General features: G+C 35.0%; 1 protein-coding gene across 2 annotated transcripts; it reads right to left on the minus strand.

Annotated features, from left to right (window-relative positions):
- Window positions 1–18,863: 18,863 nt before the first annotated feature.
- Window positions 18,864–38,356, minus strand: LOC109812336 (glutathione-disulfide reductase). Of its 2 annotated transcripts, none has more exons than XM_020376279.3 (17): window positions 38,227–38,356; window positions 37,618–37,795; window positions 37,199–37,263; window positions 35,523–35,592; window positions 34,308–34,379; window positions 33,833–34,036; window positions 33,214–33,287; window positions 33,052–33,135; window positions 27,405–27,492; window positions 27,226–27,307; window positions 22,833–22,906; window positions 22,592–22,699; window positions 22,404–22,468; window positions 22,162–22,275; window positions 21,691–21,790; window positions 20,966–21,019; window positions 18,864–19,282 (listed from the first exon to the last, which is right to left on the minus strand). In XM_020376279.3, the coding sequence occupies exons 2-17, from the start codon at window positions 37,762–37,764 to the stop codon at window positions 19,187–19,189; spliced, it is 1,497 nt and encodes a 498-aa protein (XP_020231868.1). In that variant the 5' UTR covers window positions 37,765–37,795; window positions 38,227–38,356; the 3' UTR covers window positions 18,864–19,186. The 2 variants fall into 2 exon arrangements, with proteins under 2 accessions (XP_020231868.1, XP_020231867.1); XM_020376278.3 differs by lacking the exon at window positions 38,227–38,356 and adding an exon at window positions 38,063–38,202.
- Window positions 38,357–72,089: the final 33,733 nt, after the last annotated feature.

Below are 72,089 nucleotides of genomic sequence, written 5' to 3' on the forward strand. Positions count from 1 at the left end.
AACAGCTAAGCAAAAAATGATTCTTCAACTAGACGAAGACTCAGTGTCTGATGCTGAGGATAGTCAACCCATTGGGAAGGCTTAAAAATAAAAGCTTCACTACCTCCTCTTGCACTACCTCAACCCACAAAGAGGGTCATAAAGCTTTCATCAAAGGTGGTGGCTAAGCCCGCAGCTGAAGTCATCGCTCCTAGAACTCAGGCAAAAATTCCTACGAGTGTTCCCTTTCCTCTCGTCATTGTACATTCTCCTTTTGTAAGTGACATTTCTCTATCTTCCCTTCTCTTAACATCTTATAAACCCTATCTAATCCAAAACCTTTGTATAGGTTGTTTTTGTAAATATTGTGGCCCTAAGAAAAAGAAAGACGACTATTAGGGCCAATCGCATGATCCTGCCTCCAAAGTCTATTCCTTCCACTCTAACATGGCGGCCAATAAACTCGCTGATTCCTAAAAGCATGAATTCTAAGACGAATCTATACTCTGTCATCTTTCTTGGAGTCCCTGACCCAAAAGGAAAAGCAGGGTTATTTTAGGAGGTACAACTTACCACAAACAAGGACGCAATGAAGAGAAACAAAGTTGGTTTGCGTCCAAAGCCATGACCGTACATTATCGACAAGACGATAAGTGTGCTTTGTGGACTTTACCCCATCAACTGGGCTGAGCACTATGTATTTCAAAAACCCACTACACATGTCCTGGGGTACTACAAACCAGTGTACTCTTGGCTTGAATAAGGCTCAATCATACTGAATGCTGAACGAAACCCTCTACGCGACTCGCAAGGGCACACCCACAAGTATGAAGTCATTCTCCCCAACAAGCCCACGTATGGACCAGAGTACTACTACCTGAGTCAACCTCCTCCTCTTGCTCCCTTCTCCATACTCACTTATCTTCCTGGTTTTGGACTCAAGGAGAAGTCTCCTCCATCCTCTCCACAAAAGGCTGGAGATCAACCCAGATGTGCTTCGTCTAAACACTATCTTCTAAAGCACTTCCCTATTCTTACCATCACTGACCCTCACAGGAAATTGAACGAAGAAGAAGCCCCCATACCTGACAAAAAAGAACTTCCTGTGCCGGTATACGAATACGAGGAAAGGGAATACATGTGCATTCCTTATTGCCCTGACATTCCCTTTTTCCCGTCTGAGGCCTACCTGGCTCTCCCACCTGGCACAATCACGACACTTCCTCCACCTACCTTCAAGAGGAAGATCTATCCAGGAGGGGTGATCAAGTCCAAAACTGCATGGACTTCACCACAGGGAACTCCTCAACTCATACTTCCTCTACATCAGCAACCATCATCTTCATCTTGCAAACGCAAAAACCAAACCTCATCTACTACAACCATCCGTCTAAGAAAACCTCCACCATCTGTACCAAAAGTAGAGTTCGTCAACTTACCAAACAAATTCACTCCCATACATATAGGTCTTTATCGCTCCCCCCTCAGCGTCTGATCTAGCTGCAATTGGCCATTTGCGTCTCTGTATAGATACACCAATACAGCTATTCTTACGTCCTTCCTTATACACCAACCAAAATACTTCAATTTTTGTCTATCCTGATCGTGTCTGCCCCCGTCTTCCTCCGATAAATCCAAATAATATGAAGGACCCTACACTACATCTAGGACCAATGCCCAAACCATCAAGGGTTGAGGTTCGCTGTTATAAAGGAATAAACCTGTACAAGCAACAAGACCTTGCCAGAGCACTACAATACACTGAAGATGATGCTGAAAAGTTATATCAGAACTTCATGCACAAGTGTAATCAAGAGGCAAGTTCGTCTGGTCTTTCAGACGAAGAAAAGGCTAAGACACCTATGTTGCGTGGGTATCCCTGGATGACCCCATGCAAATTGATGCACTTTAGTGACACATCTGTTGCCTTTCTTCGAAGACGACGTGATCTAGATCTTGATGTTCTCAACAAAAGATACTTCATTCATTCTACACTTTTCAACCTGGATCTCTACAAGGATGAATGGAAGGCTGTCACAGACACATGGTATAAGGTCCCATATGATTGGTGCAAGAACATTCCACCATGGAAACCAGGGATGCCTATGCCCTGGGATGCTCCCTCTAAAATCGCACAGTTTGAATCATCCGAGCCTATCTCTGTTGAGCCAATTTCAGCATCTAACCCTCTCGAGGAACTTTCAACTGCATCCAAACCTGAACAACAATATGTCTCCATTGAGACATTCAACCAGTTTAAAGCAGATCTGGATAATAAGTTTGATCGCTTGTTCGACCTAATGACCTCCATGATATCCAAGGAACCACCTTCATCCTCATGATTATACAGAAAATTAGTGTAGGAATCACTAAGTCAAGAAAATAATTAGATGTATTTTTATTGATTAAAGACTCTTCCTGTTATATTCAATTCATATTTGAGTTAATACAATATGTTGTTTTTCCTCAAAATTACTGTTGTATGTCACCTAGAATTTTTTTTAATGATTACAAAGGGGCAGAAATCGAATAAGATTAATCAAATAAGAGTCAATCCACTAATGGGGAGAGCATACACTAAGGGGGAAAGCTGTAAATATGTAGACTCGCTGTGATTCGCTATAACATAGCCACAACACTGATTACTGATTATGTTACTTTGTCTATCTATTTATCTAAACCTATTTGATCAATTATATTTGTCATCATCAAAAAGGGGGAGATTGTTAAGTCAAACGAAGACAAAGCAATTCCAAGTGAGGTTTTGAATATGACAAATATAATACATATTGTTATTTCTAACAAGTGTGTTAGTGTTTCAGGAAAACATAAGTACAGGCAAGCTGAAAAATGAAACAAGAACCAAACAAAAAATGATGAACTAAACAACAAAGAAAGCCAAATGATCAACTCAGATGAAGAATAGTCAAAACAAGGCACATCATGAGAATCAGACAAAGTATAATATGGGCACCAAATGATTGTAAGTCCAATATCAGATGACTGTAAGTCCAATATCAGATGAAAGAACGTCAAGGACAACCTCCAGTGCAACATAACGAATTAGATGAAGCATAAGAGAAAAGACCAAAAGAAAGTCAAAGCACTAAACTCAGATGCTCAGAGGGGGACAAGATTGAGATGTATAAGACCAACAGACGCAAACGAAGACTTCCACGCAAGCAATGAAAGAATCAAGTCTTAAAGGACAAATCAAGGCATCGTCAACAATCACTTAAATGCTTTCAACGTAAATGCATGATCTAAGAGAAGAGAAGAAGAAGAAGAAAAGCACGCAAAAGCAAAAGCATGCATGTGTCAAAAAAACATAAGTAAATGCAAGCTGAAAAATGAAACAAGAACCAAACAAAAAATGATGAACTAAACAACAAAGAAAGCCAAATGATCAACTCAGATGAAGAGTAGTCAAAACAAGGCACATCATTAGAATCAGACAGAGTATAATATGGGCACCTGACGACTATAAGTCCAATATCAGATGCAAGCATGTCAAGGACAACCTCTATTGCAACATAAGGAATTAGACGAAGCATGAGACAAAATATCAAAAGAAAGTCAAAGCACTGAACTCAGATGCTCAGACGGAGGACAAGATTGAGACGCATAGGACCAACAGACGTAGAGGAAGACTGCCACGTAAGCAATTAAAGAATCAAGTCTTAAAGGACAAATCAAGGAATCGTCTACAATCACTTAAATGCTCTCAACGTAAATGCGTGATCTAAGAGAAGAGAAAAATAAGAAGAAAACCACGTAAAAGCAAAAGCATGCATGTGTCAGAAAAAGTACATCACTTTATCAATTAAGAACAACTCTAACAAGGCAAAGAAGATTACACGCAATGTCTATTATAGGAAGCAACATTTAATGCATGAACTCAAGCATTAAATGTGAGATCAAACTAGTCATGAACGACTATATATGCTTCAACGGACACTTGCAACGGGCAAACTCTACAAGACAATATATATATATATATATATATATATATATATATATATATATATATATATCACTATCTCAAACCTTGAAAGATTGGCTTTTTGGCTATCCTTCGGCTCTACATTTCTAACCACGTGATATCAAGCTCACGAAACAACGAAACCAAAGATAGAGCATATAGAGTCAAATGTACCATAGTGTATTCATCTCTGTAAACTAAGGTGTTCCAAACATGTGCATCTTAGGAACAAAACCTTAGTGAGTGTACCAATTTATGTATCCTCTCTGTGAGAGTAAACCAAACACTCAATCGTTGTAAAGACTAAGGTTACATACCTTAGTGAGTGTAGGAACCTATATGTATCCTCTCTATGAGAGTAACCCATACACTCAAACCAAACCTGTCCAGTTGATATTTATAAAGCCTGAAGAGGCTAGGAAAAGAATACTTGTAAAGGCTGGAGAGGCTTGTCAAAGAATACTCATTGCGAGCCCGGAAGTGGCTGAGTAAAGAATACTAGCGTTGATGAGTGAAGTCAACGGGCCAAGAGTTGGTCGATAATACTCACTAAGAGCCAGAAGTGGCTGATCAAAGAATACTAGCGCTAGTAAGTGAAGTTGGCAGGCCAGGAGCTGGTCGATAATATTCATTGGGAGCTAGAAGTGGATGAGCAAAGAATACTAGCGTCTGCGAGTGAAGTAGATGAGCCAAAAGTGGCTGAGAATACTTGGGACCAGGAGTGGTCGTGACCTAGGCAGTCTATAATACTCACTACGAGCCTAAAGAGGCTGAACAAACAATACTTGTACATTATTGACTATCTAGTGGAACCCTTCGTTTGAAGGAGACTGGACGTAGCTCAGTTTGAGTGAGCCAGTATAAAAATACTTGCACCATGCTTTAATGTTTTAGACGCACTTTATTTGACTAATCTTAAATATTGAAAACTTCGTCCAATGATAATCGTCTATTAAAAGCATCTTCAGACGAAAACCATACTTGTTCAACTTGTCACCGTAAAGAACGATTTTCGTTTAAAGAAGCATTTTAACTAAACAGACGATGAAACTCCCAGACTGAAAATGATTTTGTTAAACCAATCCTGGGTAGTTTCTATTCAACATTTACTAATATTATTTTACTGGACGAAAGAGAGCCTTATTGCAAAAAGATTTTAAAATTCCCTTGTTCACATACACACATATATTCAACCTCCCCCCCCCCTTCTATGTGTTTTTCATCTAACTACATAATTCATAGAGTTGTTTTATCTTACTCATTCTTTTGATCTTTAGAGAAAAGAAGTATCTATTGTTGCATTAAATGCTTCAATTAATGTCTTTCATGTAAATGTACTCTTTATCTTTGATAGATCAAGCTACTTATCAGAGTTGAGTAGCAAAATGGGAATGATAGGAAGCAAAGTTAGTGTGCAGACAAGAATGTAGTCCTTTTTCAACACTTTTTTGTGAAATTCAGGATCCTTGTCCTTTGTTTTTGCTACTCTTCATGCTTTTATACATTTTTAATAGAACGTGAGTTCCAAGACAAGAGCTTTTGATCTGTTAAGGCATAAAGAATTTATTTGAACATTTAAAATCACCAGTCATAATAAATAGTGATTATTAAGAACAGTTTGTATGATTCGTCTAATTTGCTTCATCTTACAAATGCTACTTCATATTACACGGTTTGAAATAGCGACTTTTACAACAAATTTTCTTAATAAAAAAATGCAGTGTTTATTATCATTAAAACTTATGAAACAAGAGGGATCTAAAATCGTCTTTTGACTTAACATAGGGTGATAGGTAGGGAATACAAAGGAAAGTGCCCTTGGGAACTAGAGAGTCAAATGCGTGAATTGTATTCAAACCCTTTTACTTCAAGTAATTTCAAAGACACAAATTAAAAGAAAAAAGGTTGGAGAGTTGTAACATCTTCCTTTTTCTAAATAGGTTAATAAAATATTTTCTAATGAATTATTTGGGGTTTAAAATATTTTGAGTGATTTGATAAAATAATATCTATTAATTATCTTTTAAATTCAAATATGTGAGGTTAGTTAGTTGGGTTTTTTACTGACGGGCGACGCATATGGGTAGGAGTTAGGGTTTTGTTTAAATACATTAGTAATGTTAGGTCTGCATCACATGTGATCTAACCGTAAATTGTGATCTAAAAAGGGAAGTAAACCGAAGGTAGCCGGAGAAGAACTTGGAGACTAGAATCTTGAAGCTAGTGTCGATCAAGGCAAATGCGTGTGAAAACCCCACATTTGGGTGTAGGGTAGCTATTAGGAAGCGGGATTAGCCTCCAATCCCTAGGATGTGTGTATGTATGTTGGAGAGGGATTAAACCCGATCCTTTTTATGAACTTGTATGGAATTAAATGCTCTTTATATGCTAGATGCATGTCTTGATGTATTGGCTATAAGAATTGTATAAAATCATCAATCTATGAGTGATTGTTGGTTCTTGGGTGAATCATAAGGATGTATCTAAACCCTTAGGTAGGAGCTAATTCATAATATTTATAAATTGCATGACTAAAATGTGGATTACTTAGACTACAGAAACCCTTTTAATAGATTAAAATCATAGAAGTTGTAGAAGCCACATATTTGAAAAAATTTGTTAATTATGCATATTAAGTTTTATTGATACTACATTGGGTGACAACTTGGTCTCGCAAGGCGTGAAAGTTTGAAATACTTGTTCGTTATTGATGCTAGATGTAAGAATAGTCACGCCGAGCGAGAGAGATTTAGAGGTCATTTGGATGCATCTCGTTAGGTCCCAGGAGGATCACATCAGGTGTGATTTCCTTCTAGAGGCTCATGGCCTCGCACGAGTTAGGTGTAGGGTGTATCTCGTCAGGCACAATTTTGTGTTTGAACCTACTTTTTATCTATGTGTATCTACGGGTGGTTTGTGTAGAAAAGTGATTGTGATAATTGAAAGTGATACGTGATGAATTGTGAAGTGATAAATGTTAGAAAAGATGGCTAAAATTCAAGAGGGGGTGAATTAGATTTATCAAAACTTAATCAGATTTATCAAGAAAGGTGGTATCTTGTACCCAAGAAAACACTTCTTACAGCAACCCGCTACAAGAGTTCCCACACTTGAGAAAGCTACTCAAGATTTTACCATTTTACATCAAAATGAATGAGGAACGAATTCACATGTATGCTGAACAAATCAGAACATGAATTCTTAGACAAATCTTTATCCTCTTCAAGATTGTAGTGATGATGATGAGATCTTCAAAACATTTCACAAAATATTTTTACTTCTAGGTTTCATAAAGAAAATGCTCCAAGAAGATCACAGAGATCAAAAGTTTCACAAATTTTACTCACAATATCACTTGCATTTGTTTGTAAATGAGAAATCCATTTTTATAAAGTTTTCAGGCTTAGATAATTGATTATTTATAATGAAAATTGATTATTTTGTTCTAAGTAATTATGAAAATCACTCAAGAGCAAAATAATTGATTATTTCACAGGATAATCGATTATTCCAAAGAGTGCTTTCTGGGATAACTAGTTATTTCTATAGATAATTGATTATTTCAACAATGTTTTTCAAGTTACTGAAAAATAAAACAAATAATTGATTATTGTAAGTGAATAATCGATTATTTTGAGTAATATCTCAAAATTCAATTTAAACATCCAGAAACCTTCTCAAGTTATATTCCATCATCACCATACTACTTTCAAGTCAATTAGGATAAAAATTAACCACTTGCACAAAACATAAACATTTAAACATGCATAAAGATAAACATAAAGTAACACAAGCTATAACCTACACATAAAATAAACTATTACAATACATTTCATTTTATACACTTCTTGATCTTCATGCTTCCCTTTTTGTAATCATCAAAACTTTCAGAAATTGATTCATTAACTTTCCCAAGATGTGAATCACAACAATCTCCCTTTTTTTGATGATAACAAAACCCAACATTATTTTTCCTTTGATAAGATTATCATAGTCTATAATGTGTAGTTCACCTTTCTCTAGTGTTTTTCCTAAACACATATTTACATGCAAAAAAAACTTAAAACATTTCTCCCCTTTTGGACATCATCAAAAACATATCTGCTCTATGTCCAAACAGAGAGGAAAAGAATGCATATTTTAATAGCTTCATGAATTGCATGATCCAATGAAAATTTTCAAACCATTTTAACATGTATATATTCACCATTTTTATGCATTCATATTTTAATTCACAACAATTCATATATCCAAATACATACATTTATTTTAATTTTCAACCATGATTCACACATCAAATTCTCAAACAATGATTCACATTTCATATGTTAGTAATTCATCATTCCATTTATCACCAATATATCAATTCAAGAATTACCAATATATCAAAAACTTAAAGCATTCATCATTGAGAATTAAAATCATACCATACCATATTGAGTTAAAACCATAATTGTTCCAGAAAACTATTACAACTGTGACACCCTCTACCCCAACATACATATACAGTAATTATAAAAAAATATATATAATTTTACATCAATAAAAATCAAATTTCCAACTACGTAAGGGTAAAAAGTTCACATTCATAAACTTAATCCAAATAACATGCTGGTAAAATTACAAAGAAATAAAAACTGAATTTTCCAAAATAATTTAATAAGAACATCTTAAACTAATCTTATCTATGTCCTGATGTCACATGTCCTATCAGAGCAAAACCCAACATAGAAGCCTAAGCTTCATCACCAACATCCTCAGCCTCACACTGATGATCACTTGTATAATAGTCACAGCAAAACAACACGAGAAAAGGGAGTGAGAAACATCTCACTCTGGCTCACAATGTAGAAATGTACGCCGAATAGCCAAACACAAACAAAACAGGTATAACATAGATAAATTAATAATAACATCACACTCATCCAAGACATAAACCATCACTTTATCACATAACATTAAAAATGCATAAGTATGGACACGGACTACATATTATCATGCATGTGGCGCCAGTAAAACATCACATGGCATATTGCCGCTAGCAATACACGAAGAGTAGTCTAGGAGTACATGCCGGGTCACACCCTCTGCGCACTCTCACTATAAGGATATACTACCAGAGTCTCGTAGGGATAGCTAAGTCGCGCAAGATACATCCCATGCACACAATGGGCGAGATTGGGACTTCTAAACCGAGCTATCCCCAAGGACTAATCCCCAAAGCTTTTACACTAGGGGGTCTTCTCTGGCGGTGTATTCCATATCGTACCCTTAAAACACTTATGCAAATGATGCATGTCATTCAAGACTCTATGCATTCTCATATCTCATTATCATTTCTCATGGTCATTTCACATCATATTTCATTATCACATTTCATATCTCATGTTTCAATAACATTTCACATTATCTCATCATATTCACAAGGTCTCCACAGAGCACTTTAATTTATATCAAAACTCATTTATTTATAAAATTAAATACATATTTTTTCATCTCATCAAACAAGAAATATAATAGAGCAATCAGAAATCAAAACAGAAAATATTTATATTTTGCCTATTTCTCATAGAGTTTCCCATAGGAAACCATAGAGCACTCTAAATCATATCAAAACATATTTATTCTCAAAATTAATCACATACTTACACATCACATTCAACAAGGAATATAATAGAGCAATCAAAAATCAAAACAGAAAATATTTATATTTTGCCTATTTCTCATAGGGTGTCCCATAGGAACCCATAGAGATCTTAAATCATATAAGTAATTGCATATAAGAAAAATAATAAACAAAATAGATACAATTGGGAGAAACCCCTCATACATGAGCATACAAAAAAATACAGCAAACACAGGATTGGGGGCCAATCCCACTACTCAGCATATATTCCCACACCCAGAGCAAGATTTCTCACTCCCCCCTTACCTCGATAAGTAGGAGCTGAATCTTGTTGGTCGCCCCCTCTAGGTTCCCCTTCGTCTTCAGAGAGGAAGGAGGAAAAAAATTAGAAAATGAAGAAAATGAATTTTAAAGAGTGCAAAACGCTCTATTTATAGGCATCAGGCCGCGACCAGAACGGCCCGTTTCGAATCTGGAACGTCTCGTTCTGGGCACACGGAATAGGTACAAAAAGCCTCTCCCAGAACGGCCCGTTCCAAAACCAGAACGGCCCGTTCTGGGGTTTCCGGAACGGCCCGTTTCAATGTGGAACGTCCCGTTCTGAGTCAAACTTTGTTCTTTTAAAATCACATCCGGAACGGCCCGTTCCCAAAGTGGAACGGCCCGTTCTGGGTTAAAATTTTACCCACGCATGCCTGATTCGGAACGGCCCGTTCCTAAAGTGGAACGGCCCGTTCCAAAGCTATGAAAATCTAGGATTATTAGTTAATGAATAAATAAATAATATATATATATATATATATATATATATATATATATATCAAATTAAAATAAAATATCAAAACAATTTAAAAGATGATTTTCTTCAAATAATAATTATAACAAAATATCATAATTAATAATATTATACAAAATAATTTTCATAAATGATTATTATTAAAAACCTTTAAAACTTCAATCAAACCCATTTAATTAATCACAATAATTATAAGGAAATAATCTTCATAAATACAAAAATAAATAATAATTATTCGTAGTATTAGTAGAAAAATTTGGGATGTTACAATTCTCCTCTCCTTTTAAAAATTTCGTCCCCGAAATTACTTGAAGCAAATAAAAATGGATATGTCTCCTGCATTTGACTTCTGGAATACTACACACGAGTCCACAACTTTCCCTGTTTCTCTCTTCACCTTAGACCACCACGCTTCCGCTACGTCACTCTCATACATCCTCCTAAGGTCCTAATCCATCTTAATAGCTCCTAAGTGAATACTAAGAGTACTCTTATTGCCTTTTTCAAAGATCATCTTCCTTAATTCGGGATTATTAGGCACATAGATTCTATCCTCAAACCACAAAACACCATCAACTTCCACTCGAAAAGGGTTATCTATAGCCTTACCAATCCTCTATCCACTTAGTTCACTAAGAAAGGATCTAACTCTTAGGCTCCTCTAATCTCATCCATTAATTTACTAGTCACTTTCGACATACTCAATTCAATGCTTCTAAGGGTAAGCTCACAAATCAAGCTTAAATCTCTAAACTCTTCAATTAAATTTAACCTTTAAATCATCAAAATGATAGATGAAAGATCATCATACTCAAGGCATCTGTCACCACATTGCCTTTACCTAGATAACAATTGAGATTAAAATCCTAGTCCTTAAGAAATTCCAACTATCTCCTTTGGTCAAAAGATATTTAAGACTCTAACAATCACTAAATACCTCAAGCTTAGAATCATGTAGGAAGTGTCTCCAAATCTTAATGTAATATCATAACCACTAACTCATAGATAAGGTAGTTTCTCTCATGAATTTTCAATTGCCTAGAAATATAAGCTACTATCTTTCCTTCTTGTATCAACAATGCATCCAAATTCATCTTATAAGTACTACTATATACCATAAAAAGACTTACTAAAATCTAGTAATATCAACACTAGTCAATCTTTCGTTAAGAATTCGGAACTTACTCTCACACTTACTATCCCACATAAGGACAATACTCCTCCTAGTGAATGTAGTTAAGGGCAATGCTATCTTAGAAATTCATTCAATAAATCTCCAATAATAATAAGCTAACCTCATAAAACTCTTATTCTCACTAACTGGCTTAGATGTCTCCCCACTTAAACACAACTTCTACCTGAGACAGATCCATGTTTACCTTAACTGGAATTTACAGGAACTAGAAAACTTATCTCATACAATAAAAAAATAATAATAAAATAAAATAAAATAAGATAAAATAAAATAGTAATACTTAGATAACTTAACATACAACCGTCTTGAATATATCTCCACCCTCAACTACAAAATGATCATACCACACCCTAAGGTCAATCTCACTAACCACACGACATTCACCAATTGATCCCTAAGGTCATCTATCCACATATCAACATACATGCATATTAAATCATATTAGAATACCTACTTTAAACCTTCAAATATACCATCCATAAGCATGTACATGAACAACCCTTACCACATAGCATCATACAATCTTAAACAACCTCTCAATCCACATGAAAATACCTCAAAACATCTTAACAAAATCAATTCTTATCCTTGCATTGCCTACTAACCCAAAAACATTATTACAGCCTACTTCTCCTTTCAACAACTATCAAAGAAAACAACACACAGAGAGTTCTACTCATCCAAATGATCTCAAACCTATCTCAAACGAAAGCTAAGAGAATAAGATACAACTCCTATGAAGACATAAGATTCTAAAAAGATCATCTTCTTAGCTAAAAATTTCAAAAACCGCAGCAGATATATTCAGCGCTTACAGCTAGACCTTTGATCACCAAAGTAGCTATAACTGGAGTTCTAGATCACCAAAGGTACTCATACTGGCACAACAAAACTGCAGCGAAAATATCCTCTACACCAAACAGCATTAGTGTATCAATATATCTAAGGCCACAAAAATACCTCAACCCTTCCAAACTCACACCTCAACTTCATATCAAAGTTTCCCACTACAAATCTAAACCAAACAACTCACATATTCAGTACAAAAGACTTAGAAAATAAAATTCACATACTACCTAAACCATAAAAGGTCAACATACAACCATCAAACTCTAGAAATCATCAACACTTCAATCTCTCCTTAAGAATACCAAAACTCCAATTCTCAACATACATCATCCTTGGATTCAATCGCTACAACTATAGCTTTCAAAAATTCCACCAATCGTAAACTCTTAATACACTAAAAAGAAAATTAATGTCCTAACCAAAGCTAAGGCCTCAATAGTTCCTAAAATATTAGCACAATATCTCGTCTATCACTACTCGCACATATGCTTGCAACACAAGCGATATCACTCAACCACTACTTCTTACGTAAGCAAGAAATATCAAACAAATAAGAAATTATAAGAATGAATAAAAGCGGTCATAATGGTTTTAGCTAACACTATCATGACTATCATTCCTCTAATTACAAAATAACGATATCAAACTCAACAATATTAACACAAGAAGAACATCATCATCATCAAAGAAAAACATCATCATAGTACACACCAAACAAGACACAGTCAGAGTACACAACAGAGTCGTGATAAGCACATAACACACACGGTCGATTAGATTGACCTGCTTTGATACCACTTAATGTGACACCATCTACCCCAACATACATATACAGTAATTATAAAAAAATATATATATATATATAATTTTACATCAATAAAAATCAAATTTCCAACTACGTAAGGGTAAAAAGTTCACATTCATAAACTTAATCCAAATAACATGCTGGTAAAATTACAAAGAAATAAAAACTGAATTTTCCAAAATAATTTAATAAGAACATCTTAAACTAATCTTATCTATGTCCCGATGTCACATGTCCTATTAGAGCAAAACCCAACATAGAAGCCTAAGCTTCATCACCAACATCCTCAGCCTCACACTGATGATCACCTGTATAATAGTCACAGCAAAACAACACGAGAAAAGGGAGTGAGAAACATCTCACTCTGGCTCACAATGTAGAAATGTACGCCGAATAGCCAAACACAAACAAAACAGGTATAACATAGATAAATTAATAATAACATCACACTCATCCAAGACATAAACCATCACTTTATCACATAACATTAAAAATGCATAAGTATGGACACAGACTACATATTATCATGCATGTGGCGCCAGTAAAACATCACATGGCATATTGCCGCTAGCAATACACGAAGAGTAGTCTAGGAGTACATGCCGGGTCACACCCTCTGCGCACTCTCACTAGAAGGATATACTACCAGAGTCTTGTCGGGATAGCTAAGCCGCGCAAGATACATCCCATGCACACAATGGGCGAGACTGGGACTTCCAAACCGAGCTATCCCCAAGGACTAATCCCCAAAGCTTTTACACTAGGGGGCCTTCTCTGGCGGTGTATTCCATATCGTACCCTTAAAACACTTATGCAAATGATGCATGTCATTCAAGACTCTATGCATTATCATATCTCATTATCATTTTTCATGGTCATTTCACATCATATTTCATTATCACATTTCATATCTCATGTTTCAATCACATTTCACATTATCTCATCATATTCACAGGGCCTCCACAGAGCACTTTAATTTATATCAAAACTCATTTATTTATAAAATTAAATACATATTTTTTCATCTCATCAAACAAGAAATATAATAGAGCAATCAGAAATCAAAACAGAAAATATTTATATTTTGCCTATTTCTCATAGGGTTTCCCATAGGAACCCATAGAGCACTCTAAATCATATCAAAACATATTTATTCTCAAAATTAATCACATACTTACACATCACATTCAACAAGGAATATAATAGAGCAATCAGAAATCAAAACAGAAAATATTTATATTTTGCCTATTTCTCATAGGGTGTCCCATAGGAACCCATAGAGATCTCAAATTATATAAGTAAATGCATATAAGAAAAATAATAAACAAAACAGATACAATTGGGAGAAACCCCTCATACATGAGCATACAAAAAAATACAGCAAACACAGGATTGGGGGCCAATCCCACTACTCAGCATATATTCCCACACCCAGAGCAAGATTTCTCACTCCCCCTTACCTCGATAAGTAGGAGCTGAATCTTGTTGGTCGCCCCCTCTAGGTTCCCCTTTGTCTTCAGAGAGGAAGGAGGAAAAAAATTAGAAAAATTAGAAAATGAATTTTAAAGAGTGCAAAACGCTCTATTTATAGGCATCAGGCCGCGACCAGAACGGCCCGTTCTGAGTCAAACTTTGTTCTTTTAAAATCACATCCGGAACGGCCCGTTCCCAAAGTGGAACGGCCCGTTCTGGGTTAAAATTTTACCCACGCATGCCTGATTAGGAACGGCCCGTTCCTAAAGTGGAACGGCCCGTTCCAAAGCTATGAAAATCTAGGATTATTAGTTAATGAATAAATAAATAATATATATATATATATATATATATATATATATCAAATTAAAATAAAATATCAAAACAATTTAAAAGATGATTTTCTTCAAATAATAATTATAACAAAATATCATAATTAATAATATTATACAAAATAATTTTCATAAATGATTATTATTAAAAACCTTTAAAACTTCAATCAAACCCATTTAATTAATCACAATAATTATAAGGAAATAATCTTCATAAATACAAAAATAAATAATAATTATTCGTAGTATTAGTAGAAAAATTCCGGATGTTACAACAACCCAATTGAAATGAAAATAGAAATTAAAAATAGAATTAGAAAACAAAACATAAACTCCTAAATGCTTAAGAACTAGAACTAGAGCTAAACTTCTTCAATCCGAGTCATCTTCAATTCCCAGCTGAGTCTTGATTCTTGCAATTTCATGGTCCACATTATCAAACCTATCAAGAATGGTAGAAAATTGAGACTCATTCTTCCTACTCATCTCCATGATAGCATCAATCTTATTAATCATTATTTTCTCAAATGGAGAGAATAGTTTTAGCTCTTGTCCTGATTCTTGCTCCACTTGGGGTGGTTGCTCCTCATCATGAGATGGAACACCATCTTCATCTGTTGCAAGCTCGGGAGTAGGAGGGACATCTCCCTTGAAGATCCACTTTTCCTCTTACTTGAGCATCCTCATGTGATGCAAATAGGCTCTTTCAATCTTGTTGGAAGAATGAAGAATAATCTTTTTCTCCCCTTTAAGATCCTCTCCAGCATTTTCAAACACCTTTGAGAGCAATAAAGCATAAGGAATTGGTCCATATATCTTCTTTCCTTCTTGTTTTCCAAATACAATCATTAACAACAGAAACCCAGTCAATCTTTTCTTTTTTCTTAATCACATACATCAATAAAATGTCTTTCCTAGACATTTGGCCATGGTTATGTAATCTAGGTTTTAGCATCCAAGCAATAATGAAAGGAATTAACCTAGAATTCTTTTTCATACCTCCATCCAAAAACATACTATGATTTGTAGTCTTCGGGTTTCTTTGACAATCCCTAAAGATGGTCAGCTCCTCAAAGTTTCCAAAATTGAAGGATTGGGGTTTTGTGGCACCGGTTCCAATTAACCCAACAACAGCCTTCAATCTAGGGCCATCCAACTTTATCAACTTGCCATTCACCACAGATTGTGTTACTCCTCCATTGCTTGAATGTAAGATGTTGTGTTCACTACCTCTACCGAGAAGTGTTTTGACAAATTATTTTCACAAAGTGTTCTTGTCATTCTTGTAAAGTTTGGTTCTTTCTTTCAACTACCCCATTTTGTTAAGGTGTTCTTAGTGAAGAAAAGTTGTGAAAGATGTTATTTTTTCACAAGTTTTGAAATCAAAATTTCGAAACTCAATTCCATGATCACTTCTTATGATAGTTATGCAAAAATGTTTTTCATTTTGAACACGCTTGTAAAATATTTCAAAGACCTTAAATGATTCATATTTGTAACCTAGGAAGTATACCTATGTATATCAAGAATAGTGATCCACAATGACAAATCAGTACTTTTTACCTCCTAGACTAAGTTTCCTAATTCGACCAAACAGATTCATATGTAACAACTTTAGAGGTCTAGAAGTGGAAACAACTAGTTTTAAAAGATGTTTTAATTTTTTTCCCTTCTAACATGTTTCATAGTGAAAACGAGTGTTTTGTGTCAAATCTATTTTTTATCTTCTCTAGAAACTAGATAAATTACATTATATTTGCTCAAACTAGTTAGATTGATCCCATAGAAATTATGCTTCCTCTTAGCAGTAAAATGCACATACCCATTGTCTTACTTGACTATGTGTGCATCTTTATCAAAGGCTACTATGTAACCACTGTCACAAAATTGAATTATACTAAGTAGATTATACTTTAGACCTTCGACATATAGGACATTACTTATAATAGGTATAGAATATTTACCTATCTTACCTATACTTCTGAATTTTCCTACTTTCAAATTAGACTTAGCCTTCATGTGGTTGGAGGTCTAGGAATATAAACCTTTCTCTTGTCATGTATCGTGGGAAGCCACTATCCAAACACCAGTCTGAATCCTTCCTTTTTCTTAGATATTGCAACATAAATTATTTGAGATTTTGGTATCCAAATTTTCTTGGTTCCTTTCTTGTAACCAAAGTTTTTTTTTCTTCTACTAATTATTTACTTGTATGAATCCAATTAATCATGTTTACAAGCATTAACTACCACTTGACCATAGGATATATTGATGACACACTCTTTGCGGTCAATGAACACTTATTTGGTGTAGAAGTGTGCTAGATTCCATACGCATACCACAAACAACACTGTAAGAACGTCTTTCTCTACGTAAGTTACTAGATGCGCCACATTGATGCATGCACAACCACCAAAAAGGGTGTTATGAAGTATGAACATTTGTCAAACATTCCTCGTTCACCTTATGTGGTTACCAACCTAGTTTTTCATCAAGGTGACTTAAATACGATGATCATGTTCTTGACAATTTCACCAGAAGATCGCTTATGGTAAATCTAGCATGTTGCATACACTAATCCCACATTATTTTCCCCACCTAGCTTTTATCACCTTATTAGAGAGATCCTCCGAGAGTCTTAATGCAAGACCCTACAAGCATGCCCAAGTCGATCTAATCTTACTTGTTATGTTTATCACTCTACATTGTTCTTTTAATATGATATATCATTATTTGTAGGGTTTACAGACGGAAGCTTGAGAAATCATGTGAGACATTAAATATTTTGTAGAATAACTCCAAAGAGGATCGTATTACATATTAGAGAAAGAAGAATCGACCGAATAACCAACTTCCTTTTTCTTATTTATGCCTATATAAATTTTGAATTTTACTTGTGCAACATTTTTATATTTTATTTATACAATAATTGAATTTTTTAATTGAGCATTTATTTATCCTAATTAACTATCCAGTAATTTTAATAGTTAATAAATTTTATTAAAATCCCCAGTCTTTATTTTATAAAATGTCATTCACGTTAGTTGATAATGTAGTAGAAAATGAGGTTAAAAAACATTAAAGTGAATGAAGTTATGCAAAATTAGACTAAATGATAATGAAAAATAGGTCAACTTAAAATGATTAATTTTTACAGTTTTAGGAGTCGATGATTATTCTAAATAAAAACAGACATAACTAAACAGTGAACAAATGATTAATGCTTACAGTTTCAAGGGCCAATAATTATTCTAAATAAAAATTGACATAACTAAATATTGAACAACATGGTTGAAGGATATATTTTTATGATGGGAGGTAATACAAATCTATATCACTTATTCATCTTTTCTATCACGTTTTAGTTTGTGTCTATATTAGAATTAACAAATATATTATAGATATAGGATATTAGTGTTAATAGAATAGTAAGAAAAAGAGACACTTCATACCCTTTAATTTTAAAAAAATAATGGATAATTATGAGTGGTTATTCACAAAATGAGTTTTTATAATCATGAAGTGTGTAGAGGGACAAAAGTGTACAATAAAAATAGAAACCAAAATGTAGATATTGAAATATGCATGTATAGATATAGATTGGTTATGTAAGTCACAATTTGTATTCATGCAAGTTAATTTTCTCATTTGAGTAAAATCCATTTTCAGTTTTATTATTTTCTCTCTCCTCTCTCCTATGAAATGTTTCCCAACACAATACATAAATGAATATGCCATCATGCAAGATTATAAACACCGCTACTGAAATTTCTAATATGGAAACCATACTTTAAAATATAAAAGAAATTAAAAGTAGTCAACACTATTGAAATAAGTTACTAATATAACTATCAAGGAATTAACTAACAAAATAGAAGCACAAAAGTCTGTAATATCTTTAATGAATCTGAAGGCACCTCAACTAAAGTCAGGAGAATTAATCAGATGACTCGTTCTTACATTTAATGGCACTGAAAAACACTGTTTTCATATGGAATTTTGTATAAAATGAAATTTTAAGAAAACAAACCATTTTATTGGGAAATAAAAAAGCAGATATTTATGTGAGCTATTCTCACCAAACGAAGTCATTTGCAGCTTTACAATACATCAAGTGGATCGTATTCAGACTATTTTCATTTAAACATTTTACAAATTGGTCTTGGGTTTGCCACTTCCAGTTACTCGCCTTGTCACTGACCGCATGGTGACAAATTCTTCTGCAGACGATGGGTGTATACCCACCTAGATGAAAGAGTCAAGTGAAGCAATTAGAAAATATAATATCAAAAAAGGAAAGGGTCACGAAGACAGAACGAGAAAACTACTTGTAATGATAAAGAAGATCAAAGTATAGAGGTTTTATTTTGCCGGACTATTTTAATATATATATATATATATAAAGAGAGAGAAGGGTTATAATTACATCAGTGTAACTTTTATTAAGTATTACATCACTCAATAACTTTATATTAAATGTGAATTTTATAAATCCAACCGTTAGATTGAAAGTTCAAATCACTTTATATGTGTATATCAAATTTTGTTAAAATTGAACAACTTAAGGTAATTAAAATGTTCATATTTTAGTATATTTTGAAATGAATATATTACGTCAATTTTGTTTTATAAAAATGAGGTATTAAATCATCTTGGATTAATATAAAATTTTATATATATAATCTAAGATATATGAACTTTCAATCTAACGGTTGAATTTTCAAAATTCACATTTAATATAAAGTTATTGAGCAGTGTAATACTTAATAAAAGTTACACCGATATTATTATAACCTTTCTCATATAGAGGAGGGTTATAATTACATCGGTGTAACTTTTACCAAGTATTACACCACTCAATAATTTTATATTAAATACGAATTTTGTAAATTCAACCGTTAGATTGAAAGTTCATATCACTTTATATGTGTATATCAAGTATATCAAATTTTGTTATAATTGAACAATTTGAAAGTAGTTAAAGTGTTCATATTTCAGTATATTTTGAAATGAATATATTACATCAATTTTGTTTTATAAAAATAAAGTATCAAATCATCTTGGATTAATATAAAATTTTGTATATATGATCTAAGAGATATGAACTTTCAATTTGACGGTTAAATTTACAAAATTCACATTTAATATAAAGTTATTGAGCGGTGTAACACTTAGTAAAAGTTACACCGGTGTTATTATAACCTCTCTCTATATTTATATTTATATATATACATATAGAGAGAGAGAGAGAGGAGGGATCCTTTTACTCCAGGAGTAAGTTTACCTAGACTTACTCCGTTCAATAACTTATGTTCTACATCAAATTTCAACAATCCAACCGTTCAATTTAAAGTTCTTAATGCATAGATCAAATCTGCAGATTTTTAGAAAATTTGAAAATCATTTGATACTTCGTTTCATTAATTCGAATCAATGTATAAAATGATTTTATAATTATCTGTCAATTTGAATTAATGAAATGAAGTATCAAATGATTTTCAAATTTTTCAAAAATTTGTAAATTTGATCTTTGCTTTAAGAATTGAAATCTGATGTAAAACATGAGTTATTGAACGGAGTAAGTCTAGGTAAACTTACTCCTGGAATAAAAGGATCCCTTCTCATATATATATATATACACACTTCAAATTAGAAAACTTAAATATGAAAGGACGACCAAAAAGTTTAATTCACAATCATATGCTTTATTATTTGCATTTTCTAACACTATAATTTCTGAATAACCATTGTTCTCGCACACTGCATTTTCCAACACCACTTAAATGTTGACAATGTTGAGCAAATATTTCAGATAGGTCAAGTCAATTCCAGACGCCATAGTATCATTTCCCTTCCAGTAATAAAAATATCCTACCACTGCCCTAAGAAGGCAGGAGAGAAAAACAATCACGAAAGCTGTGAACTTACCGTGCTATCAAACTGTGCCTTGGTAGCTCCACACTTCAATGCAATAGCAATACCCTATTGATTACGAATATTTTATATCATTAATTAATAGATACAAATAATTAAATATAGAAGCGCATGGCATATGAAATGCATACAAAAAGATAGATATCTCAACATCATCAATGTTGCAGTTATCATATAAATCACTGCTAATTTGAGGGGGATAGAGCAATCACTTCAAAAATTATGAAAATTTTCTCTTTTTTTTTTTAATAAAGAAACAGAAATTTTGAGAGAGTAAAGCATGAAAACATTGATCATATATCTTCTATTCTTCTAAAACACAAAATCCAAAATACAGCAAGGAGTGTAAAGTGATTAAGAATAGAAGGTTGCTCAGACTCTGCATCAAGTAGTATGGTATGCTCGGTGGAATACTCAAGTCGCTTGGTTTCTCCCCCCTTAAAAGCTAGCTTTTAAGGGAAGGTTCCTGAAGTGCTTGGGTGCTTATCAAAAACAAATCAGTAAATATTGATACCAGTCTGAAGAGATCATCTAAGATACCTCCAAAATATTCTAAAGATATAATAATGAAATAAATAATGAAATATTTTGTAGATACTCCAGCAATAACAATGTACTAAAAGGGAAGTACAAAGGCTTCTAAAACAATAGACAATATAGTTAAAAAAAAAATACACTAATCTGGCATTCGTTGCTACCTGGGTGAAATCATTAGGTACCTGTATAATTTCAGGGGCATCAGGTCCGCACATGGAGGCTCCAAGAACCTTATCTGTTTCGGCATCAACAACAAGCTTCATAATAGTTTTTTCTTGTCGCCTATTTCAAAATATCAGCAACAATAATATAGATAAGAAACTCTACTGCAACGAACATAACTAATACTGGGTTCAACTGAGAATTGAAGAGCTTGAAGTAATTAAAGGACTAACATAAATCCACATCCAGATTATTAAAACCCAAACAAGATTTTCAATAGAGTAAATAAAAAAATCAATGGCACTGGATCCATCCAGCAGATCAGAACATTAATATAACTAGAATAGATACCTAAAGGTTTTAAAATATATGTACTAAACTATATTTCCTACAGAAACTATTGTTATCTGATCCAAGTTATCATGAATTCGGCAAGTCATTGATTTGCAATCAAGGTTAAGTGGGTGAAAATTCCAAGTCACTACACTTACCCAGAGATGGAATTTTTCATAGGATTGAAGGTCGATGTGAAAATCAATAGATCACCTTTGGTTTGCTCTATTGCCTGCTCCTCACTGAGACCAACTACAGAAAGTGGTGGAATGCTGCAGAACCCCAGAAAAGAAACAAAATGGTGAAAGAAAATTTGGGAAGAAGAGGATATACCAAAATATGTTAACATATTCAAAATAGTTAACCACTGCTAAGTTTTATAATGGAAAAGCAATTATACCAGAACACTGCACAGGGAATATTACTGTAGTCTGGCTTGATTGATTGCCCACCAAATATTGTTTTCTGCAAAAATAAATTTATGTTAAATGATAAATAAGATCATTAGACCAATCAACACTGTCTCTCCCCTAGCCATGTCCAAATGATAAATAGGTGTGCTTATCCACTAAATATTTGAATACTTACAGACAAGCACGATGATTCCAGCAAGGCCACTGGTGTAAGATTCATTCGGTTTGTTACATCACCTACAGCCCATATGCTAGGTATGTTGGTGCGAGAATACTCATCCACCTAAACACAAAGAAATGTAGAACATTTAGAACTACAATGGATCCACAATATCGTACAGATCCTGAAATGAGAGCATTTCATTTTTTTATTATACTTCATGAATCAAGTGAATAAATGAAATAGAGATTTGAACCTTTATTGCTCCAATTTTGTCGAGCTCAACACCTACAGCTTCTAAATTTAACCTCTTAGAATTAGGTGCCCTACCTGCAGCAACAAAAGAACACTTAAGAAGATATAGATTTTTTTAAAAAGGCAAGCAAAATTTGAACCTTTACTTGCAGGATGCATTCTACTTCTACCTCCAACCCCCAAAACATAAACCTAAATATATTATTCATTATTACTTCTATGTAAGGTTAAGGTTATGCTCCAGTTCTATGCTATGCCCATGTGTAAAAAATCATTAATCAAGCATTGATAAAGTTATCAAGTATGAACAAACTTGATGGATGTTTATACAAAATAACATGCCCAAATATTTAAATTACAAAATATAAGATGAGCCTGAAGGACTTTAGGGTTGTATATGCTGACTATTATCTTAGCCTATGCATTGAAAAGTCATTTTGATATTTTTAACATTTTCCAAAGCTTTTTCATAGAGTTGAAAATCACACTGATACCTCTTATCAAAATTTTGTGGGTAGAAAATGCTTATGAATATTTGCCTACACCGCTTATAACTTTTTTGACATCACAGGAAACATATTGCCAAACCTCATGTCTTAGATAATGGTTATGAGTCTAACTCAATCCTACAAAATCGGCTTGTAGGATGAGGGTTATCCCCTAGTTATATACTCTTTAATTGTCTTATCTCTAATTGATGTGGGACCTGAGTTTTTCCAAATAAAACCCTTCACATCCAACACTATTGAATTTGGTACATGGATAAATGGTGGGTGATGCATTTTAATGATCTAGGATAGGCGAGACTTAGGTTTTTCCCAATACGCCCAATTATGCTCAAGACTATTGGGCTTGGTGCCTATATAAATCATGGTGGCACTTTTAGAGTGGATCTATGTCTGATACCATCTTAGATAGTGGTTATAGGCCTAACTCAATTCTACAAAATCGACTACATTCCACTTATATACTCTTTAGTTTTCTTATCTCTAGTCAATATGAGACCTGAGTTTTTCCTAATATTTTGTGTCCACAAGCCTTGGAAAAATGGTGTTGGTGAGAGAAAAAACCAGTGCTTGGTTGAAGCTTGGTTGAACAACTCATACTTTGCTAATTCACTTCAATGTTCCTTTTCAATTTTGGGCTATTGCTTTTCGTACCACATGTTGCTCGTATCAATTGCACGCCATCCGTCCTTCAAAATAATGCTCACCACTCCTTATTGTTCCTTTATAAAGAACTCCACTTTGTTTCTCCTTAGGTTTTCAGTTACACTTGTTTTAATCATATCACTCTTGGTAATGAACTCTGACAAATCTCTCAAATACATTTTCCTTGGCTACTCGTGTCTTCAGAAAGGTTATCACTACTACTCTTCAGCATTTCAATGATATCTTCTCTCTATGGATGTCACTTTCTTCATAACCATCACTTTCTCTCCTTTAAGAGAACCATGCCACAATGTTGCAGACCATTAGACTTTGGTTGCCTCCCCTCTTCCTCTCGTTACACTAGCTCCAATTGTTGTTCCCACTTCAACTTCTTTAATCACCTACCAACGCATAACTCGGCCTCAACCTATGTCTCCTTCCCTCCTTGAAGTATGTCACACTAAGATGTGTTTGAGCTTCACATTGCACTCCACAAAGGTATTCAATCCTCTAACAAGCATAACCCTCTCTATATTTGCACTTGGAATTATGCTTGTTTATCTCCTTACTATTTCTCTTTCATTCCCTTTTTGAATTTTTCTATTCCTAAATCTATGGGAGAAGTCATGGCTTAGCCATCTGTCAACAAGCTATGATGGACAAAATGTTTGCTTTGCAATCCAGTGGCACTTGGTAGCTTCTTCCTTTACCTCTTGGCAAGACCAACATTGGCTATTGATGGATCTATACAATAAAGATTGGACTAAACGGCAACATTGATTGATTGAAATCCTAATTGCTTGCTAAAGACCAAACACAACTTTTTGGTCTTGACTATTGGGATACTACTCCAATGGTAAAAATCACTTGGCCCATCTTTTCATTGCCATAGCCGGCATCCATCATTAGCCTCTCCACAAACTAAACATGTAAGAGCGTATTTCAAGGTTTGGAAAAGATTATTTTGGAAGATTCAATTGTTTTTGAGTAAAACATTTGCTTGCAAAATAAGCTGCATGTTTGGGACAATAGCTGAAATTCATAAAAAGCTTTTTTCTAAAAAATATTTTTTTAATACATCTTAAAATTTGCAGCTTATGATTATTTCCAAACATCTTTTCCCCCCTAAAGTTGATTTACTATGTAAAAGCTGATTCTTTTATTGTATCCAAACAAAATTAAATATCTTAAAATTGGTTTTTAACAAGCTTACCCAATAGAAACTCATTCTAATTATAATCGATTATAACAATAATGATTATAACATATAATTTATTGTAAAATAATCTTTTTTTTTTGCAGTAATCCCAAACACTCCTGAAAATTTTTCTTGAATGGTGAATTGCATGAATAAATTCTTGGGCATTGAGGTTTCTTAGTCTAGTTCAGGGGTTGCTTTCAGTCAACGTAAGTATGCACCACACACTAGATATTCTTAAGGAAACTAGAATGCTTAACTGTGGTCCTTGGGGAGCCATTGAAAGATCTGGGATGACATGACACTTAGTTGGCAAACTAAAATATCTCACCATAACTAGGTCCAACATCACTTCCGCTTTAAGTGTGGTTAGTCAATTTCTGAATACTCATTGTAATACATAAAAAATGCACCAGGTAAAGGATTATCATATGGACAAGCAACAGAAAAATCACTTGCAAGTTGCACCTCTAATACTGACTTGGCGGCATCACTTTCAGACAAACAATCAACTTCGAGATAGTGTTCTTAATGGAGGAAACCTAATTTCATGGAGAAACAAGAAGCAAAATATAGTTGGGAGCATGGTAGTAAGTATCGGATGTATCGCGATTCGTATCGTACGATACGATACGATTCCGAGCTTCCGCGATACGAATCGCAAGTTGTCTCGTTTTTGATTAAGAATCGCATGTGAATCGTGCGTATCGTTGCGTGAATCGGAAAAATCGCGATTCTGGACGAAATCGCACGATTTCGAAACAGCGGGTCACGCCTCGAAACTGGATCGAGTCACGCGCGACCTGATTCTGGAAACCCTAAAAAAAATGCAGAAAAGAGAGGGAAAGTGCCGATCCTCCACCGATCTGTCTTCTTCTCCGACGAATCTCCGTCGATCTGTCTTCTCTGACAGCGACTGTGTCTCCTCCGGCGGTGACTCTGTCATCTCCGGCATATGCAACCTGTCTTCTTCAAAGAAAAGTTGGGCCAAATGGGCCCAAATTTTATTTTATCTTTTGATTTGGCCTTCACTATTTTTTTTTTTAAGAAGGTAACTTCTCTTTATTATTAATTATTATTATAATTCAGATAATATTTTAAGTAATAAAAAATTTAATATAAAACCTTAAATATTTTGTTTTCTTAATTTTTTTATTATTTTGTTTAACTACTATAAATTTTAATTATTAAAATTATTTAATGTATAAATTAAGTTATGTTTCTATTTTTATATGTATATTATTAATTATATGTATTATAAATTATTTAATATTTATATATATATATGTAAAAATAAATAAATTAGAATATGTTTATATATTATTAACTATATATTAATGTATGATTTTATTTTTTTATATTTGTTTATATATATATATATATATATATATATATATATTTTTTTTTTTATTGATCATGAATCTTACGATTCACGATACGATTCGATTCACGATTCAAAATATAAGCTTTCCGATACACTATTTGTATCCCGATTCAACTACCATGGTTGGGAGATCCAGTACAGAAGCTAAATATCAAACTACGGCATCAGACACATGTGAGCTTGCATGGCTTTGACAATTACTCCAACAGATACAATTGGGAGATATTCAAGAGACAAAACTTATCTGTAACAATCAAGATGCACTCCATATTACATCAAATCCAGTTTTCCATGAAAGAACCAAACACCAAGAGACCAATTGTCATTTTGTTAGAGAAATCCAGAGAAATTAAAAAGTTAGCTGATTTATCCAGTTAATCTCTTAGAGGTTCAGGAGTTTAATATATTTGTAAGTGTAACAAGCTTGACACATATGACGTGAATGTTATAGCTTGAGGCAGAGTGTTGAATAACATATTTTATACATGTTATTATCTTAGATATCAGTTATTGTTATTTAGGGATATCAGTTACTATAAATTAGGGATTAGATTGCTTTTGTATTTATGTTTGTACAGTAATTACCTATTATAAATAGCATACATGTGTGTACCTCCAGGATACACAACATTCAGATATTTCTTCTCTATAGAATCCTTACCAGTGGCAAATAGTACAACATCTGCAATCAGCTCTTCACCATGATCTGTAATAACTTTAATGCCATCCTCCGATTTGATCAACTAAAAAATAATTGTTTTACCATTAGCTATGCCTCCAACTAAAAGAAATGAAAAAGAAGTTCTACTAATGTGAGTTGCAAACCCCAAAAGGAAATACCTGGGTCAAATTGGTCCTTGGATGCAAATTAATTCCCCTGCCTTCAAGATTTCTTGCAACTACGGCTCTCATTTCATCATCAAAACCTCTGCAACAGAAATTTATTTCAGCAGGGAATAATGTATTGGAGAAATTCTATTAATTCCCCTGCCTTAAAGATTCCTTGCAATCACTACTACACGTATGAAACCAAATAAATTAGCACTTCCAACATTAGAAGCAACAATGTTAATAAAGTAAATCCTAACTGTTAAGTGGGGCTAGCCCAGAATAATGCAGCAAACATTGCAATGAAGAATATCATTTTCAGGCTCCCAGAAACCAAAAACCAACTGTTCACCAACACAAATGAGAAGAAATCCATATTATCTTTAAGACATTTTCTATATTTAACATTATTTATACCAAAAAATAGGACAGCTTTAAGTAGATATGTGATAGGACCAGCTAAATCAATTCAATGTTTATGGAGAATATCTTGTTTATTGATGATCTCTGGGGGAAATGTTCCCAGAGATGAAAGAACAGCAGATCAAGAAATTACAGGGAGAGAGTGCATGAACGAGAACTCCAGGAATTCAAGAGCCTAGTCTCTCCCAACCAATCCTAATTGAATAACCGTAACCCTTTCCTTTATATTCTGCTATTTACTAGTTAAAAGTATTCTAAACTATAGGGCCTGTCTCAACTGTGGTAATGGGCTTCCTTCGGTTAATATTGTCTCCAGTCTAACAACAATAATGAAGCATGAAACTATTTCTTATGACTCTAACCTTTCCGATAGTACATTAACTCCCAGAATTCGACATGACATGTTAATTAACCATTATCAATTTTCCAATAGATCTAAATGTCTGTGTTAGGATACAGAATAAAGGGAAATAGAATAGTTATTAGTTAGAAGGGTATCATGGGCTAGACCCATCACATCTATAAATAGGAGGTTACTTGGTAGAGGGGAGACATTTATATATTTTCATTTGTAGATTGAGCTTAGGCTCTTTGTGAAAGGAGGAATCCTTTGTCAAGGGGATAACCCTTGGAGGAGATAAGAGGAAAAGTTTTATAAGAGGAAAATTTGGAAAACTTAATTCACGCCCCCCCCCCCCCCCCCCCCCCTCTCTTAAGTTATGAGGCTACTTGACTAACAAGAAGGTTGAGGGAACAAAAGAGATCAAGCAGTGGCTGGAAAGGTGGATGCATAAACAAGACATCATGTTGGAGGACAAGGTCACAAATGAGCAAAGCATTCAAGAAGAGGTCAATCCCTTTTCAACCAAGAATATCAAGAAGAGCATGGAAAGGAGTGGGTCAGAATGTTGCGATTTTACAAAGATTCATTCTTGGAGAAGAAAGGTGGAGGTAGCCACCACCTTTGAAGGCTGTACAAAGGGAGAAACAAAAGGGGAACATCCAGTCTCTATGTTAGATCAAGAACTAGAAATACAATGAAGTGTTGAATGAGACAGGGACATTATCAGAATCCAAAGCTAGAGAAGGATCTTGTTATCTAGGAGGAAGAGCAAGTCATCCAGTCATCATTGTTGAAACCACTAAACACAAAAACCTCATAAGTTGCTGTCAAAGGCACTAGAGATGCAAAGCTGGTTGTTGAAGAGTCCCCAATCAAAGACTACCCAAAGTCTCAAGTTGGAAACCTTTCATGGGCTCAAATGGGATCTTTGTGCCAAACACCAGCAATTGGCCTCATACAACACTCAATTGGAACAACTTCACTGATTCCGATCAAGAGCACATTTGACCCAATACAAAATGCAAACAAGGGAAAACTAATTGGTGGCTGCAAGGAGATTCAATTGACTACAACAGCTAATGGAAGTTGTTTATCAAAAAATGTGCATTGGGATAGAGATGGGGTATTGCACGAGTAGATTTTGAGGAAACAGATACACGAAATCTTAGTATTATCAATCGGCTGCTTTCAACCACAAGGTTGATTTTCATGTGTATCAATAAAGGGAAATAGAGTAGTTATTAGTTAGAAGGATACCATGGGCTAGACTCATCACATCTATAAATAGGAGGTTACTTGGTAGAGGGGAGACATTCATATATTTTTATTTTTATTTGTAGATTGAGCTCAGGCTCTTTGTGAAAGGGAAACCCTTGGAGGAGATATTTCTCTCCTATTTTGTATTCTTTTGATCCAATTCAATAAAATCTTTCTTTTCTTTCTCTTTCTTAATTCTTGGTTCCTAATAGGCTGCCACGTGTGACATATCTATAAATTTAGATATAAACCATGATGACTATTGATTTTCAAAATTGAAATACATATTGAAAAACATACCTATGAATTATTAAGGTTCTGTATTGAACTTCTTCTGTAAAAAATAAAATAAAATAAAAAAACTGTTTTAAAAAGCTACAGGCCTGTTTGTTTCCTGTTTTTAAATACTTTTGTGTTTCTAAAAAGTTAAAAAAAAAAATTTAAAAATTTAAAAAAAAAATAACTTGTTCTATTAGAGTTTTGAAAATTGTTTTCAAACACAATCTCTTCTTCAGTTTTTAAAACAAAACAAAAAAAAATTGTTCTAGTTTCCTACTTTCAATTTCGTATTACCAGTGTTCTTTCTTACACTTTCACATCTTCTCCCTAAAAATCAGTTTCTGAAAATTATTTTATAAACTGGTTTAACACAAACAAAAAACACAATCAAACACACCTACATATTTTCTTTACTCCCCCCACCAAATTCATATGCTATCTCAACAATCAAAAACATACCCCCATCCGTATTCTAACTTGTCACTCTTTTCCAAGTGTTTATTTCACCCAACACCTTGTAGAGTATTTTCACTTTGAAAATGGGTATGATGATAAGAATGAAGCTCATAGACATTGAGCTTAGTCCTGAGCCAAAGAAACTGAGTTGAGGGCAATGACTTGGTGAGAACATTTGCCCATTAATCTTGAGTAGGGACGTGAACCACCTGCTTGGTAATAACCATTTTGCACATAACGAAAAGATCAATCTCCATATGTTTAGTTTTGGAATGTAGCACCAGATTATGTGACAGAGACACACTGTACTTAGATTGTCGCAAAAAACGACATGCTGGGAGATGGGAAAGGCCAGCTCATGAAGGAGTGACAGGATCCAATTGCCAGGTCTTGGACTTGAATCCCACATCAAAAGTATCAGCCTTCAGCTGTGCTTTGAGCAACGACTATTTGCTTGTGAGACCACCAAGACGAGCAACTGGTCTTTTTGCTCCCAAGCTATATATGTAGAATTAACAGATCCAGTAGCGCAATTTTCTTCAGAAAGTGTGATGGAATGTGAGGATTAACCAAAAAAGGATTATGTGACCTTTACTTATTGGTTCAATCTGTTGTCTCCAAAGGAAAATGTCTTTCGTGAGTTTTTTGGTGATTGAATGGGACAAGGTAAGCACTGCCAATGAAAAAATTGCTAGAGTAGAAGAGGAGTGTGGTGGGGATGGTGGAGTCAGAGTTTGCCATCATGAAAAACCCTAGGTTCTATGCTCTTGATACCATAATAGAAATGCAGATAGAGAGAAATGAACTGTAGCATTCTATTGCTGAGCATATGAAAAGTACAAACCGTGTTGAGCTTATGTAAACAACTACTATATACAGAAGAGAAGCTACAGCTGGATGTGATGACAGCTGTGATAGTTATAATTGTCATGGATAGTGACAGTTATAACTGACTTACAGAGACTACAGCTGTTAGTAAACAGGAAATACAAAAATACAGAAATACAGAAAATAAAGAGAATTGATATTCTCTTAGAGAGTGCTTGGTACACGGAAAGTTTTTACTTTCTCGGGAATCTGACGACAGGAATGTTAGTTTCCCGTGTTTGATTTGTTATTTAAAAAATAACATTGTTAGGTAACAATGTTTCTCGGGAATGGTTTTTGAATAGTTTTCCCATGGAATTATTCCTATGGGGGGTGGTGAGAAACTAACTTTCCCGGGTAAAAATAAAGTTTTAATGCAATAAAAACATTACATTATCTTTATTTGCTTATTTAATGCACTAAAAATTCTTGATTCCCAAGTAACATTTATAAACATTCTCAAAAACATTTATGACCAACCAAACAGATTTTCATGATTCCTTAAAATAATGATTCTCATAAATTATGATTCATAGGCATGAAAAAATTTGCTGTGTACCAAATGCACCCTTATAGTCTCGAAGATTCTTCCAGGGAATTATGTCTCTAAATAAAGTATACCAATATAACATTTACAGAAATTCTTGAAACATTCAGAAACAATTTGACAAATAAAATGTTTGTAGAAAAAATCCCAGGAAATGTAATTACCATAAACCAACTATCCATTTTGGAATAGGAAAAGGTTACTCTCTCAAAAGTTTGTACACAATGAAACTTACCTTTTAGACATCTAACTACACTACTACTTATTGGACAAATATAATGTTAAGCATAAAAACTTCTGCTAACAAAAAAACTCTCCAATTTTGTTCAAATTAATTTAAAGCTTAAGTATTTTCCATCTACCACAACTTCTTATTGGTGTGTTCCAGTCCTTTCTGGCATCTTCCCTTCCTTCCCTTTTGTCCCTCTACATCATTTTCCACTTATGATTTAAGAGTAAATCATAACTCATTATTCAACTAAACTTCAAAGTATATAGTTCTCATTTTCCAATTATGATTTAAGAGTAAGGTATAACTGATTATAATTGTCAGACCCCTCACAACTATACAAGAAGCTATAAAATTCATATAATTTATCTTATTTTTCAGTCATGGCAATACGTATTTAACTGGGCCGAGCAACCTCTGGCCAGCCGCGCGCACCTCCAGGCAGACGTTGATGGTGAAGGCAGTGGTGATGGGTGAGGGTGAGGGTGAGAGAGAGGGGAAGAGAAAGTGAGAGATTTTTTGTGAGAGAAGAGAAAGTGAGACATTGATTTTTTCTGGTTCTCTCGGAGGACAAAGTTGATTTTTTTGTTCAAATCAGAACATGCTGTGGGAGTCAAAATAATTATTTTATATTGTAACTTTATATTTAATTTAATTTATAAACTTTATTGAAATTGAATTTTTTTTTTGGTAAAGATAGGAAAGATTACAAAGATGGTCGTAATAAGGATTGAACCTAGATCCTCATGCTTCTAACTACCCCAACCCCTCCCCACCCAACTACTAAGCTAACCCTAGTGGTTTTGTAATTGAATTTAATTAGTTGTAATTTTATATTTAATTTTTTTGTAATTTTTAGTAATTCTTTTTATTATGTAATTTTTTTTATTATTATAATTTTTTTATTATGTAATTTCTTTTGTTTGTTATTCATATTTATATATTATCCATAATAATTAATTTTTTAAAAATTCATCATAAAGTGTAGTGTGAGTTGTCAAAAAGTGTAATATGAGTTGTAAAAAAGTACAGGTTCTTATAAGCAATTTTCATTGAAGCAAAAATTGTAAAAATATAGTATGAATTGCTTATAAGTGACGTGACACAGTGAGACCCATTTAAAATGGTTGGGAGTTGCTTATAAGCAACTCCCCTTGTAGATGCTCTTAAAAGCAAAAAGGGGAAAAGGAGACAAAGCCAGAAGGCCCAATTTGATTACATAAAACTTAAACACAAAAGATATATATCAAAGCCAAACCTCAGTGGAAGTTCCTTTCTGAAAACTAGATCAACTGTGGAACCCATACCACGCCATATAGATGCAAACTCAACTGCAATATAACTGAAAACGGAACATAAATTAATCACCATGAGATACTAAGTAGTTAAACTAATAACACACAAGAAGACAGAGACACACCCTCCTCCAAGAACCACAGCACGTTTAGGAAGCTCTTCTAAACTTAGTGCCTCATCCGATGTTATACCCAATTCCTGCACAATAAGACAACAGCAATATATCCATTTCACAATTAAATTAAAGTACCACCAGAATAAAAACATGGCAGATGAACTAATATTACATAATTATACAGTTAGAAATGTAATTAAGATATATTTATATTATCTTAGAATATACTGTAGATTCAATTAAGTCATCTAAATCAGGATGCAATTTAAGGAATTGTTTCTTGATTTTGTTATATTTCATGACTTTTTCATGATTTGTTTCCTTATATAATTATGGTTATTAGTCTTGTTAAGTTAGTTCCCTTGGACTGTGTTAGTAGTGCCACCCAAGAAATTGACCTAATTATTAGAATGAATATAACCAAAGCACTAGAATTGTTTTATCAAATATTACACCTCATATAAATCTAACATATTACAATTCATAGTCTCTATTAGTTCTTTTTCTCCTACCATAATCCTAAACTTTAATTCTTAACTTATACATATCACATGTTATACTCATAATACTGTAACAATCATGTCAGTAGGATCATTTTGCAATAATATTTCAAAACTAGCAAATTCACCTGTCCTGGAATATTTGGACGTTGAGCCCTGCCTCCAGTTGCAATCAATATGTGCTTCGCTGAATAGGACAGTTTAGTACCATCCAACTGTGTCACCTCAACTTCATTTGGACCAGCTATCTTTCCCTCGCCTTCAAATAATTTAACCCCCGCATTGGATAACAACCGCTTGTAAACTCCATTTAACCGGTTTATTTCATCTGTCTGTAGTTTGACAAAACCAAGATTATTGAAGAACCAACAAATAAACTTTCTTTTATGTACTAATAAACCATTTTCTGCTTCAATATAAGCAGGCAAGCAGGAGTAAATGCATGTACAGTTTATAACAAAGCAACATCCAGAAAACCAAAGACAGTTCAGACTATATCTTTAAAAGTTCTCAAAGAAGAGATATTAATCTGATTGACTGATTTTGATACAAGAAATAATAATGCTTTGCATTATCAAATGTGAAAATAAAATCTTGATATACCTTCTTTTGCAAGAGCTTCTTCCAATTGAAGTCAACTTTCTCATTCAATTCCCACCCATAATTCCTGGCATCCTGTCAAAGCAAAATCATGCATTTTACAGATGATGATCTCAGAAATAACTATAAACCAGCATGAATAAAAAATATAAAGAAAAAATGATACATTATGTTATGAAATATAATATTAAATCATATTTGCATAACATTTTTTACGAGAATTTGAACCAATCCTACTATAACTACATCACACCAAGTCTGATAACATGTAAATCTAATAAGAGCTAGAAGCTTAGATTAGGCACATGTTCTGAAATTTTAATGTGACAGGGATGCACTGAGATAAGTTTTAAAAACAATAACACTTATATGATATAGATTCCTTTTTAGAGCTACTACTTCCAGGTTTCTAAGAAACACTAAAACTATTTTTTTTTAAATTATTATTTCTGTTTATTTCCCAAAAATTATCCAATTATCATAAAAATTTTGAAGTTATTAATTAAAAAACTTTTTCCTAAGCTTTAACAAACAGGCCTTAAATTATTCTTTTTCAGGAATATGAAAACAATAAAAATCCTGACTATCTATCTCTCTCTGGTCCCCCTGCCGCACCCCCCCCCCCCCCTCCCCCTCCCCCCAACCTCCTTTCTCTCTCTCTCTACATTATATAAAAGCAGTGAGCAGAAAACAATAAAACAAAGTAGCAGAGCTGGTTGACATACAAAGTCATGTATTAATATGCTTTTATGAAATAAATAAATTTTAAAGCACAAAAGAGATTCTTGTTCAGCAAATAAAATATTAAAGTATCCTCAAAAAATATTTAGTTCATTAATCAAGATGAAGATGGTGATGATTTATTGTTTTATGGGGGGGAAAAATGGAACTAAAGAGCAAATAAATATCCCAAAATTTTGAATAAACTAAAAGGAAACAAGGAATGCAGCAAGGTTTCCCAGTCCCTTTGAATATCAGAGATGGGTGCTCTCTATTGTTGCCTCAGGCAGAACGGCAAAGACAAGCTAAGAGCATAACCCCATCCCGACACAAATTTGGGTGCAATACATCAATGAGACAACCTTGAAGACGCACCAATTCCATGCCAGCTTGACACATCAAATAAATAAAAAAACAGTGGGAAAAGTACAACAATCATGCTATATAGCCAGTAACTAATTCATGTTAACAGCAATTCATTTAAGAACACATCCTTACCTCAAGGTCACCTCCAAAAGATGCTCCATAGACCAAAATCTTTTTGGGAACACAACCACGAATAACACACCTTTGAAATAAAAAATAAATAAAAAATTATAAGCATTTTCAATTTCATTAACTACCCAGTAGTTGAAAAGATATCATCAGACAGTAAGGAAATACAGGATAAGAACAGTGTTATATCATGTTTATAGAGTAGGTATTACACTATTATCATGCAAGTTCACCATAACTAAATTGAAATATTCCGTAAAAAGAACCAGCGAAAGTCTAAAATCGAAATTTATGCGCACAAACAGTTAGTGCTGATGTTAGTGTGTTTAACATTAGCTATAGGGTAGATCATAACTAAATCATCACTACATCGTGTTCATATAAATGCAAACAAATCAGCATACCACATGGAAATAAGACTTTGAATTATTGATCATATCATTAAATCTTGGAGTTACAGCACAAAGAGAAAGTACGATATGCTTCCAAAGAATGTGTATAACTACTTAACCTACCACCCAAAACAATATCCCCCTAGGTGGGGTTAGCTACATAGATCAATTAATACCATTATGTTCTATCAAAAAACACAAGTTGCAATAAAACCATTTAATGCATGATTTCTTTTTTTAATTTCAAGTATCTCCAAATTCTTATAGGGAAGACATTTTGATCCAAAAACCAAATGCCAGTCATTGCACTTAAAGTCAGTGAACAAAGTAGTGACTGTGTGGTGCATATGGCATAAATAACTTGCTTCCATAGCTTCATTTTTCCCAATTTCCAATGATTTCACAAGTGACAAGAATGAGTTGATAATATACTTGCTCATTTTAAGTTCTAAATCTCACAAGTCATACATTACATCCTCTAGTCAGCCCTTAAACCAAATTAAAAAAGAAACAGTCTAACTATCATAACAGCGAGTCAATGAAATGTTGAAATCAGTTTTCTTGCATAGAAATTGAGTCAGCATGAATGGTTTCCTGTTAGGTGAAAATACATGAATGGTTTTGTTATCTAGCATGCCCCCTCTTGCAAGGCATAGGGATGGTTTTATTATCTAACAACCAAGATATTTCCCCAAAGCTGATTTCAGCAGTCTGAAGAGTGGACACAAATCAAAGTAAAATAGAAATACAACAGTGAGATGGGATTGGTTTAGCTAGAGTTGGAGAAGGGTACTGTTACATAGAAGAATATAGGCTTTAAAAAGTTAATAAAGAAAGTAGCCCCTAGATAGATCAAATTGCAAAAGAGGATCTAAATATGATATTTATGTCTTTTTCTTTATTAATTAAGTAGCTGGGACCAAATAGCAATATAGGCTAGTACAATCTTCACAATCAAGGAGAAAAACTGAACAAGTAAGCACACATGAATTGATTAAGCAACCATGGAAACATTTTCTATATTAAAAAAAAAAAAGGTAAAATGAGAAAAACCTCCCAGAAAACCATAATGAGTAGACATATCAAAAAAGAATTTGAAACCAGTATCGAAGAGGAGAGTGTTATCTAAATTTCTTCAATTATACACATAGACATATTTGTAAACATTGTGTAACTAGCATGAAATGTCTCTGTTATAGGTAAGAGACAGAGAGAGAGAGAGAGAGAGAAGAGAGACAGAAGAAAATAATCTACAGAAAGGGAAGAGATGTCAAGTTTATGACTTACGTTCCACCGACTCCTCCAACTGTTTCTGAGCTAATTGGATGAAACGGAAGTTCACAAATCCCGACCTTCAGACACAAGTTGCAAAATATTATAATAGAGAATACAATAAATTAACCAGTAAAATACATACGAGAATAACAGCACAAAGATTACCTTAAATGTTAAGAAAAGATTAATGCTTCTGTAATAGTTATATTTTAGTATTTTGGCACCAAATATGCACAAGTCGTGCTTTTTAAACTCGAGAATTATGATTTCAAAAAGCTGTTCAAATATTTCCAATTATCCCACCACCCTCCAAACATCGAGAAAAACTTCAATAGCTTAGATCCTCAAAGACAAAACTATTTTCACAGATTTATCATCTTTAACACTATAGCACCAAGTGTTAACTGTAAAGCAACAACACAGTTACAAACCTTAGCTCCAAAATTCGATGAAAATCTAGCGGCACGAACGCCACCACTTCCAGCCCCAATAATAAACAAGTCGAAGTCAAAATGTGTCCCTTCTTCCCCACCTTGAACCAATTCAGGTTCGCCATCGATAAGCATCTTCCTAGCCATCGCAATCGAAACCGAACAATTCGAACTAAACCTACATCATCATCATCAACATCGCCAAATGGCAAATCAGTTCAGAAAATCAAACGCTGTTTGGTTGCAGAGAAAATAAGGAAAAATTCAGCACGCTTCCAACTCAAAAATACCGAACAGTCAACACAAAAACATCAAGATCGCTACATTCACCAGTTCAAGACACAGCAGCCAAAAAAAAACTAAAGAAAATAATTGTTGCAGTTTTCGATGTATTCTGTATTTGTTTTCTCTGTTGATTTTCCCGAAAAACAAAATGGAAAATTACCTGCGTCGTCGTAATTGGAGTAACTAGGTTTATGAATGAAGAAACAAAGAAGAACACGACTACGCAGAGAGTATATATAGTAGGAAGAAAGAAAGAAAAAAAAAAAAAAAAAAAGACGCGTTCGCAAATGACATGTGAGATGATGCATCAATAATTCTAAGTACCTGGCGTCGCGGTGAAGGGGCAGCCACGGATTCGTGCTAACCGCCTTTTTGTTTTTTTACCTAAGAATACAAATTTTCCAACAAATAGTGCTTTAAAGCAATTTTTTGTTTTGGTATTTTACTTACTTTTTACCAAGGAAAATAGGCATTGGTGTTCCTATACGCAAATAGGAGAAAATAGATAATATGTGACTTTCTTATTTAAAAAAAAAATGAATAGCTAATTGAAAAGTAAGAATAGTAATGTTTTAAAAATCAGACTTATTATTGAATCGGTCAAAATATTAATTCAACATTAAATTAATCATGGTTAAAATATAGTTAAAGTATTATTGATAAATAATAATAATATTTATATAATACATACAATATTATTACATAAATATAATATCATAATTTTATATAATTAAAATTAAATATTATTTTATTTTTATTTTAAATTATATGTAAAAGTCTAAATATAATATTTAAGTTTAAATTTTAATAAAAATATAATAATATATATCAATAATTTTATATTTATAGTAGAAATTTTTAAATTAATATAATATAAAATATCATGATATAAGAATTATAAATTAATATAAATGACTAAATTATATCTTTATAAGAAAATTATTATAAATAATAAATAATATTTATTTTAATTTATAAATTTTATTAAATATATTTATTTATCATAAAATATTTTTAAAATAATTAGAAAATTAAAAAAGATATTTTTAAAAAAGAACGAATCAACCTAATTTTTTAAGAGTTAATCAACTATACATTGTCAGTGTATAAAAATTTTATACGAACAACCAATTATATCTTTTAATTCTGTCATGTTACTGTAAAAATATTTACTTTTAACAGTGATATGGTAGAACTAAAAGATATAATTGGTTGCGAATGTAAAAAAAAATTATACTCACAATATATATGAGTGATTAATTCATTTTCTAAACCAGTTCTTTAACTTGTTTTTATTGTTTTTGAGTAGATTCATTTGATTTTTGCCCGGTTCTTTTACATGTCAGTTTTGTAATTCTTTTGGATCGGTAAAGTAATCAGTTTCGATTCTAACAACATAAATGAATGAAATGTCGTGTTGAATTAAAATAAATAGAAATAGTAACTTATGAAACAAATAACGGGTAAATTTGTACACAAAATTATGTATACCAAAAATTCTATAACTTTTATAATACTTACAAATTAGTTGAATGTATAATTATTTTAAAAATAAAATAGAGATGATGAAGATTAAATTTTAAAAAATGTATAATTATTTTAGAATTAAAATTGGATTTTATATGTCATTAAAACTTAATAATAATGTAGTTTGTAATCACAATTAAGAAAATAAAATAGTTTGAAAGAGGGACAAAATGAGTGTTAATATTACGCTAATTTATATTTTTAAGTTTTTTATCTTATTTTTAAGATTTTTATTTCATATTTTTAAAAAAATTATTTTTTAATTTTATAAATTTGAGTTCATCATTTCAAAATAATTATTGTTTTCAATTTTATTACACGAATTTGAATTTTTTGTACTAATGAAATACATAAAATTTATCTCATTAATGAGCCAAAATTATAAGTTAAACTTACATTGTAATTTTGTCAATGATACAATTTTCATGTCTTGAACAGGTGAAAGATAATATTGTGTCACAAAATTAAAAATAATTACTATTTTATATAAGTTTCTCCATAAGCAATTTTAAGAGAAAAATATATAGGAAGAAAAATTTGAATTAACTTCTCTATAAGATAAAACTAATTTATGCATAAGTTAAAAATAAGATTTCAGATAAATTTATGAGAGATGACTTCTATAAATTAACTTATGCTTAAATTAATGTTAGCTTATGGAAAGACCAATGCTAAGATAGACTACTCTCTCAAATAGTTTGTCATCACCTATTTTGTCACCTAGGAAATGTTTGATACGTAAAATGTTTATACTTTTCTCGTAATCTTAAAATGAGAATCTTAATTTAATAATTTTCATGTTTGGTAGCTATTTAAAATTTTTTTAGGAATATAGTTTTCTACGACCAATTTTATCTCACTTTCCCACAAAAACATTCTCATAAAAAGGATGAGAATTCAACTTTCCCAAGTTAGGAGGAAAGTTATATATATATATATATATATATATACACGTGTGTGTGTAAAAGACCATAATATTCCTTTTTTTTAAAATATATATTTCTCTCATTTTATTTCTATTTCTCTTTCTCTCTCACTCTCACTCTTACTCCCCCTCTTTTTTCCTCTCTCTCCCTCTTATTTTTCTTTCTCGCTCTATGTCTCTTTCACTCTCACTCCCCCTTTCTTCCTCACTCCCCCTTTCTTCCTCGCTCTCCCTTACCCTTCTCTCTCTCTCCCATATCTCTCTATTTATCTCTCTTTCGTGCATCTCATTACATCTTAATTTTGTCAATTTTAATATTATTAAAATCTATTTTGTTTGTATATGGTATATGTTAAATTTTTTTTATTTAAATAAAATAAAATAATATATTTTTATTCTTCTTAATTATAATGTAACATTTTTATTTTTTATTTTTTTTGTTGAATTCAATATTTAAATAATTTTAATAAGTTTTTAATTTTTTAAAAATAGTTTAATATCATATTTGTAATAAGATTTAAGTGTATATATATAATGAGTTTATTTTAATAAAAAATATTTTTGTAAAAAGTATTTATAAACTGAGGAATATACTATTATAATTACCTTAAAAATCTTTAATTTATGATAATCGTGTAAAAATATTCTCAAAATTTTTTATAAATAATCAAATATATTTTAATTATTCTTAAAAAATCATAATTTCTAAAATTTATAATTTCCAAAACATGATTCTTGATTATATATATATATATATATATATATATATATATATATATATATATAAATTATTCTACCAAACCCATAAAATAATCTCTAACTCATATTAGTGAGGTGTTCGCTCCATATTATATCTTATCATCCCTTCTTCTCCTCAATCATTAGAGAGCTTTTGTCCACCGTGCACTGCAGTAGATATAATTTTTTGTGGCAATGCCCCTTCTTTACCTTCTTTTTCACTTTTTCTCTCTCATTCTTTTTCTTCTTTCTCATTTCTTGTGGTTTTTATTTTTCATCTACAAGTGTGATGAAAAAGAAGCAGCAGTGGAAACGACACAAAGGTGCATGAGTGCGACAGAAGCGCGCAAGTGCAAAAGAGGAGCCTGAGTGTAGATCGTCACGCAACGAAACACGAGTATGGTTCGCGACAATGTGCAAGAGCGAACTACGACACGACCACAGAGGTGTCCACGTGAACTATCACACCACTCTTTTCAATTTCTTCTTCCTAAGAAATGCACATGATTTCAAATTTGAAGGTTCTAATTTGACACAATTCAAATTAAAAATTAAATTTCTTCATCTCGTTCTAATATTTGATTTGTGATCTATTTGATCTTATGGCAACCATAGTAGAGGTTGTGGTGGATATAGACATATCTACAGTGTTGGTGGCAAAGGTGATTAAGGGAAAGGGTGACGAAGAGAATAAAAGTTAAAGAGATTCCTATATCTCCAAAATGACTTCCAAATCATCCTTCGAAACATTAAAGTATTGATATTTTTTAATAAATTTATTATAAAATAATTAATTTTTTTAATATTTTATAATTTAAATTAAATTTTAATGATTTAAAATTATTTTCAAAACGTTGTTTCAGACAATTTATCATTTTTCAAAGTAATATTATAGTCGTCCGTAGAATCTATGGTAATATACAATAATTTTAATCTAAAAATTAGGATTGGACAAAATTAACTAAATTAAACTAAACTATTAAATAACTGAATTATTTTAAACTAAAAAATTGAAACTATTTAAAATAAAACTGAATTAAATTATTTTCTAGTTTAGTTTTTTAAAATTGAATTTATTAAGTTATAGTTCAGTTTATTGTAATTAACTAAAAATAAAAAATAAAAGCACTACACGGGCGCACAGCACAGGTCGGGGTTTCACTTTGCAAATTTTTTGCAAGGGTCTTCAGTCTTCACACACTAGCCACCGCACGGTTCCTGATTCCTTACTACAGATTCCTTCTTCCTCAAGCACCGACCACGGATTCTCTCTTCTTTCTTCATTGTAAGGTTCACTTTTTTTATGTAAAATTTCATCTGGGTATCCCTTTTTCCCTAAATTTTTGTTTTTGTTTTTTTATTTCTTTGTTGATTCCCTAGTTGCAATTAGTTTCATGTCTGTGCTCCTTATCGCAAGTTAGCAACAAGCTTTTACTCATTCTCTTCGATATAAAAACACTCCAACACAAACAACTAAATTTATTGTCCTTGTTTTTTCCTTCCAAACTATTCCAAAGACATTGTAGAATTAATGCCTATTTTCCTTTATATTTCTACACATTCTCCACCAAGATTTGCCCAACTCCAATTGCTCTGGCCTGTGGGGTTGCATTTGCCATATTTATGATAAAATCACAATAATTATCTATGGAGACTTTATACCTTTTAATTTAATAACAATTGTTAATCCTTAGAATAAATTTGGCAAAATAGAGAAGCAAAAAAAGTGAATATTCTTCGATTATAATTAAAATTTCATTCCCATAAATTGTTTGATAATGTGTATTATTGACATTTGGCAACCACGTCGTTTATATTATATTCTACTGCATTTGAGTAATACTATATTCTTCAACCAAATTGAAAAGCTGTTGAAATGTCATGGTTTTAAGGTAGTGTTCTGTGATATTCTTCTCTTTAATAATTTCTTTTTTGGTGGAGTGGAAATTTATTTTAAAAATTGTATCCTTTTCTGTGTTTTTTGGTTAAAAGGTGTTGGTTCATTTTGCAAAGTTGGAGTCTTTGTAGCTGGTACTGAAGATGTATTGGAAACATGACATTGTTTGTGCTTTGACTGGCTTGCGTTTAATTAAGTTTTGGGTGAAATTAATCAGTTGAGTTTTGCATGAAATAGATATCTCTATTGTAGCCATGAAAATTAGGAGACTGATAAGGAACTTGTTCTAGGTAATTGCAGGTCACATCTATGCTTCGGACATTTTGAATATTAAGATGTTGGTAGAGTTTAGAAAATGGTTTATTGTTGAGCCTATGAGCAGAAAGTTAGTTGTATGAGCAGAAAGTTAGTCGATATAAAAATGATAATATATTTTTCTTAAAAGTTAATATATTTTATGTATAAAAATGATTAATTTTGTATACAAGTTGTCCTGATCCCAACCTATATAGCCCAAAACATTAAAAGGTGATATATTTTCCTTTATATTGTGTGTTATATAGTAGTAATTAGTAACATATTTTTCTTGCATCCTTGTTTTTTGTTATCAGATGAACTTTACATTGCCAAACACCATAGAAACTCTCACACCAGATGCTTCTAGAATTAATGATGTACCCCCCCTTGTATTGATTCATCATCGACTGGGCAAAGTAAAGGTCGGTCAAACATGTGAGAACATTTTACTAAACAAAAACCTTATTCTAAGAAAAAGGCTAAATGCAATTACTGTGGAGATTTGATTAAATATTTGGCTGGGACAAGTGGCATGAGGAATCATTTGATGAGATGCAAAGAAAATCCTAATAGAGAAGTATTCAAGAGGCAAAAACTTTCATCATCGGCTATAGAAGGGGTTAGTGTTGGCCCTTCGCCAACTATTTCTATATTTGACCAAAATGCATCTCGAATGAAGTTGGTGAAGATGTTTGTGAAGTTTGAGCTTCCTTTTTTATTTGTGGAAGATGATGACTTTCGTGACTTTGTATGGTCCTTGCAACCACGATTTGAAGTCCCATCCCGCACCACATTGAGGCGTGAAATGTGGGTACTTTATGAAGAAGAAAAAGCAAATTTAAAATTTTTTCTATCAAAACAATGTAGGAGGGTTTGCTTAACTACCGACACATGGACTTCAATCCAAAATTAGTGCACTTTGTTGACAATGACTGGAAGCTTCAAAAGAAAATTTTGAATTTTTCTCAAACAACAGGACATTCAGGAGAGCTCATTGCTAAACATGTTGAGGCTTGTTTGAATAATTGGGAGTTGAAGCAGGTCCTTAGTATCATTGTGGATAATGCTACAGCAAATGATGTTGGGGGGTCTAATATCTTAAAAGGAGGATGTTATCATGGAATTGTCTTGTCTTAAAGGGAGAATATGCCCATATGCGTTGTTGTGCACATATATTGAGTTTGATTGTGAAGGATGGTTTAAAAGAGATCAAAGATTCAATTTTGAAAATTCAAAATGCAGTTAAATATGTGAAGTCTTCTCTAGCTAGATTTGCTAGATTCAAGGCTTGTGTTGAGCAAGAGGGAATTTCTTACAAAGGTCTTATTTGCCTTGATGTTGAAACCAGGTGGAATTCAACTTACTTAATGTTAGAGGCAAGCTTGAAGTACAAAGATGCCTTTGTCTTGCTAGATATGCAAGACAAGAAATTTGGTGTTGAAATGGCCAAAGGTAATGGTAGTGTGCCACTAGATGTGTTGAGAGTAGTGATGTGAGCATAAGGTTGATGGCATTGAGGATGAAGGGAAAGTATGACAAATATTGGGGAAATCCTAATGGAATTAATATCTTATTATTGATTGTTGTTGTGCTTGATCCTAGGAGTAAGTTGGATTTTGTTAATTACTTCATTGACTATATATTTGAATCTGATATGGCTAGTCAATTGAAATCAAAATTGTTGTCATCTTTGAAAACACTTTATGAACAATATCAAGGTGTTGAGGAGGGTTCTCAAAGTAGCCAACAAGAATCACAGCTAGATGATGAAGATGATGATCTTCATGGCATGAGTTTCTACATAAGAGCTACTGGACGTAGATTTGATTATATATCAGAGCATGATAAATATTTGAGAGAAGATCCTGAACCTTATACAAAGTTAGTTGAGCTTGATGTTTTACATTGGTGGAAAGTCAACTCAACTAGATTTCCTATCCTTGCAAACATGGCTCGCGAGGTGTTGGCCATTACCATCTCTACTATAGCATCAGAAAGTGCATTCAGTACAGGCGGAAGGGTGGTTAGTCCTTATTGTAGTTGCCTAATGCCTAAAATAGTGGAAGTACTTGTTTGCACCCAAGATTGGTTGAAAGGAACACCTTTCTCTATACTTTTTGATGAGGATCCTAAAGAGCTTGATAAATTTGAGCAAGGTGAGTTTATATTAAAAATTTATATATTCTTTAGTTTATATTTTAAATTTTTGAAATTGATAGAATATTTTATTTTATTTTTGTAGATGTAACACCCCAATTTTTATTTCACTTTTTATTTATTTATTTAATTAAGGGTATTTTGGTAATTTTACAAAGGTAATAGGGGTGATTTAGTAGCTTGGAACGGGTTGTTCCGGAATTGGAACGGGCCGTTCCAAACTACCAAAAAGCATGTGATTTAGTAGCTCGGAACGGGCCGTTCCGGAATTGGAACGGGCCGTTCCAAATTACCAAGTTGTGTGTGAGTTAATAGCCCAGAACGGGCCGTTCTCAAGGTAGAACGGGCCGTTCCAGACTATTAAATCTGCCATTAACCCTAAATGAGAACGGGCCTGGAACGGGGCGTTCCCAAAATTATGTCCGTTGGGGGTAATTAATGCACACCAGAATGGGCCGTTCTGGTTTTGGAACGGGCCGTTTTGGATGTGATTTTTAGCCACGTTTTAAGGGTCCGGAACGGGCCGTTCCGGCGTAAAAAGCCTATAAATAGAGTTGTTTGCCACTCCCAAAAAGCACACCTCTCATTTCTGATTTCTTTTCTTCTGCTCTCTCTCTTCTTTCCTCTACTTTCTGCTTCAGACCGAGGGGAACCCAGCAAGGGAGATCAACCAGATCTAGTTTAGATTCAGCTTCTTCATATCCAGGTACGGGGGAAAAGGGAATTATTTATATATAGAGTTACATGAGGGAATTGGGTAGAGGAAGAACCCCTTAGAATTATGAGCAATTTTAGAAATATTTCTGTTTGAAGAATTATTGGCATTATTTGATTCTGTATATATTTAGGACAATAAATATATAATTTGTTTGTAAAAATGATGCTCTAGGAGAGAGAACGACATTATAGAAAAGTGCCTGTAGGTTAGGTTTTGGAAAAATTGGATTATTTCTGTTTGAGGAATTAATTATACCATTAGATTCCGTATGTGTTGAGGATTAGAAATATATATTTAAATTGTAAGAATGATGATCTGGAAGAGAGAACGAAATTGTAGAAAAGTACATGTGAGCTAGGTTTTGGAACAATTGAGGGTTTTACTATTTATGCTGCAATTATATTAAATTGCTAATTCTATTGATTATTATATTAATTTATGAATATCATTGTTATATTATAAAAATTGATGATTTAAATGTGAATTGCTTGATATGTATGAAACTCATTATTTTGGACTTATCTGATATGTGTATGAAATTAAACCATGAGGTGTTGTGTGAAATGTGAATGAGATGTGGTTGTGGTTCTTCACACCTATGACCAGGGGTGAGCACGGCCTGAGATTGTTACATGAGTATCGTGACCTTGGTTAACATGTCAGGGGTGAGCACAGCCCTAGGTTAGGGGTAACGTGACCTTGGCACAGTGTTATATCAGGGGTGAGCACGACTCTGGATTGTTACGTGGGTATCGTGACCTTGGTTAACATGTCAGGGGTGAGCACGACCCTATGATAGGGATAACGTGACCTTGGCACAATGTTATATCAGGGGTGAGCACGGCCCGAGATTGTTAAATGGGTAGCGTGACCTTGGCATTGTGTGAAGTGCAAGATTTGTGATGATTGGTGTGATTGAGAATTATGACGTGATGACGATGCATGATTGATTGAAATACGATATGTTAAAATATTTATGAATATTAAGTTATAATGAGATAATATGTTGTGTTTTCTTATGTGCTATATATATAGATGTTTTCTTTTCTCACCGTGCGATTTGTGAACATTTTAGGTGAGGAAGATCCGGCTTCGAGTGGCATCTAGAATGCCAACAGTGGAAGTGTGGGTCTGATATTGTGACATCGGGGCAGAGGATTTTTAGGACATAGATTTTTATATGGTTTTGAAATTGTAATTATTATTTTTTTAAAATAATTTGTAAACTCCTGCGCTTCATTTTTTTATTATTGTGGTTATTGAAGAATAATTTTGAAGATTCTCATGTGAACCTTTTTACCGAAATTGAAAAATTTATTTATAAGTTTTTATTCTTACAATATATATGTTGGGGTAGTAAGGGTGTCACATTTAGTGGTATTAGAGCAGGTCGATCCAATCGGCCGTGAGTTATGAGTCTACTATGCTTGTTTGGTAGATAATTGATTGAATGATTTGATTGTGAAATTTGTTGATATGTGCTATGATTGATTAAGTTTATTGTTTACTTATAATATAATTGTTAACTTTTCTGGTGATCAGAAAAGTAATGGCAGGAGGTAGGAACGACCGTGGCTCTTGGTAATATGAACCAACAACCAGAGATAGATTGGTTGGAGAGGTTCCAGCGTAATAATCCGCCAAGCTTCCGTGGGGGTTATAATCCTGATGGAGCTACTGACTGGATTTTCGAAGTTGAAAAGATATTCCAAGCTTTGGGATGTCCTTTGATACAGAAGGTGACTTTGGCTGCCTTCATGCTTTCTGGAGAGGCTGGCATCTGGTGGCAATGTGCTTTACAAAGAATGATAGCTGCAGGTACCCAAGTGAACTGGGAGAATTTCAAGCGGCTGTTCTTAGAGAAATACTTTCCCCGAGATGTGAGACATAAGAAACAGGTGGAATTCCTTGAATTGAAGCAAGGAGAGGCTTCTGTGGCTGAGTACGTGACTAAGTTTGAAGACTTGGTCAAATTTTTCCCTATGTATGATGGTGTGGGCAATAAGGAGGACAAATGTGTGAAGTTTGTGAGTGGTCTTCGCCCTGAGATTAAACAAGTTTTCAATTATCAAGGGATTACTCACTATCACGAATTGGTGAACAAGTGCCGAGTATATGATGAGGATAACCGTGCTAGGGTAACTCATTATAAGAGTGGAGGACCCATGAGGAATAATAAGTTTGGGTCATCTAGTAAGGGTAAACCTTACACCAAGTTTGCCGGGAATTCAAGTTCTAAGGTGAATAATCAAGGTTCTGTGCAACAAAGAAGCCAAGTTCCCACGGCTAGCCAAACTTCTAGAGGAGGAAGTGTGGGTTCTGTTTCACACAACAACTACTACAATTGTGGGAAGCCAGGTCATAGGGCATATGAATGTCCGTTGCCTAGAGAAATAACGTGTTTCAAATGTCAAGAGAAGGGACACAGAGCTCGTGATTGCCCCAAGAACAAGACAACAGAGGTTGGGGGGAGTGCTAGCAAACCTCGAGCGACAGGAAGGGTGTTTGCCTTGAGTGGTGCTGAAGCTTCACAATCCAAAGACTTAATCCAGGGTATGTGTTTCATCAATGGAACTCCTTTAATTGTTTTGTATGACTCTGGTGCGACTCACTCTTTTATATCACATGCGTGTGTGTCCAAATTAAAATTTCCTATTTCTTCCTTGTCTTTTGAGTTAATAGTAGAGACACCAACTAGTGGTTCAGTGTCTACTTCTGATGTCTGTTTAAAATGTCCTTTGATTATTGAGGGTAGAGATTTCATGGTTGACTTAATTTGTTTACCTCTAAGTCAGCTAGATGTTATTCTAGGTATGGATTGGTTATCTTCCAATCATGTCCTTTTGAATTGTGCTGATAAATCTATGGTTTTTGGTGATCCTGTTGAAAAAGTGAGTAAGGATTATTTGACTGCCAACCAAGTTAAGGTATCTTTGCAAGAGGATACCCAAGTGTACATGTTGTTAGCTTCTTTGAATTCTGAGAGTAATGTTTTGGTGAATGAACTGCCTGTTGTATGTGACTTTTCGGATGTCTTCTCTGATGATATGTCTAGCTTACCACCTAGAAGAGAAGTAGAATTTTCCATAGACTTAGTACCAGGAACAGGACCTATTTCTATTGCACCTTATAGGATGTCACCCGTAGAGTTAGTGGAGCTTAAGAAACAAATAGAAGACTTGTTGGAGAAGGGGTTTGTGAGGCCTAGTGTATCACCTTGGGGAGCACCCGTACTTTTAGTCAAGAAGAAGGATGGTAGCATGAGATTGTGTGTAGATTATCGCCAATTGAATAAGGTGACCATTAAGAATAAATATCCATTGCCTAGGATAGATGATCTTATGGACCAGTTGGTGGGTACTTGTGTATTTAGTAAAATTGATCTTAGATCGGGGTACCATCAGATTAGAGTTAAGGGTGAGGATGTACCTAAGACAACATTTAGGACTCGTTATGGACACTATGAGTATCTAGTAATGCCTTTTGGTGTGACAAATGCTCCTGCAATTTTTATGGATTACATGAACCAAATTTTTCATCCGTATTTGGATAAATTTGTAGTTGTCTTCATAGATGACATACTAGTTTATTCCAAGACTAAAGAGGAGCATAAGGAACACTTAAAGGTAGTACTTCAAACCCTCAGGGAGAGACAACTTTATGTCAAGTTGTCCAAGTGTGACTTTTGGCTAGAGGAGGTGAGTTCCTTAGGACACGTGATTTCAAGTGGGGGTATAGCAGTAGATCCATCTAAAGTTGAGGCGGTGCTTAAATGGGAGACACCTAAGTCAGTTAGTGAGATTAGGAGTTTTCTTAGATTGGCTGGATACTATAGAAGATTCATAGAGGGATTCTCTAAGTTAGCATTACCCTTGACAAGTTTAACTAGGAAAGGAGTTGTGTTTGTATGGGATAGTAAATGTGAGAATAGTTTCCGAGCCCTTAAGGAGAAGTTGACTAGTGCACCTGTTTTAGTGTTGCCTGACCTTAGTAAGACTTTTGTGGTTTATTGTGACGCTTCTAAGATGGGTTTGGGTGGAGTGTTAATGCAAGAAGGAAAGGTCGTATCTTATGCATCTAGGCAATTGAAAATACATGAGAAGAATTACCCCATCCATGATCTTGAATTAGCAGCTGTGGTATTCACACTTAAGATTTGGAGACATTATTTGTATGGTTCAAAATTTGAGGTGTTTAGTGATCATAAGAGTCTTAGGTATTTATTTGACCAAAAGGAATTAAATATGAGACAAAGGAGATGGTTAGAGTTCCTTAAGGACTATGAGTTTGATCTTAGTTATCATCCGGGTAAAGCTAATGTGGTGGCTGATGCATTGAGTAGGAAATCTTTACATTTGTCTTCTCTTATGATTAGGGAGATGGACCTTTTGGCTCAATTTAGAGACTTGAGTTTGACTTGTGAGGTGACCCCTAGAAGTGTGAGATTAGGTATGACTCGGGTGACTAGTGAGTTGTTGAGGGAAATTGGAGAAGCACAGTTAGTGGATTCATTTCTAATGGCTAGACGTGATGCTATAGGACAAGGTGTTGGAGGAGAATTTACCTTGAATGTAGATGGAGTGTTAAGATTTAAAGACCGAGTGTGCGTGCCTAGTGACCCTACACTTAGACGTTTGATCCTAGAGGAAGGTCATAGGAGCAAGCTTAGTTTTCACCCAGGGGCAACTAAGATGTATCAAGACCTTAGGAAGATATTTTGGTGGCCTAGGATGAAGAAAGATATAGCTGAATTTGTGAGTGCCAGTTTAGTGTGTCAGAAGGCTAAGATAGAACATCAGAAACCTTCAGGACTACTTCAGCCTTTGAGTATACCTGAGTGGAAGTGGGATAGCATTTCAATGGATTTTGTAGTTGCTTTGCCTAGGACTAGGAGAGGGCATGATTCCATTTGGGTTATAGTTGATAGGTTGACTAAGAGTGCACATTTCTTACCTATTAACATTAGGTATTCTCTAGAGAGATTGGCTGGACTATATATTGATGAGATTGTGAGATTGCATGGGATACCATCTAGCATAGTTTCAGATAGAGACCCTAGATTCACCTCTAGATTTTGGGAGAGCCTACAACGAGCTTTGGGGACCCAACTTAGACTTAGTTCAGCTTACCACCCTCAAACTGATGGTCAGACTGAGAGGACTATTCAATCTTTAGAGGATTTGCTTAGAGCCTGTGTGTTGGACCAAGGGGGTAGTTGGGATAGTCTTTTACCTTTGATAGAGTTTACCTATAATAATAGTTACCACTCTAGTATAGGTATGGCACCTTATGAAGCCTTGTATGGTAGGAGATGTAGGACCCCTTTGTGTTGGTGCGAGCCTGGTGATAATGTTATCTTAGGACCTGAGATTGTGCAACAAACCACTGATAAGGTTAGATTGATACAAGAGAGGATGAGGACAGGTCAGAGTAGACAGAAAAGTTATGCTGACAGGAGAAGGAAGGACTTGGAATTTCAAGAAGGTGACCATGTGTTTTTGAAAGTCACTTCGTGGACTGGGGTTGGCAGGGCATTGAAATCCAGAAAACTTACTCCTCGATTTATTGGTCCTTTTCAAATTCTAAAAAGAGTCGGTAGTGTTGCCTACCAAATTGCTTTGCCTCCTAATCTGTCAAATCTCCATGATGTTTTCCACATTTCCCAACTTCGGAAATACATCCATGATCCTTCGCATGTGATTGAGTCGGATCATCTTGAGGTTAAGGAGAACCTAACTGTGGAAGCTACCCCGGTGAGAGTCGAGGATCGAATGGTGAAGCAACTTAGGGGTAAGGAAATTCCTTTGGTGAAAGTTATTTGGGGAGGAGCTACACCTGAAAGTGCTACTTGGGAGTTAGAGGAGAAGATGAAAGCTTCATATCCATTTTTATTTACTTCAGGTAATTTCGAGGACGAAATTTCTTAAAGGAGGGGAGAATTGTAACACCCCAATTTTTATTTCACTTTTTATTTATTTATTTTTAATTAAGGGTATTTTGGTAATTTTACAAAGGTAATAGGGGTGATTTAGTAGCTTGGAACGGGCTGTTCCGGAATTGGAACGGGCCGTTCCAAACTACCAAAAAGCATGTGATTTAGTAGCTCGAAACGGGCCGTTCCGGAATTGGAACGGGCCGTTCCAAATTACCAAGTTGTGTGTGAGTTAATAGCCCAGAACGGGCCGTTCTCAAGGTAGAACGGGCCGTTCTAGACTATTAAATATGCCATTAACCCTAAATGAGAACGGGCCTGGAACGGGGCGTTCCCAAAATTATGGCCGTTGGAGGTAATTAATGCACACCAGAACGGGCCGTTCTGATTTTGGAACGGGCTGTTCTGGTTTTGGAACGGGCCGTTCTGGTTTTGGAACGGGCTGTTTTAGATGTGATTTTTAGCCACGTTTTAAGGGTCCGGAACGGGCTGTTCCGGATTTGGAACGGGCCGTGCTGGCGTAAAAAGCCTATAAATAGAGCTGTTTGCCACTCCCAAAAAGCACACCTCTCATTTCTGATTTCTTTTCTTCTACTCTCTCTCTTCTTTCCTCTACTTTCTGCTTCAGATCGAGGGGAACCCAGCAAGGGAGATCAACCAGATCTAGTTTAGATTTAGCTTCTTCATATCCAGGTACGGGAGAAAAGGGAATTATTTATATATAGAGTTACATGAGAGAATTGGGTAGAGGAAGAACCCCTTAGAATTATGAGCAATTTTAGAAATATTTCTGTTTGAAGAATTATTGGCATTATTTGATTCTGTATATATTTAGGACAATAAATATATAATTTGTTTGTAAAAATGATGCTCTAGGAGAGAGAACGACATTATAGAAAAGTGCCTGTAGATTAGGTTTTGAAAAAATTGGATTATTTCTGTTTGAGGAATTAATTATACCATTAGATTCCGTATGTGTTGAGGATTAGAAATATATATTTAAATTGTAAGAATGATGATCTGGAAGAGAGAACGAAATTGTAGAAAAGTACCTGTGAGCTAGGTTTTGGAACAATTGAGGGTTTTACTATTTATGCTGCAATTATATTAAATTGCTAATTCTATTGATTATTATATTAATTTATAAATATCATTGTTATATTATAAAAATTGATGATTTAAATGTGAATTGCTTGATATGTATGAAACCCATTATTTTGGACTTATCTGATATGTGTATGAAATTAAACCATGAGGTGTTGTGTGAAATGTGAATGAGATGTGGTTGTGGTTCTTCACACCTATGACCAGGGGTGAGCACGGCCCGAGATTGTTACATGAGTATCATGACCTTGGTTAACATGTCAGGGGTGAGCACGGCCCTAGGTTAGGGGTAACGTGACCTTGGCACAGTGTTATATCAGGGGTGAGCACGACTCTGGATTGTTACGTGGGTATCGTGACATTGGTTAACATGTCAGGGGTGAGCACGGCCCTAGGATAGGGATAACGTGACCTTGGCACAATGTTATATCAGGGGTGAGCACGGCCCGAGATTGTTAAATGGGTAGTGTGACCTTGGCATAGTGTGAAGTGCAAGATTTGTGATGATTGGTGTGATTGAGAATTATGACGTGATGACGATGCATGATTGATTGAAATACGATATGTTGAAATATTTATGAATATTAAGTTATAATGAGATAATATGTTGTGTTTTCTTATGTGCTATATATATAGATGTTTTCTTTTCTCACCGTGCGATTTGTGGACATTTTAGGTGAGGAAGATCCGGCTTCGAGTGACATCTAGAATGCCAACAGTGGAAGTGTGGGTATGCTCTGATATTGTGACATCGGGGCAGAGGATTTTTAGGACATAGATTTTTATATGGTTTTGAAATTGTAATTATTATTTTTTAAAAATAATTTGTAAACTCCTGCGCTTCATTTTTTTATTATTGTGGTTATTGAAGAATAATTTTGAAGATTCTCATGTGAACCCTTTTACTGAAATTGAAAAATTTATTTATAAGTTTTTATATTTGAAGATGTATTAATTTTTTGATTTTGTTGTTCATGGGAGAACCTACATATTCTTAAATAGAGACAAATGTTTCTTGTCTACTTACTTTTATGTTTTTTATGAGAAACCTATATAATTTTACCTTGATTTCCATTTAATGACTCTCAAGACAAATTCTTCGCAAATTACAGTTTTAAAATAGCCTATTGTATCATTATTGTCAAATAAATTATTGCATGCAAACAATTAATTCTTCTAATAAAACAATTCAAATCAAATCATTAGGAATTCAAGCTGAAATATCTGAATGAAATGGTTATTTATTCAAAATATAATGTAATCCCCAAAAAGTTCCACACAAGAGAATTCACTAGATAGAACTAAAGGAGAATTCACTAGGTAATGTTTATGTCCTTCTACTGTCTTATTTTTCTATTTTATAGCTTACTGGATACTCTTCTTATTTCAATAACTTGTGTGAAAGTTTATCATGATTTACAATACATTGATAATCATTTAATTGTTAAATTTATCTCGGTGGTGTAGGCTGAACCTGAAACAGATGAAGTATAAGCACAAATAACTTTACTTCCTGAAGCAGATGTGAGTATACTCTTGTTCTTTATTTTACATGATTTATATATCTAAACATTTTCTACTCTCAATTTGTCTCAAACTCTTTTTCAGTCATAACTGTTTTTTTCCCATTTGGTTTCTCTTTCCCATGTTGTGTATGTCTTATTTTTCCCTGCCTTGTTGGTTTAGCAAAGTGAGGTGACTAGCCCAAATGATCCTCTGCCTGAATCTCCAAGGGTCAAGGTCCATTCATTTTGCAAGACACTTACTGCTTCTGACAGCAGTACCCATGGAGGTTTCTCTGTTCTTCGTAGACATGCAAACGATTGTCTGCCTCCACTGGTTAGACTCTTTCCTCTTTTCAAAAGGCCCATTGTCGCAACCCAAAAATTTTTGATCTTGCAAACTATGGTTTAGACATCCTTTGAAAATCTCATCAATTAAAGAATGCCCGGACACCAAACTAATCTTTAATCAATGGTTTTGAAAATAGGTTCATGGAGTCGCCACCAATGTTTTACTCAAAACATTGGAAAAAGAAAAGGTTTTTTTTAAGGTCCAATAATGGCCTTGATAACCATAATTGGATTCGGGGTCGATTACATGTAGAGAAGGTATTAAGCACCCCTACAATTCCCTAAATCGGTACCCTATGATGAAATTAACACGATAAGAATTAATAAATTAAATATTGAATCCCCTTTATTAATGTTTATTTACATGCTTAAAATATAAATTAAGCGGTTAACCCTAAAATATCTACATTATGACGTTTATTATAACAAAAAAAGATAAAGATGAGAAATAAAAAAGAGAGAAGAAGATTGACTGAAATACCTCTTGAACGAGCTTTATTGAATCTTCAAATATGGAGAAGGTGCTTTGTGGAAACCTTTCACACTACAGTATGCCTCACAGATCTCAAGAAATACAATAGGAGGGAGAGAGCAGATAAAGATGCGACACAAATCTCAAGAAATACAATAGAAGGGAGAGAGATAGAGAACTTTCATGCTCAAAAGAGTCTTATTCGAAATTTCTCTGGCTGCCCAAAGAACTATGCCCGAGACTTCTATTTATAAGAATCAGAAGGGTGCCAGAACGGCCCGTTCCGGATTTAGAACGGCCCGTTCTAGGCCAGTCGTTTTGTGCTAATTACACACCCTGGAACGACCCATTTTGAAACTGAAACGGCCCGTTCTAGAGTGGAAATTAACACAAAGTTGCCTTTTCTAGAACGGCCAGTTCCAAATTTGACTTGTTTGGAATGGCCCGTTCTGGCATTGGAACGACCTATTCCAGCCTAGGACTTTTTAGGTGTTTTAGTCACGTTGGAACGACTCGTTCTGATATTGGAACTACCCGTTCCAATTTTGGAACAGACCATTCCGGGGTTGGGAACGTCCCGTTCCAGGCTACTAAAGCTACCTTATTTGGCCTTTAGGCCTTCTGATGTCCTGTCTTGTTGTTTGCCTGCTTTGGGAGCTCCTTCCCTTAATAACGGAGGTCCATTTCCTTGTTTGTGTGCCCCTGGACGAAATTGGGTGTCTACAGCTGCCCCTCTTTACTTGTCCTTTGGAGTAGCTATGTGTTGCTTTTCCAAAGGCAAGTAAAGACGTAGACATTTTGTCCGAGTCTCCTCCTCGTCTCTTTGGTGTTGGGGCTTCTACGTTCTTTCTCTTGGATAGGTGTATTTGCTCGTGTCCTCGCCCTTTAGAGGAGTTGAGTGTTGGTTGCATACTCTATTGGGTAACAAGGTTGACGAACTGTACACCTGATCTTCAGTCTTCAAGTAGATGCTTCATTGTTTCTCTTGTGATAGTGCGTTCTTTTATTTGTAGTTTTTTGAAGAGGGAGTATTTTCGTAGCTCAGCTTCCCTCACAACTTTGTCGTATACCGAATTGGGATGTAACTACAGTCTCTCTAGACCTTTCCCTCACGGCTTTATCGTATACTGGATTGGGAGGTGAGTACAGTCTCTCCAGACCTTTCCCTCACGACTTTGTCGTATACTGGATTGGGAGGTGAGTACAGTCTCTCCAGACATTTCCCTCATGGCTTTGTCATATACCGGGTTGGGATGCAAGTACAGTCTCTCCAGACCTTTCCCTCACGGCTTTGTCGTATACCAGATTGGGATTTGAGTACAGTCTCTCCAGACCTTTACCTCATGACTTTGTCGTATACTGGGTTGGGAGGTGAGTACAGTCTCTCCAGACCTTTCTCTCACGGCTTTGTCATATACCGGGTTGGGATGCGAGTACAGTCTCTCCAGACCTTTCTCTCACAACTTTGTCGTATACCGGATTGATATTTGAGTACAGTCTCTCCAGACCTTTCCCTCACGGCTTTGTCGTATACCGGGTTGGGAGGTGAGTACAGTCTCTCCAAACCTTTCCCTCACGACTTTGTCGTATACCGGATTGGGAGGTGAGTATAGTCTCTCCAGACCTTTCCCTCACAGCTTTGTCGTATACCGGATTGGGATGTGAGTACAGTCTCTCCAGACCTTTCCCTCATGGCTTTGTCGTATACCGGATTGGGATGTGAGTACAGTCTCTCTAGACCTTTCCCTCATGGCTTTGTCGTATACCGGATTGGGATGTGAGTACAGTCTCTCCAGACCTTTCCCTCACGGCTTTGTCGTATACTGGATTGGAATGTGAGTATAGTCTCTCCAGACCTTTCCCTCACGGCTTTGTCATATACCGGATTGGGATGTGAGTATAGTCTCTCCAGACCTTTTTGTATTTTGAGGAAACTATCGGTGCCCTCATTGGTTTGCTTGACTTATGGTAGATTTTGCCCCAAGGATGTTAGGCAGGAGGTGTGTCGTGATGCCTCTAATTTTTTTTTTGGCTTTTCTTGTTGGTGTTGTGGGATGAAAGATTGCCCTAGGTGGATGGGCAGGAGATGTTTGTTGTGCCCCTGTGTTGGTGGGCAAAGAAGTAGATGGCTGGTAGAGATTCCGATGTTGACCCTGCCATGTGAGTATTGTGATGCCTCTCCAGGCATTTGTTGCGGAGTCCTTTTGATTCATTGATGATTGATTGTTTGATTGTTGATGGATGGTTGTGGATGCCCCATGGTGAGTATGGATGCATGGATGCACATGAAAATGCAAAACAAGAATGGATTGGATTTATTTTTTATTTTTTATTTTTTATTTTTATATATACCCTTTTTGTGCATCCTTATGCCATATGCATGTTATGCAATGATGTCCCTATGCTAATGCTTAAAATGAAAATTTTTTTTTTTTTACTTTCAAGAAATTGATCTATGCGCGTTAATCAATGGTGTGGATTTTCAACCTTTAGCCCTGTCGAATTCATTCCAAGTGTTGCTTCTTGAGGTTTGTGTAGTTCGACCCTCTAGCTTGTATTGGATATGATATTTTAGCTCTTAGATCAGGTGAACCTAGACTTTGTTCTAGGACACCTCCAACTTTTTCCTATGAGTGTTCACTGTGCATATTCCGTGTATCTCTCATTATAATCTTAAGCCATGTCGGTCAAGAAAAGAGAAAGAAAGGGATATTTTTTATTTTTCAGAGGATTTGTTTTTAAAAGGATTTTTTGTTGTTGTTGATTTTAGAAGAATGGCTGGCCAAGGTTGGCTAGTTTTTAGGCTGATGAACAAGCACATTCAAGGTAAGGAAACCATTTTCCGCGTTAGCTTAGTATTCTTTCAAAGTTAAAGGATGACTTGAGATTCCGTATTGATGAAATGATCTTCCTGAACTGGCTCTCGATTTTCAGTTCGGGATGTTGCTTTGTTCTAACTTTTGCCTAGGTAACTTGAGATATGTTTCCTAGCAGACAATTCCTTTTCGATCCTTGTTTTTGCCTAGGTTACCCTTTTTGTTTGTGAGTCTCCTAGCGGACCTTGCCCTAATTTTTGCATAGCCCCTTTAGTGGGTTTCTTGCCAGGCTTTTATTTTTTTGCAACATTTATGATCATTTTTCATTCCTTCATTAAAGGGGGATGCCCCTTGCACTGATTTTGTTTGGACTTTTATCCCCAAGTCAAGTCAAATTTGATTGATCTTTATGGGTTCATTATCACGCATTAAGCTATTGTTTCTAATGATGTTGATGGCATCCTTGCTAGCATCGATGGATTGATTGATCAATGTGAGGACACCTTGACTCCTTGGATCAAGTTCTTCAAAGGTGGCGTCTTGTTTAGAGAAGGAATATGGTGGAATGGATAAAAATAGAGTGTGGGTGAAATGTTTGATGAAAGGTTTGAGAGGGCACTCTAGGGTTTGGCTCACTTCAAGGTAGATGAAGGTCACTTCTAGGGTTTTGCTCTCAAGGTGGAGATAGGATAGGAGGTGGCCGAAAATAGCCAAGGTGACTAAGGATGATATAAAGGCAAAATGCTCTCTTTATATTCAATTTCCAAAGTATTTACATGATGCCTAGCCTAGGGTATTTATAGGAGTAGGAGGCATCTAGGGTTGCATTTGGAGAATGCATGGCCGAAATTCACAAGGCAAATGCACTCCAAATGAAATGCAAATTAACCCTAGTTCAACTTGGTGGCCAAGGATGAAATCTTTGGATTTAGATTGACTACATCTAGGTGCATGATAAGACCATGCAACCTTTGCCCTCCACTTGGGCCTAAGCCTTTCTAACACCAAAAATAGGTCCAAGAACACCAAAAAATGCGTCACCTTCTAATTTAAAACCCTAGCCCAAAATTAAAACCCTAATCATCTAGAGTACCCCATAATACAAGGGTAAAATGAGAAATACAAAAGAAAATAAATCCTATGACTAAGATACCCCAAAATACAAGGGTAAATTTGGAAATACAAGTAAAATAAATTCTATGACTAAAATACCCCAAAGTACAAGGGTAAAATTGGAATAAAGCAATAAAATTCTATACTACTCAAATTGGGCATAGGAGATGGATCCATACATGGTATCTCTCCATTCTCCTAACCATGAACCATGTGATGGGTCTCACATGAAGTACCAAGGATGGTCCTCCATCATCCCCTCCTTCTCGAGAAGGATTTGACCTCAAATCTTTAAGCTCTTCCATTCCATTGATCCTTCAAAAGATGTGAAACCACAATTAGGGAAGTAAAATACTAAAACTTAGCTATGCAATCCTTAAGTACACAATTTGTTGAATGAAAGTGTTAGGGAAAGGAGGGAGCCAAAGAGGCGTCACCATTAAAAAAATTTATTGACCCCATGCAATTCATTCACCAAATCATCTATTTAGGGATTGAGTGCCTTTTATTCAAAGATGGCTTTTATAAAAAGGTGCTCATCCTCCATTACCATCTTTCTTTGGCACCAAAAGAATGAGGATGGCACAAGGGTTAAGGTTCTCTTGAACCTAGCCCTTCTTTCTCTTCAAAGGGAGAATTCTTTTCTTTTCTTTTCTTTTCTTTTTGTTTTTGCTTTTCTCTTCTTCATCTTTCTTAGCTTTTAATTTGAGTTGGTCCTCATTCATTTGAGAGGGTGATAGAGGACACCACACAAACTTCTTACCTAAGTGTTGGAAACTTATTTTATTTGTGAGGCCATCATGGATTGTTTTCTTGTCAAATTGCCATGGCCTCCCAAGCAAGACATGACTAACCTCCAATGGCACTATGTCACACAAAACTTCTTCTTTATAATTGCCAATGGAGATTGGTATGCTTGCTTGTTGGTTAACTACAATACCTCTCTCCTCATTGATCCATTGCATTCTATAAGGTTTAAGATGAGGTTTTGTAGTCAAGGCTAACTTATCAACCAATCTAGTGCTACAACAATTGGAAGTTGATCCACTATCTACAATGAGAGAACAAGTATTTTCTAAAATCTTGCATTTTGTTTGAAACAAGTTTTCTCTTTGAGATTGGTCAATGTCACTAGAGTGATTGTTAAGAAGCCTTCTTACCAAAAGTAAGTCTCCTTCACAAGGTAAAATCTCTTCCTCGGATTCTATGGCTTCTTCTTCACTACTAGAGGAAGATGAAGTAGCTTCATCATGGCTACTATAGTGATCTTGGGCCTTTAAAACCATGGTTTTCTTTGTGAGACATTGAGAAGCAATATGTCCTCTTCCAAGACACTTAAAGCACTTGATTTCACTTGACTTAGACTATTTGGAAGGTGCTTTAAAAGATGATTTTTCTTTTTCTTCTTTTTTTTCTTTTTCGTCTTTGGGATAAGGTAGGGAAGAGTGGCCCTCCTTCTTGAAACTGTTGGAATAAGAGGGAGTGGAGTCTTTTCGAAAAGTTTTTCTTTTAAGTTGATGCTCCACCCTTGAACAAAGTTGAACAAGTTCATTTAAATCTCTATAAGGTAAAAGTTCAACTTTGTCTCTTATTTTAAGGTTTAAACCACTTTGAAATCTTGAGATTGTGGTCCTCTCTTCCTCCCTAATCCCAGCCCTCATCATTAGTAATTTCATAGATTGCCTATATTCTTCTACACTAGAGGACCCTTGTTTCAATCTTTGAAGCTTATCCATAAGCTCTTGGTCATAGTATAGAGGAATATGCCTCCTTCTTAAGGCACTACGGAGCTCATTCCAATATTGGATGGGGGCTCATGATTTATTCTCCTTTCTTTTTCTAAGGAGGTTCACCAATACATAGCATGCCCTTGGAAGCTAAGGGTTGCTAAAGAAACCTTTCTCTCTTCACTCACTCCATGGCAAGAAAATAATTGTTCTACTTTCATTTCCCAATCCAAATAAGTTTCAACATTGTCTTTGCCATGGAATGGGGGAAGAGTGAGGTTGGGTTCCCTATTGGAAGACTCCCTATGTCTATGTTGCCTTGGGGGTCTTTGATAGTAATCATCATTGTGACGACTACTATAGAAGATATCACTTGGAGGTTGGGTATGATGCCCTTCCTCCTCATGAACACTTGAATGTATCATATGCCCCTTTCCTCTTGAGGATTTAGGGGAAGTGACTTTTGGTCTTGAACCACTAGCCTCACCCCCCACATCTAGCCTAGCAAGCAACCTTTTTATCTCTGCATTATTTTTTTCATTTTCTCTTTCTCTTCTTCTTAACTCTTCCTCTCTTTTTATATTTACCTCTTCTTTTTTTTCTTAGGTATTCTTTTAGTTACCTAAGTTTTTCCCTAACACTAGACCTACTACATGAGTTATGACCATGTACACTAGAATGATCACTCATCTTTGATCCAAAAAGGTTTTTACAAAGTTGTTTTCAAAAAGGTTTGAAAAAGGTTTTCACAAAGAGTGAGTGATAAAAAAAGTTTTCACAAAAAGGTTTTCAAGGTGCAAGATAGGTAGAAAAAGGCCTAAGTGTACAAAGTGAACTATCAAAGGGAGGTGGACTACTAGGAATCACTTAATAACCAAGCCTTATCAAGTAAGAATCACTAAGCCTTTTCTACTTTTCTCAAAAAACAATTTGGCACAAAAATAAAGTGAGTGTGTGCACGTTCCCCCTAGTAGGCAAAAGCAAGCCTTCTAAACGGAATTTGAGACAAAAGATAAAATCCTAAGCAATTATACTACCAAAAGCTTTAAAACATGCAAAAGGAAAGCACTTAAAGCATATACTAGTCGAAGTCCTAGGTGAAGGTTTTCAAATCACCTTCAACTATACGAACTAAAACCAAAATGAAGAGGATTAAAAATGGCCAATTACAAACCAAAAATGAATGAAACCAAGGCCAAAAACACAAGAGGTCGAAAATGTAACAAGAAAGAAATTAGTATAAAAAGGAAGCCTCCAAGTCTTCAATTCTCCACCCCTTCAAAATGAACACCCAATGTTAGTCTTGAAATGGTGTTTGCACTCTTTGAATTGGTGTCATCCTCCAAAGTTCCTTGAACTCCAATCGGACAACCCCTCCACTCAATCCACCAAGAAAGTGTGTAGTGTTTTAGAAGTTTTCCCCACCTAGGTCAAGAAGAAAACACAACCCAAGAGTACAAGAGGCCAAGAAAGAAAAACTAAAAAGGCACAATTAAGAAAAGGCTAAACTCAAATGGAATTTATGAGACAAACTTAAGAGTAGAAATAAGACTCAAAAACTGAAATTAAGGCACATTAATAAAAGGAAAGCACACAAAAGAGTAATTCCTAGAATGACACTAGAATAGAATTTAGCAAGTAGGCTTAAAAGAAAAATTATGCACTTAACATGTTTGATTTATTGTCTCATTCGACCATTAAGTATTGTCCAATGGTCCAAGAATTAACTCCAAGTGCTATGGTATGAAAGTTGGTCCAAAACTCCACAAGTCTAGCAAAGGGTTCCCTTTTTCTTGTTTTTGGTTTCTTTGTTCTTTTTGGGCTTGTCCAAGTCTCGGTTTTTTTTTTGATGTTCAAAGTCCAGCCACTTTTCTCTTTTTTTTTTTTGAATTTTATATTATTCCTTTACTTGGGTTTTACACTTGTTTTTGGTGGTTTTGTTAGCAACTTTTTGGAGTATTCTTTTAGCAACTTACACTAGCTCAATGAGACAAAATTTGAGTATTTTTCTTAGGTTTTTAATAGCCCACGTCCAGCAGCAAAGATAGGCAGATTGAAATCAATTTCACACTCAAATTATCAAACATCATGTAGGCATACAAGTTCACCAAGGAATACACAAAAATTGGCCGAAAATTTGAAGCAAGTATGTGTAAAGAAATTAATCACACATGATATTCTAAGTGATGTAGAACATGCTAGAACTAATTAGCATGCATGATTGACTCTCTAAAGCACTCTAAACCCCATGGCCATTTCAACAAACACAAGGCATGCATATCATATTTTGATCATGAAAGTGTTTAGGCATGTGTACTTGGAATTTGTTTTTCAAGAAAAATTAAGAAGAATCATACTCTTATGACAAAACTTAATAGATTAATAAAATAAAATCATATGATCATCATTTTCTTAGCATGCACCAAAATTACCAGCCACCCACACTTAAACCAAAAATGGGCGAATCCTACACAAGGAATCCTAGGCACAAGGATGATTCATAAGAAAATTTAGAGCATGAATCAATGGTCAACACAAGACATATAGATCAAGAGAATGTGTATAACAAGCACAACTTTTAAGACAAACAAGAAGACATATTAGACATGAACGAATTTATGAGAGACCAAAAACGTTACCCTTGAAGAACCTTTGGCTCTAGATACCACTTGATGGCATCCTTGCTAACATTGATGGATTGATTGATCATTGTGAGGACACCTTGACTCCTTGGATCAAGTTCTTCAAAGGTGGCGTCTTGTTTAGAGAAGGAATATGGTGGAATGGATAAAAATGGAGAGTGTGGGTGAAGTGTTTGATGAAAGGTTTGAGAAGGCACTCTAGGGTTTGGCTCACTTCAAGGTAGATGAAGGCCACTTCTAGGGTTTTGCTCTCAAGGTGGAGATAGGATAGGAGGTGGCCGAAAATAGCCAAGGTGACTAAGGATGATATAAAGGCAAAATGCTCTCTTTATATTCAATTTCCAAAGTATTTACATGATGCCTAGCCTAGGGTATTTATAGGAGTGGGAGGCATCTAGGGTTGCATTTGGAGAATGCATGGCCGAAATTCACAAGGCAAATGCACTCCAAATGAAATGCAAATTAACCCTAGATTCAACTTGGTGGCCAAGGATGGAATCTTTGGATTTAGATTGGCTACATCTAGGTGCATGATAAAACCATGCAATCTTTGCCTTCCACTTGGGGCTAAGCCTTTCTAACACCAAAAATAGGTCCAAGAACACCAAAAAATGCGTCACCTCCTAATTTAAAACCCTAGCCCAAAATTAAAACCCTAATCATCTAGAGTACCCCATAATACAAGGGTAAAATGGGAAATACAAAAGAAAATAAATCCTATGACTAAGATATCCCAAAATACAAGGGTAAAATTAGAAATACAAGTAAAATAAATTCTATGACTAAAATACCCCAAAGTACAAGGGTAAAATTGGAATAAAGCAATAAAACTCTATACTACTCAAATTGGGCCTAGGAGATGGATCCATTCATGGTATCTCTCCATTCTCTTAGTCATGAACCATGTGATGGGTCTCACATGAAGTACCAAGGATGGTCCTCCATCAGATGTCCCTATTTCAAATGTACTTACTCATTTAGGGTTTGTTAACGAGGCTTAGAGTAGATGAAAGGGAGAAGAGAAATGAAGTAGAAAAATGCATGGCATTAAAATAAAATTTTCAATTTACACGTGCCCATTTAATGTAGCTCGAGGGCCCAAGCAAGCCCCAAGTTCGTGATTCATACACAGAGGAGTAGATGGAGGTTGCCCCTTAAAGAGGCCTAGGTGATCTAACTATAGAACTAGTCCTCCACTTGCTTGGATGTAGCGCTTTGGAAGATCTCGTATAGCGGGAGATTTGTTGGCTTTTTCTCATGAAGGTGTTGTCAACCTATGTCCTAAGAAGTAGGGATGGGTAGAAGCGATGATAAAGCTTTCCATTGAGTCTTGCTTCTTAAGAGGAACATTCAAGCTATCTCTCAATTTTCAGCTCAAAGAAACATTGTTTTTTTTTTTCTTTTAATTGTTTTTTTTTTGCCTAGAACGCCTTTTGCGAGTTTTCATTCTAGCAGCTTCTTAACAAGCAATGCTTCTCTCTTGTTAAAATCATCTTTCAAGAAAGCTCTATTCATTTTGACTCAGTGTTTGAGGGATTCGTCCTCCTCAAGTTCTATTCCACTTGGATTTCACGGTTGTACGACACGGCTTTATCCTTTTAGGGCAAGAGTTAGCATCTTGATGATTGTGGAGTTCTTTGTCCTAAACTCTTTATGCATGGCTCACTTTCCATTACTTCCGACTAACGCACATAGGTTGATTTCTCTTTTTATTCTCATTTATTCTTTTTTTCAAGAAGGATATGTTCTAAATGAATGCAATGCAGAATGAAGAGAAAGTTGAGAATAATAAATATCAGTCTCATTGATTTATTTATTTGTGAATGCTCAAATAGATTTTGATAGTATTAACATATCAAAGCAAGGGTCCAACCATAGTATTTTTTTTATAAAATCGATTTGGACTTTGTCGTATATTAGAGCATTCACTTTTCTTAACTTTCTCTATATGTTGCTACTACCTAGTCTTAACCTAGAATGCATGCCATTTTTTTTTGCCTAAACTTTATCATGTTTTGATTAACTATGAGATATGATGCATGATATGAATATATATATATTTTTTTAAAAACTATTATACACATATTTTTAGTGGAAAGGAAACTACTTATATGATGCTATGATATGATGACCTAAGAATGTACAAAAGGGGTATAAATTTCTCTATTTTTTTTTTATATTTTTATTATCAATTTGCTTGTTTTAAAAATTTAATCCACTCTTATTAAAACAAATAATGCAAACAAATGCACACACATGCTCAATCAACATACACCCGCGAACAGTCACATTTAAATCCTTGGTCTGTGATCCCTGCAAGAAAATTGCATTGTATAGGACAGTTCTAATCTCACTGGTCTTAAGGCCCCCAAGGTGCCCCCATTATAGGGACCGAGTATCTCTGTCACCGTCACCTGACAAACTCTAAGGTTTGTCGTAGTATTTTGGGCTAGAGTAACCGGTTATCACCATGAGTGTGATTTTCGACAAGGCTCGCAGGCTCCAAGGCCAAACTTGGGCCGGTCATACGTCAACCACTCCCTATGTTTAATACCCTCATGCCCCCAAGTGTAGGGGGAACTGTTGTGTGCAATTGTTATTTCAAACATATGTGGAATTTAAACAAGCAAATAGATATCAAAGTCAAACAAAGAAAACAAACAAAGTAAAGGGGAAAATATTTAAATTATTTATTCTTATTTTATTAACTTCATCATTTATTTGGGCCTGACCCTCTTAAAACGTCCCTAGTGGAGTCGCTATCTGTTGTAACCCGAAAATTTCTGATCTTGCAAACTATGGTTTAGACATCCTTTGAAAATCTCATCAATTAAAGAATGCCTGGACACCAGACTAATCCTTAATCAATGGTTTTGAAAATAGGTTCATGGAGTCGTCACCAATGTTTTACTCAAAACATTGGAAAAAGAAAAGGTTTTTTTAAGGTCCAATAATGGCCTTGATAACCAGAATTGGATTTGGGGGTCGATTACATGTAGAGAAGTGATCGAGGCCGTACCCGGTCAAATAAAAAACAATTAATGTAGTACTAGGAAGTGACTCCTAGGTCGTCTCCCAAGGACCAATTGTCTCAGTCAAAGGTTCAAACACACAGTGGGGGGGGTTGGTTCAAATTATCGAGTTAAACAAAACGAGCAGAAGTATGGATTACTTGCAGTAATTAAAATAGGTCAGACCCCTGAACATAATACACCTCTGATTTCCTTGGTTCACAACAAATAATCTGTCCAAACATAATCCTGTTCAGTCCATGATTAATCAACTAAGCGGAGACTAACATGAGACCTCACTACACGAATTAAGCAAACGTGAACCTTGCAAGACCTCCTTCCCCAGGATTAAGCAACCTGAGATACTGAACGTGAACAACCCAGAGTCATTAAGCATGGCTCAGATGTTGAACGCCTCAGAACAGAGATCCCACAAGGGAGGATCAAGCGGAGCAGAAATGCAACGCACAGAGAACCTCTTTCAGAGGATTGCATTCTGTCCAAGGGCCCAAACCCTGGGGTTTAGCCCTCCATTAAAATAGCAACAGAAACGAAAATAGAAGAAAACATGAAAGTGGCAACAGCAATGCAAGCAAAACGTAACAGAGAAGAGGAAGAAGAAAACGAAAATGGAAGCAGGAACAGAATACAAAACATGAATAACAATAGCAAAACGTGAATGTTCAGATACAAGAGGAAGATCAACCAGAAAACGTGAAGAACAAAGAGCCACCAGCAGAAAACGAAAAAAAACAAAGTTTGAAGAGAGACAGCAACGTGGTCACATCAAGTCTGCATGTGGGTGGCTGCTCCTTTCCCTAGAAAAACCCTAATAGAGTGTAAAAATGGGCCCCCACTGGTCTGACCCGAAAATACAATAAAAATAAACGAAAAAGAAAATAAAATGCTGATATGGCATAAGTGGTGCAATGGTGACATGGCATGTGATGTGGCAGATGACGTGGCAGCTCTTCTTGAAGTCCAAAAATTTATTCCAAGCCCAAATAATTATTAAATTGCCCTGAAAATAAAAATTGGGATAATAAGATCCAGAAAATTCAATTTAGTTAAAATATGAATTACCGGTCCAATTAAAGCCCAAATAGAAAACAGTGCAGAATATAAACAATTAAGCACAAATCAGAGATTAAGATAAGCACAGAAAGGTAAGAAAATAAGGGAAAATAATGACTCATCAAATTCCCCCACACTTAGCCTTTTGCACTCCTGGGAAAAATCAAAAAGCAGAGCAGGGAACAATTTAAAAGATACCAAAGATAGCAAAGAGAGCCACATGGAGAAAAACGAAAACAAAAACAACAACACACAAACAGACAGAGTTACATAATCCTCATTGAATCCTGAGAAAAGAGAGGAATAGGCAACATGCAACACACAAAGAGTCAAAGAAACCAGATACTTATGGAAATCATCCAAGCATTTCAAAACATGGCAAGACAATCAATCAACTTAAGAGGTGAATCAAAAATAACAGAACCTCACAAGATGCACTGTATCACTGTATCTCTCAAGTGTCTAGGCAACTGTATACTCTCAAAGCACTCATGAAAAACAAGCAACAGATAGACTTGGCAAGCCTCTAAAATCAACACTCAACACACATGCACATGAGGATCAAAAGGTCTTTTTAGGGTTGTAATGAGGCCAAGGACAGGGTAGAAGATAATATATGGGATAAGTAACTACAAACCAGAGGAAGCAGAGGAGCAATGGGGAATAAGTCAAGAATAAACATAATAAGCAAACCCAAAACCTCTAATGACCTCTAAAATAACCAATCCTCTTCCCCTTTGCCTCATACAATTTCTCTTTTTTCATTTTTTTTTTTTTTTTGATTTTTGGAGCATGAACAGTACACACGAAATTTTGAGATAATCTAATATAAGATGTGCAGAGAAATAAATATACAGCATGAAGAACCAACTAGCCAATATATATCATCCAATGAAACATACACACACACCCCCACACTTATTCAAGAACTTATTCCCAAAACAATTCCAAAGCTCCAAAACTCCCTAAGGTTAAGGTAATCATGGTTTTTCACTTAAGGCTTGTAATGAGGTTTGAACAAAGAAGGGGAAATAGGCTCAGCAGGGGTTATCAGAGGAGTTAATTAAGGTAGGCTTATTTGGCTAGAGGCTTATCAGAATAAAAATGCCTTAATCCTTTCCAAACATGCATGTGGACCAAGAAATATCAAACAGAGTCAAGCCAAGGATATTGTGCAAGCAATCAAGAGGCAAAACACACAAGAAAGAGCAGAGAAAGGGTCAAACCTCACATAGGGTAAATCTGTCACATTCAATTCAACCTCTCAAACCTCATAATCAAATTGCCAAGCAGAGAAAGACAGGGATTTCAATCCATAGAATATCAAGTAACTCATATCCAAGAGTGAAGCAAGTGCCCACAAACTATCAAAACCCAGAAATCAAAGAGAAACATGCAAAACTGTACATGACACCTAAACATAGAACCTAAACCAAAATTGACAAATAAACCCTAAAAGCATCTAAACAAGACAGTGTAAACAAGACACCCCCCCCACACTTAAATCACACATTGTCTCAATGTGGCTCACATCATAAGATCAAAGCAATTAAAATAATCAACAGAATGGGACATGTGCAAAGAGGGGGAAAAGAGAACTCCCTAAGTCATGGAGATGGTGGAAAGGAAGTGGGGTCGAGCAGAGACATCTCCTCTACAACTGCATTCAACAGGGAAGGATTGCTGAGGAAAGGTTTCAGACGGTGCCCGTTAACTTTGAAGCTCTTGTTTGTGGATTCACTTTTGATCTCAACTTTACCATAAGGAAAAACATTAGTAACAACAAAAGGTCCAATCCACTTAGAACGCAACTTACCACCCATGAGACCAAGCCTTGAATTATACAATAAAACTTTCTGCCCAACCGTGAAGTCCTTTCTAGCTATCAAACTATCATGGAACTTCTTGGTTTTCTCCTTGTAGAACTTAGAGTTCTCATAGGCTTCCAGGCGGATCTCATCCAGCTCACTCAGTTGCAACTTTCTTTCCTCACCAGCCTGATCAATGGAGAAATTGCAGGTCTTCACAGCCCAGTAGGCCCGATGCTCAATCTCAACAGGTAAATGACATGCCTTGCCAAAGACAACCCGATAAGGAGACATCCCTATAGGTGCTTTGTAGGCAGTCCTATGTGCCCAAAGAGCATCATTCAACCTGTTACTCCAATCTTTTCTGTTGGGCTGTACAATCTTCTCTAAGATTCTCTTGATTTCCCTATTTGAAATCTCAGCTTGCCCATTAGTTTGGGGGTGGTAAGGTGTGGAAATTATGTGCACTACCCCATACTTCTTGAGCAAAGCCTGCATAGATCTGTTGCAAAAATGGGTTCCTTGATCACTAACAATGGCTCTGGGTACTCCAAACCTGCAATATAGGTGAGATCTAACAAAATCCACTACAACCCGAGCATCATTAGTTCTGGTGGGTTTGGCTTCCACCCATTTTGAAACATAATCAACAGCTAAAAGAATGTAGGAAAATCCAAAAGAAACAGGAAAGGGACCCATGAAATCAATACCCCAGACATCAAACACCTCACAGAATAGCATGGGCTGCTGAGGCATCTGCTGTCTCCATGTAAGGGATCCTCCTGCTCGCTGACACTGCTCACAAGTGCTACAAATATTCCACGCATCTCTGAAGATCGTGGGCCAGTAGAAACCACAGTCAAGCACCTTGCGAGCTGTCCTCTGAATGCCTAGATGGCCACCTGGTGGGGAAGAATGACAAAACTGCAGGACTGAATCAATCTCATTATCTGGTATGCATCTCCTAATCACCTGGTCACTGCAAAACTTCCACAAATAGGGGTCATCCCAAATATAATGCTTAGCATCACTCTTAATTTTATCAATTTGAGCTCGTGATGCTAAGGGAGGAAAAACAGAAGCAACTAAAAAATTAACAATGTTTGCAAACCAAGGGGTAGAAGAAGCAGAAACAGAAGAAATAATAAACAAATTTTCATCAGGAAAATTATCCTGGATGGGCAAGATGTCAGCACTATCCTCAGGTCTTTTAATTCTGCTGAGATGGTCTGCCACCAAATTTTGAGCTCCACTCCTGTCCCGGATATCCAAGTCAAACTCTTGGAGCCAAAGCATCCACCTGATCAATCTAGGCTTTGACTCAGCCTTTTTCAGCAGGTACTTCAGAGCTGCATGGTCAGTATAGATAATAACACGAGAACCAAGCAAATAAGATCTAAATTTATCAAGAGCAAAAACAATGGCAAGAAGCTCTTTCTCTGTGGTAGTGTAGTTTGCTTGGGCAGCATCCAAAGTCCTGGAAGCATAATATATCACTCGAGGCAACCTGTCAACTCTCTGTGCTAGGACAGCTCCCAATGTATAATTGGATGCATCACACATCAGCTCAAATGGGACTGTCCAATCAGGTGCCTGAATGATTGGAGTGGTGGTCAGTGCTTCCTTGAGGCAGTCAAATGCCTGTTTACACCTGTCATCAAAAACAAAATCAACCTCCTTCTGCAGTAGATTGGATAGTGGAAGGGCCTTCTTGCTGAAGTCTTTAATGAAGCGCCTGTAGAAACCTGCATGGCCAAGAAAAGATCGCACCTCTCGCACGCAAGAGGGGTAAGGCAATTGTGAAATAACAGATATCTTTGCAGGATCTACCTCAATGCCCCTACTAGAGATGATATGCCCTAAAACTATACCCTGCTCAACCATGAAATGACATTTCTCAAAATTAAGAACAAGGTTAGTCTCAATGCATCTATTCAAAACTTTATCCAGACTATCCAAACATGTATCAAAAGAGGATCCATACACAGTGAAATCATCCATAAACACCTCTATGCAATTTTCAAGAAAATCAGAAAAGATACTAAGCATGCACCGCTGGAAGGTACCAGGGGCATTGCATAGGCCAAAGGGCATCCTCCTATAGGCAAAAGTGCCAAAGGGGCAGGTGAATGTGGTTTTCTCTTGATCCTCAGGAGCAATGTGGATTTGAAAGTAACCAGAAAAACCATCAAGAAAACAGTAGTGAGATTTACCTGCCAGACGCTCAAGCATCTGATCAATGAAGGGCAGAGGAAAGTGATCCTTCCTAGTTGCTTGATTCAGCCTCCGGTAGTCGATGCAGACCCTCCAACTGTTTTGCACTCTAGTGGGAATGAGCTCATCCCTCTCATTTTTCACAACAGTGAGACCTGTCTT

This window comes from Cajanus cajan, chromosome 1 (genome assembly GCF_000230855.2).
Source record: "Cajanus cajan strain Asha chromosome 1, NIPB_CcT2T_4, whole genome shotgun sequence".
Taxonomy (NCBI): Eukaryota; Viridiplantae; Streptophyta; class Magnoliopsida; order Fabales; family Fabaceae; genus Cajanus; species Cajanus cajan.

What these genes read in the sequence shown, in the direction of transcription:
- LOC109812336 (XM_020376279.3), bottom strand. Translation starts at nt 37,764, where the DNA reads ATGGCTAGGAAGATGCTTATCGATGGCGAACCTGAATTGGTTCAAGGT. An exon ending in GCTGTGGTTCTTGGAGGAGG is followed by an intron (nt 33,136 to 33,213) that starts GTGTGTCTCTGT and finishes TTCCGTTTTCAG; the next exon opens with TTATATTGCAGTTGAGTTTG. An exon ending in ATTCCCTGTGCAGTGTTCTG is followed by an intron (nt 22,276 to 22,403) that starts GTATAATTGCTT and finishes GGGGTTCTGCAG; the next exon opens with CATTCCACCACTTTCTGTAG.